This window comes from Vicia villosa, unplaced genomic scaffold, assembly GCF_029867415.1.
Source record: "Vicia villosa cultivar HV-30 ecotype Madison, WI unplaced genomic scaffold, Vvil1.0 ctg.000779F_1_1, whole genome shotgun sequence".
Lineage (NCBI taxonomy): Eukaryota > Viridiplantae > Streptophyta > Magnoliopsida > Fabales > Fabaceae > Vicia > Vicia villosa.
This window is the reverse complement of record NW_026705348.1, coordinates 462,432-534,520: the sequence shown is the minus strand read 5'-3', so window position 1 is coordinate 534,520 and position 72,089 is coordinate 462,432. Positions and strand designations below refer to the sequence as shown.

Sequence of the window (72,089 nt, the reverse complement as noted above, 5' to 3'; positions counted from 1 at the left end):
TCCGCTGCTCGACCTTTGGAGACTTATGCTTGGGAATGGAGCGGAAATAACAAGCTCTTAAGAAAAGAAAATCAAAGAGTGTGGTTTGTGTTTTAAATAATGCATGATGAAAACCTAAGCTAAAGGGGGAAAACTTGCTACCTAATGTTATCATACAAAAGGTACCAGTCTAAACTAGCCTATCAACCTACGGGGAAAAGCGAATGCAAACAAGAATATCACACAAACGAGCATCCGCTCGTAAAGCAAACAAACCAACGGCACTGACCAAATGGTAGAAAAGCGGTCCCGCCATAGCCAAGGGGAGCAACTCAACCCAAGTCAACCAAGCATTAGACCTCGCAAAAATGATAGGGCTATAGACAAGAGGAGCGGATCCCTCTCAGCAACCAAGCCATCACGGATCGTAAAGGAAAACGGTGCGTGCGTACACCGAGCATCAACGTCGAGCGACGCGAGCTATAGGAAGTGCGGGGGTCCAGCTGCATGAACCCTTTTCCTGACATACTCGATAATAATATCTTATGCAGGTTTAGAAGCAAGCAACGCGTAGCGTGCGCATACCGAACGGACTCGATGAGACTAGGCGGGGGTTGACTGCTAACCCTTTCTGCATGCCTTCTAAGAGGACTTAACGGAGTGCCATATAGGACTTATTACACCGTGACTCCCTGCCGCAAAACACAAATATAAACACACCAACAAAAACAGAGCCTCTTTCGAGGGCTTGGCCAGATGCATGTCTAAGTCCTACTTCTCATGTTATAGGATGATGCAGAAAGCGGTAAAAGGGACCAGGAGACAATATCGAACGGATAGCAAAACCGCAACGAGCTAGCAAGCGTAAGCAGAGAAGTCCAGAATACTTCGCGTAAGCCCTCATCAAGCGAAGCTAGTCATAAAGTGTCGTCGTGAAAGTAAATCACGAGCGACATGTGGTACACGTCGAGCATAACCACACGAGCAACCTGCAAGAGAAACAATCCACAGACAATACAAGAGTATAAATCTCAATGAATGAGAGATCAGATGAATCGCATCAGGCATAAGTTCGTGTCCCACAAATAAAGTGGAACACAACACAAGTCAAGTCGCACCGGGAGCGAATTCGTGTCCCACAAATAAAGTGGAACACGAAGCAAGTTGAATCGCAATCGGAGGCTCTCTCGAAGTACCTCGCACATCTCAACAACCAAATCAGTAATAACAAGGCAAACGCGCACCACCATAGAAAATAATAGCAATTAAATTCTAAGTAAATTCTAAAACAACGTCTAACAAGATTAAATTGTTTTTATGACATTTTTATCTAAGAATTAGAACTAACTATGTAGCAAAACAAATAAATTCTAACAAGAGAACATGTTTTTTATCATCTAAAGCAAACATAGAAAACAAAATCTAATTCTAACTAAAAAGATTACGTGTTTTTAATATTTTCATCATGCCAAAATCTATCAAAATTCAAAGATTTATTATGCTAAAAACAATAGGAAACAAACTAATAAGAGAAAACTAGTTTAACATGAAATATTATGTATACAGGGGTGAAATGCTAGAAATAGGGGTCTATACAGCATTTTGGGCGCTAAGGCCCATCCAGAGTTGGCCCAAGGTGATATTCTTTTTGTTTCAGCTTCTCTTATGGCCAAAAAACGGATGATTGGGCTCTCAAGGGGGTATGGAGTCAGTAATAATGGTGTTGGCCCAAGCACTAGATCCACACTCAGATTTCATTCAATTCTTATTATCCAAATTTTATTCTAATGATTTTTTTTGTTAATTAAACTCCATTAACCAACGTAAACATTAATCAATCAATTTAATCAAAGTAACAACAAATTGGAAGAGGCACTAGGGTTACCCCGTATTGGACGTTCACGAAAATATCCCCTTCTTCTCTCTAACGGCGACGGCATGACGGAGGATCCTTCTTCTTCTCGCGAACAACACGGTGGTGCTCTCTCCCATTTTCATCTCCGACGATCTCTCCGGTCGCCGTAAACACGAGAATTCAATAACATCATCTCATCCCTCTCAGTCTCGTCTTAATCTCTCACTCTCTCCGATTTCGTTTTATGCGTTTTTGTTCTATGATGAAGAAGATGTCTGAGCCGTGATGAGGATGACGAAGGTGCTTTGATCGAAGCTTGTTGAAGAGCGAATCACAATGTTGAAGACTCTTAGTGAAGGTAGTTGGTGATGTCATTTTTGATTCGGTGATAGAGGTGTAGCAATGAGGATGAAGGTTCTGAAACGTTTCGCTGCTATCGTTGTTGTCTTGCTGGTGCAGAGTCGTATTGATGATGAAGAGTTGTTGTTGACACAGTTGAAGATGATGTACCGATGCATCGATGAAGATTATTGAGATATCAGGTTGATGATTGAAAAGTGATGAAGATTCAAGATGATGATTGAAGCGTCGAGAGATGAATTCGATGGTGAGTTGACGAGAGTTTTCTGTGATTGAGTTTCTAGAGATTGATTGGGGTGTGGAGATTCAAGATTTCTTCTGAGTTTCTTTCGTGATTTTCTGCAGGTTATGGAGATTTGTTGAAGAAATTGAATTGTGAAGTGAAAAAGACGAAGGCGATGCGATTCAGCGGTGAATTGAAGAGAGATTGATTGAGAGGATTCAAGGATGACTATGGAGAAGATGATGAAGGAGATATCCATGGAGATTTTGGTGAGTTCTCTCTTTTTGGTTTTTCTGTCTGGTGATTGATGATGATGAAGATTGAAAACGTGAATTGATTGAAGATGATTGAATGATTATGAAGATTGAATGTTGACGAATTGATGGAGAAGATTATGGATTGAAGGGAGGCTTCCCAGTTTGTTACGGTTATCTTTGGAATTTTGTTACGTTTTTGTTGCTTTTCTGTTATCTTTTTTTTTGTGAAGCTTCTTTTCTCCTTGCTGCATTTTTGTATGAACCGTCTTATGCAAGCTGGCAATTGTTGTGAACCGGTTTTTTTTCTTACACTCAGTACAGGTCCAGTTTGGTTTATTTGGTTCATGGTGATTATTATGCAGGGCTTTGTTGAATTGGTACAGCGCGAAGGTGAAGGATAGAAAAACACTTAGAAAGGGGGGTTTGAATAAGTGTAGTCTAAAAACTTGAATGATAAAAACAATTTGCATATTTATTTTTATCCTGGTTCGTTGTTAACTAAACTACTCCAGTCCACCCCACGGAGTGATTTACCTCACCTGAGGATTTAATCCACTAATCGCAACAGATTACAATGGTTTTCCACTTAGCCCACGACTAAGTCTTCTAGAGTATCCTGATCACAACCTAATCACTCTAGGAACAAATGCTTAGACACAAGCTAAGACTTTCTTAGAGTATCCTGACCACCACGTGATCACTCTAATTACAACTGCTTAGACACAAGCTAAGACTTCCTACAGTATCCTGATCAACACTTGATCACTCTAGTTACTTACAAATTAATGTAATCAAATAAGAGTTTTACAATGCTTCTGAAAAGCTATAATCACAACAGTGATATTTCTCTTAACGTTTAAGCTTAATCTCACTAATATATTACAACAGCAATGTAGTGAGCTTTGATGAAGATGAAGTTTGAGAGCTTTGATTTGAACAGCGTTTTAGCAAGTTAATATTCACAGAAATCGTCAACCTTGCTTCTCATCAGAACTTCATATTTATAGGCACTTGAGAAGATGACCGTTGGGAGCATTTAATGCTTTGCGTATTCCGTACAGCATTGCATTTAATGTTTCACGCTTTTGTCAACTACCTCGAGCCTTGTTCACGCTGTGTCTACTGACGTTGCCTTTAATAGCTTTCAACGTTCCTTTTGTCAGTCAGCGTAGCCTGCCACCTGTACTTTCTTCTGATTTGATGTTTGTGTATACAACGTTTGAATATCATCAGAGTCAAACAGCTTGGTGCATAGCATCTTCTTGTCTTCTGACCTTGAAGTGCTTCTGAGCGTGATACCATGAGAACTTCAGTGCTTCTGCTTCTGAACTCAAGTTCTTCTGATGCTTCGATAGACCCATGTTCTGATTCTGCCTTGACCATCTTCTGATGTCTTGCCAGACCATGTTCTGATGTTGCATGCTGAACCTTCTGAGTCAAAGCTTCTGAGCGCTGATTTGTGCATACTCTTTATATATTTCCTGAAAGGGAAACTGCAATGTATTAGAGTACCACATTGTCTCACACAAAATTCATATCCTTGTTATCATCAAAACTAAGAATATTGATCAGAACAAATCTTGTTCTAACAATCTCCCCCTTTTTGATGATGACAAAAACATATATAAATGATATGAATTTGCGATCAGAAAGAGCAGACGGCTAAAGACAATTTACACAGCTATAGCATAAGCATGTGAATATGTCTCCCCCTGTGATTAACAATCTCCCCCTGAAATTAATACTAGAAGAATTTTATAAATAAAAGACTTCCCTGAGTATTTCAGTAGAGACGTTCACGTATGCTTGATCTTCAGAACGTTCATGACTTCTGATTTCTGCTTCCAAAGGACAGCTTCAGAACATTGAATTTCTTTAGATCCTCAGAACATTTACAGCTTCTGATTCCTGCTTCCATCGGACAGCTTCAGAACTTGAATTTCTTTGATCTTCAGAACATTCACAGCTTCTGACTTCTGCTTCCATCAGACAGCTTCAGAACTTGAATTTCTTTGATCTTCAGAACATTCACAGCTTCTGATTCCTGCTTCCATCGGACAGCTTCAGAACTTGAATTTCTTTGATCTTCAGAACATTCACAGCTTCTGACTTCTGCTTCCATTGGGACAGCTTCAGAGCTTGAATCTCTTCTTACATCACTTCATGCTAGATTGTATCAGAACATTGTTGAATGTACCAGAGCTTTATCAGAGCATCTCTACATCCTGAAATGTTACATAACAAAACTAAACGACAAAAGTCAGCATGAATGAGTCAGAACATAGAATATGTTTCAGAACACATAATATGTATCAGAGCCATATACAATGTATCAGAACAAATAGACATAATGTTTCAGATCATATTCTATCATCAGAATATCTGATCATTCTTCCTTCTTGCTTCTGATTCTGAAGCTTCATAGCACTCAGCTTGCTTCAAGAATCCAAGAACTTGATTCATCTTGTTGCTTCTTATGTTGATCTTTAATTCCTGCAACAACACAACTTAAAGCATAGAACTTTTCAAGTTCTGTTAGTAATGTGGGGCCTTTTTACCCGGTAACTGATAATATTTAATCAGATCATTTATCATATATTTTCTCCCCCTTTTTGTCATAACATCAAAAAGAATATAAAAGATTCAGATGTAGAAAACGACAAAGGAAAGAAACAAAATGAAACTTTTCATTGATTAAGCAAACAAAATTACAAAAGAGGTATGCAGAATAAGCAGATGCAACAAGGAAAGAAAACTACAAAGACCAAAGACTAAGACCCTAGCTTAGACAAAATTTGCGCCAGAATGTCATGAACCCCGTCAGTGCTTGCAGATTGCCTTGCCATGAAGGAGCGAAACTCAGCATTGGCTGCTTCTTGCGCGTCCAAACAAGAAGCCAGCATAGCTTGATTCTGATGCAGAGCTTCCAAGGTCTCCATCAAAGCTGAGGGTACACCAGAAGAAGAAGCACCAGAACTTCTGCCAACAGGGACAGCAATCTCAGCAGGACGATCTTCTGGAAGGTCTTCAGCTTCTGTACCTTCCATCTCAACATCTGAGTCTGACTCAGGAGCAGCCTCAGCATATTCTGGTTCAGGCAATTCAGAAGCTCCAACTTCCAACGCCTGAAGAATAGCTGCTAGGTTTGTTGGAGGAGTAGGACCAGCAACTTCAGCAGGATAAACCACTTCTGGAAAGACCATGTGAGGAGCACTTTCAGAAGGGTTCATTCTGAACCAATCAAACAACCATTGAAAATCTCCAGTCAGCACAAAATACCTTGGTCTCCATACCACAATGTCTCTGCAGAGATTGTCTTCTACCATCTCATCTGCAGGTATCCTCTCTTCAAGAACTCTTCTGTTCCTGATGAGATGGTGATAGCTGCTTTCACCAACTTCCAAGAGAAGACCACGAGCCCCAGGTGCTTCAGTCATGATCATTTTCTGGACATCCGTAGCCCTAACCAGAAAATCCTGGCGAAAGACTTCCCAGAGGTTGCAGGTAGCATACTCATCCAGATGATTAAGGTGAGCAGCACCCAGAATCTCCAACCAACTATTTACATCTGAGTGTAAAAGCTCTAGAAAAGAATGAGTGGTAGGTGTTGGAGGGTTGACAGTGAATCTGGAGTCAGGAAACACAAAACTGTAGGGGTTAGGTATTCTGGTGGGAAAAGGGTGTGAGAGAGATGAGGAGATATCTGTGGGATGGGTTGAAGGATAAAGGATATCAGATGGTGAAGATGGTGGTTCCAGAGAGGTGAAAGAAGAGGAAGAGGTGGTGGAAGTCTGTGAAGAGGGAGGTGATTGAGGGATACCATCAAGGGGTTGATACACACGTCTAGAGTAGTTTCCAGACATCATAGCTTCAAAGGGATTCACCTTGAGAGGGTCATAGGTGATCCTTACTCTTTTTGGTTTGTTTTCTGGTTCATCAGTTGCCTTTCTCTTTTGTTTACAATCAGTTTCTTGATTTGCAGAACTTGACGAAGGATTCATGATGAAGTTGCAGATAGTGAAAACTGCTAGGGTTTATGATATGAATGCAAAGGGAGAGAGAGCGAAAAAGAAACTGAATGCAAGAGAGAGAAATATAAGAGGGAAAAGAAACGTTTGAAGAGTATTAAAAGAAAAGCAAATAAAGGAAATGATGGATAGCATTTAATGTTACATGACGCGAGGAGAGATAATAATGACAAAAGAAGTGATTAGCACAGTTACCTAAGTAGGCGTCCCCTCAACTGCACGCACGCTTGTCCAGAAATAGCGAACACGTGTTTACCATCTGGATAGCCATTTACAGCTGTTTTACTTTTAAAGAGATTCTGAGTCAACTTAGACAATGAAACGTTAGTAATAACAGAATCACTACTTCTAATTGATTACAATCAGAACTTCTTATAAAAGACTAATCCAATCTCATTTCAGAAGATACTCATACATAAGATCTTCTCATCTTCTCATTCTGGGCATAAATCCATACTGATATTCTTCAGAATGAATTTAAACCTATCTTCAGCAAGGGGTTTTGTAAAGATATCAGCCCATTGATGGTCTGTATCCACAAAGTTTAAAGATATAACACCCTTCTGAACATAGTCCCTTATGAAATGATGTTTAATCTCAATATGTTTAGTTTTTGAATGTAAGATAGGATTCTTAGATAAACATATAGCAGAAGTATTATCACAGAAAATAGGAATGTTACTCTCATATATCTGATAACCTTCTAGCTGACTTCTCACCCAGAGCATTTGTGTGCTACAACCATCAGCAACAACATATTATGCTTCTGTTGTTGAGAGGGCAATTGTAGCTTGCTTCTTGCTGTACCATGAGATCCGATGACTTCCAAGAAATTGACAACTTCCAGAAGTGCTCTTTCTTTCTATTCTATCTCCAGCATAGTCAGCATCACAGAATCCTACTAAGTTGTATTCTTTGGATCTTCTGTAAACTAAACCAACATTAGTAGTACCTTTCAGATACCTCAGAATTCTCTTAACCGCAGTTAAATGAGATTCTCTCGGATCTGATTGGAATCTAGCACATAAACAAACACTGAAGAGAATGTCAGGTCTGGAAGCAGTTAGGTATAGAAGAGATCCAATCATACCTCTGTACAACTTCTGATCTACCTTCTTACTTACATCATCCTTACCTAGGACACATGTTGGATGCATAGGAGTTTTGGCTTCTTTGCTTTCAGAAAGGTTAAACTTCTTCAGAAGTTCTTTCACATAATTCATTTGATGAACATAGGTTCCACCAGACGTTTGGTTGATTTGAATCCCAATGAAATACTTGAGTTCTCCCATCATGCTCATTTCAAATTCAGCCTGCATAGACTCAGCAAACTCCTTTCCAAGTGTAGCATTAGATGTTCCAAAGATGATATCATCAACATATATTTGACATATTAAAATATCCTTTTTAAAGGTTTTACAAAAGAGAGTAGTGTCCACTTTTCCTCTAGTGAAACCATTTTCCAGAAGGAAAGAACTTAAATGTTCATACCAAGCTCTAGGAGCTTGCTTCAATCCGTATAATGATTTCTTTAATTTAAAAACATGATTTGGAGACTTGGAGTCTTCAAAACCAGGAGGTTGATGGACATAAACTTCTTCATCTATATAACCATTTAAGAAGGCACTCTTGACATCCATCTGATAAAGAGTGATATTATGTTGAGTGGCAAAAGAAATTAATAGACGAATAGATTCTAACCTGGCCACTGGTGCAAAGGTTTCTGTGTAGTCAATCCCTTCTTGCTGACTATAACCTTGAGCAACCAGTCTGGCTTTGTTTCTTACCACTTCTCCCTTCTCGCTTAGCTTGTTTCTGAATACCCACTTAGTGCCGATGATGTTAAATCCTTTTGGTCTAGGAACCAAGTCCCATACATCATTCCTTGTAAACTGATTGAGTTCTTCTTGCATGGCAATTATCCAGTCTGGATCTTCTAGAGCTTGATCAACAGAAGTTGGCTCGATCAAAGAAACAAGACCTAATTGACAGTCTGTATTGTTCTTAAGGAATGCCCTTGTTTTGATGGGATCATCTTTCTTCCCAAGGATCACATCTTCTGAATGAGCTGAAGCAAGTCTAGGTGATCTTCTGATTGTTGGCTCTTCGGAAATCCTGAGATTCTCTAAGGATGCAGCAACTTGATCTTCTGATCCATTGCTTCTGAGGCTATCAGCTTCTGCAGCTTTGCTTCTTGGTTCTACTGCTTCTGATATATCAATATCAAAATCTGCAAAATTCTCAACCTGCTTTGGTTTTTCAAGACCAAGCTTATCATCAAACCTGATATTGATTGATTCTTCTACAATCAATGTTCCAGTATTGTATACTCTATAGCCTTTAGAGCGTTCAGAATATCCAAGAAGGAAACACTTTTGTGCTTTAGAATCAAACTTACCAAGATGATCTTTAGTATTCAGAACAAAACATACACATCCAAAAGGATGGAAATATGAAATGTTGGGCTTTCTGTTCTTCCACAATTCATAAGGAGTCTTATTTAGAATAGGTCTGATAGAGATTCTATTCTGAATATAACACGCAGTGTTTATTGCTTCTGCCCCCAGAAATGCTTAGCCATATTGGTTTCATTGATCATGGTTCTGGCCATTTCTTGCAGAGTCCTATTCTTTCGCTCTACAACTCCATTTTGCTGTGGAGTTCTAGGGCAAGAGAAATCATGGGCAATACCATTTTCTTTGAAGAACTCCTCAAAGAATCTGTTCTCAAATTCGCCACCATGATCACTTCTAACCTTTATGATTTTGCACTCTTTCTCAGATTGGATCTGAGTGCAGAATTCAAAGAACACTGAATGAGACTCATCCTTGTGTTTCACGAACTTTACCCATGTCCAGCGGCTATAATCATCTACGATGACTAATCCATATTTCTTCCCTCTGACAGATGCTGTTTTGACTGGGCCAAACAGATCAATATGCAAGAGTTCTAACGGCCTTGAGGAAGAAACAACATTCTTAGACTTGAATGCAGGTCTGGAGAACTTGCCCTTCTGACATGCTTCACAAAGAGCATCTGATTTGTATTTCAGATTTGGGAGTCCTCTGACCAGATTTAGTTTGTTAATCTGAGAAATCTTTCTCAAACTAGCATGTCCTAATCTTCTGTGCCAGACCCATTGCTCCTCAGAAACAGACATAAGACAAGTCACCTTCTGCTTCTCAAGATCAGAAAGATCAATCTTATAAATGATGTTCTTTTTCTTGCCTGTAAATAGGATTCAGCCATCCTTCTGACTTACAGCCTTGCAAGACTTTTGGTTGAAGATTATATCATAACCATTGTCACTTAATTTACTTATGGACAATAAGTTATGCGTTAATCCTTCTACAAGAAGTACATTAGTTATGGAAGGAGAGTTACCAAGACTTATGGTTCCAGAACCAATGATTTTGCCCTTCTGATCTCCTCCAAACTTGACTTCTCCACCTGGCTTAAGCACCAGGTCTTGGAATGTAGACCTTCTTCCCGTCATGTGTCGCGAGCACCCAGAGTCCAGGTACCATGACATTTTGCTTTTTGTCCTCTTTGCCGCCAAGGATATCTGCAACAGAAATTATCTTCTCCTTAGGTACCCACAATTTCTTGGGTCCTTTCTTGTTAGTTCTCCTCAAGTTCTGATTGAACTTGGGTTTAGCATTATATTTAACAGGAGGAACAGCATGATATTCTTTAGGTTTGTCAGCATGATATTTATTAGGATGTGTCACATGCTTCTTGGTGTGAACAGTGTTAAACTTCTGTGCATGTGAAGTGAGCCTAATATCATGAGCATGGTCATATTTGAACTGATCATACAATGGCTTGTATGTGATCTTCAGATCATCAACAGGTTCAAATTTTTGTGAGGTATCACCCTCATAGCCAAAACCAAACCTTCTGTTTCCAGAAACACCATATATCATAGAAGCAAGATGACTTCTGCCAATACTTCTAGATAAGAATTTTCTGAAGCTCGAGTCATATTCTTTCAGAATATGATTCATGCTAGGAATGGTTTTTTCTGTTTTAGAAGGAGATCCACTATCTTTGGATAGATTTAAAACTTTTTCCTTCAGTTCAGAATTTTCCAGTTCCAGCTTCTTAGTTTCAAATTCAAACTGCTTCTTCAGCTTTTTGTATTTGATACTAAGATGAGCCTTGAGTTCCAGAAGTTCTGTTAAACTGGAAACTAACTCTTCTCTAGATAGTTCAGAAAATACCTCTTCAGAATCTGATTCTGATGTAGATTCTGATCCATCATCTTCTGTAGCCATCAGCGCGAAATTGGCTTGTTCTCCTTCAGAGTCTGATTCTGATTCTGATTCAGAATCGTCCCATGTTGCCATAAGACCTTTCTTCTTATGAAACTTCTTCTTGGGATTCTCCTTCTGAAGTTTTGGACACTCGTTCTTGTAATGTCCAGGCTCATTGCACTCATAGCAGACAACCTTCTTCTTGTCAGATCTTCTATCACCAGAAGATTCTCCACGTTTAAATCTCTTTGAACTTATGAAGCCTCTGAACTTCCTTTGCTTGCTCTTCCAGAGATCATGGACTGTTCATCTTCTTCTTCAGATTCTGATTCTTCAGGATCTTCTTCTCTAGCCTGAAAAGCATTAGTGCATTTTTTAACATTAGATTTTAATGCAATAGACTTACCTTTCTTCTGAGGCTCGTTTGCATCCAGCTCTATTTCATGGCTTCTCAAGGCACTGATAAGCTCTTCCAAAGAAACTTCATTCATATTCTTGGCAATCTTGAATGCAGTCACCATTGGACACCATCTTCTGGGTAAGCTTCTGATGATCTTCTTTACATGATCAGCCTTGGTGTAGCCTTTATCCAGAACTCTTAATCCAGCAGTTAGCGTTTGAAATCTTGAGAACATCTTCTCAATGTTTTAATCATCCTCCATCTTGAAGGCTTCATATATCTGGATTAGAGCAAGAGCTTTAGTCTCTTTAACTTGAGCATTTCCCTCATGGGTCATTTTCAATGACTCATATATATCATAGGCAGTTTCCCTGTGTCATACCCCAAATTTGTCCTACCCTTTAACTTCTAACTGGTTTAGGCTTTGCATTTATGTACATACATCACTTAGGTCATAATCCATATCCATGCATTCATATCATTGGTACTATTCAAAGGACTAGCGAGAAAAAGCTTTCCTGGCAGAGGGTTTCCTACCAAATGTGTGGATCTGAGGTGTAATCATGTGGCTCTATGTTCATTGAAGACTTCTTGGATTGGGGTGTCTCTCTGCTTCAAATCAGGGCATTGATTAGAGGGTACAAGCTTGCAAATCATCTGGTTCTTTAAATCAGGGATTCTTTGACCAATGTCAACCAGTTGACTTTCTGGTCAACATTTAATCAGAAGTGGCTTCTAGGTGTGGAAAACTTCTCATACTGACTGTGTGGATGTGTTTATTTGACTGGATGTGAGTGGAAGAGATTTAATCGGGAATTCCATCAATAGTCGAAAAATCGGAACAGTTGAATATGTTGATGTGAATATTTGTGTGAATATGTTGTGAATATTTGTGTGAATATGTTGTGAGTATTTTGTGAATATTTTTGTGAATATTTTCGTGAACATTTTGTGAGTATCTTTAATAGCTCCAACAAATCATTTAGTTTTTATGTTATTTTTTTAGTATAACCCCTTTGTAAATAAATTGCTAATTGACTTTTAATTAGACTTTAACTCCTTTTAATTGATGGTGTTTGTATTTTGTTTTTTATATATTCCCTTTAGATATTAGTTTAGATCTCAAATAGGATTTAGTGTATAACATTAGATTAGAGACTAGGTTAGTTCCCTTCTCATTCTCTTTTTTCTTTTCAACTTTTAAAATACTTAATAAAAATCGATGAAGATCATACCGTTGCTTTATTTCATGGTGGGAAAGAAATGATTAAGGCGTAGGCCTCGATGTATGTTCTTTCCTACTTAGCGGAGAATAAATGATTGAGGTGTGAAGCCTCGGTGTATTTCTTAACCGTTATTTAGAGAAACGATTGTGGCGTAGGCCTCGATGTGCATTCTCTAAATATTCATAAAAAACTCTTTTTGTATCTCTTTTACTTAGCGGAGAAGAAATGATTGAGGTGTGAAGCCTCGATGTATTTCTTAACCGTTATTTAGAGAAACGATTGTGGCGTAGGCCTCGATGTGCGTTCTCTAAATATTCAAAAACAAACAAAAAACTCTTTTTGGTATGATCTAAGTCACAAGTTAAAATCCCCATAAAAAACACCAATCAAAAACACTTCAAAAAACCTAATAAATGGTCAGACTTAAAACAAAGTAAGGAAGTGATGCGAGACCTTGTAGTGGGTTCTCGTCATCATGGAATTACCCTAAAAGACACAAAACAATCTCTTTTTTCTTTTCTTAAGGGCAAGTTATCTCCGCTCCATTGCATCCTAGGCTGTCCCCTTGTGCAAGAGCGTAAGCGTTAACGCCGCCCAACTAAAAAACACAAAAACAAACAGAAAATCGTTAGCCGAGCTACGGTAACTCTGATTCCTGAAAAGGATACGTAGGCAGCGGGGTAGGGCCCGTGCGAGTACAATTCTTTCTTTTCCCTACATTTTGCATTCATTCGCATTCAGACATAGACATAGTTACACACCCTTTAGATAGAAACAAACATAGGTGGATACCATCGAGTACGATGGGCGCGAGGGGTGCTAATACCTTCCCCTTGCGTAACCGACTCCCGTACCTTGATTCTCTGGTCGCAAGACCCTGTTCCTTCCTTTGTTAGGTTTTCTGATATTCCTTTCCCTTATGGGATAAATATATTGGTGGCGACTCTGTTCATTTTTCGCGAGCGTGCGACAGCTGGCGACTCTGCTGGGGATGTTGCTAGACCTGTTGCTGGTCCATCCATAGCGAGTCGATCCTAGCCTGCGTTTGTTTGTTTATTTACTGGGTGTTTATTTGTTTTATGTCCATACCTTGTATATATGTTTGCATGTTTATTTTTCTGCCTGCATATCATGTTTATTTCTGTTTGCACATCATGCATATGGATTATATTCTGTGTTCCTTGGGGTCTTCTGTTCTGTTTTGCAGGTTGGGTGGGATGTTCTATGAGGTAAAAGGCCCAATACCCAGGCCATGAGTGATACCTTAGGAACTAGGAATAGAGTGGCCATGACGGACATAAGACGTATGTCTGATTGATCCGATCATGTATCCACGGACAGAGCTTGGTTGAAAGAGGCAATATCGTATGATTACGCCTACTTTCAATCCTCTGTTGGCTTTTTTGACCTACCTTGACCTAGACTACACCCGTGAGTGGGGAGGGATATACATGACAGGTACCGTTGGTGACCGTTCTGTTCTGCTGATGACTTGTGTTCTCATGGTTTCATTGTGCCTATGCCGGACCTTTGATCCTGCAACGTCCGATCTCATTCAGAGGCCACACACACTTCTCCTATGTGGGGAAACCTCCATTGCATCATTTTCATCATGGCATATTTATTTTCAAAAAAAAAAAAGAGAAAGAAAAGATGTAATAAAAAAGAAAAAAGAAAAAAGGAAAATAGTATTATTTCTCATATGCATGCCATTTTTCAGGGTATCCGAGGTTATTACTTTTCATCCAGGATGGCTAACAACGTGACCGCTACCAGAGAAGCTACAAGGCGTACTCACACTTACAGTTTCCATCGCGAAGGCTTGATTCAGTTGGGGCAATTGGGTGGATTGATCACTGGTCATAATAAAACTGTGTTCACTGAGAATTACGGAAACATCTTGACCCTTTTGGACTCCCACGTCGACGAATGGGGTTTATCTACTCTTCTCCAGTTCTATGATCCTGACTTGCGTTGTTTCACCTTCTCAGGCTATCAGTTGGCTCCCACACTCGAGGAGTACTCTCACTTTCTCAATATCAAGATTCAACACAAGGTTCCTTTCGTGTGTGTCCCAGAGAAACCTGATTTGAACAACATTGCCAACGCTCTTTATTTGAGCATAGAAGACGTTCTTGGGAATTGGAAGAAGAATGGTAACACTCATGGTTTCTATATGAGTTTCTTGGTTGAGAAGGCCCAAGAGTTGGCCAACAAAAATATGTGGGAGGCCTTCAACGCCCTTCTGGCCGTTTTGATTTATGGGATCGTGATGTTCCCTAACATTCACAAGTTCGTTGATCTGGCTGCTATATGTCTTTTTGTGGAGAAGAATCCGGTCCCTACTTTGCTAGCCGATACGTACTATTCTGTTCACTCTCGATATGGGAAAGGAGGAGCCATAAGAAATTGTTTGCCGTTGTTATACACCTGGTTTAAGTCCCACCTACCTACAAGTGGTCCTTTCGTTACTTCTACTCAGAAATGGCATCAAAGGATCATGGGGCTTACTGGAAATGACATTGTCTGGTGTCCTACTGGGATGGACGTAGAGAAGGTTATAACTAGTTGTGGTGCTTTTGACAATGTTCCCCTCATAGGAACAAAAGGTGTTATCAATTATAATCCTAAGCTAGCGCTGCGTCAATTGGGTTTTGCACTTGAAAACAAGCCTTTGGACAAAGAGATATTTGAATCCGCTTGCTTTGAGAAGGGAACTGATCTAAAAGGTTTAGAAAAAGTGGTGAGTGCCTGGAATGACATCCATACAAGTGATCAGATTTCTCTAGGTGAAAAGAATGCCGTTGCCAAACAAGCCTACACGGATTGGGTTGAGGATAGAGTTAAAGATCGTCTGTTGCCTTTCCCGAAGGTTAATCCATTGTACAAGCAACCACCTAAGGTTCCAACTGCCATTATGCCTGCTGAGAATTGCATCCCGGTAGATATGGAATGCACCCAATTGCACGAAAAGAAGTCAGATGCGCAACCGAAACATTGTCTTGTGGACCAGAAAAAGGTTGAGTTGACACACGAAGCCAAAATGCTGAAAGGAGGATCTTCCAGAGTTCAAAAGAGGGCTAGAACCGAAAAGGGTGAAAGAGATACTACTGTTATTGTCGAGGATCACCAGAAAATCCTAAAAAGGGCCATGAAAGAGGCAGAAGAGAAACTCAAGCGAGAGTACCGAGAAGACTTGAAAGCTTATAAGCTCAAGATAGAAAGGGATGCTAGAGTTGAAGTGAAGAATCTGAAAAAGAAACTGGAAGAAGAGACCACTAAAAGAATGGCAATTGAGACTCAACTGAAAGGAAGTCACCTCCGTAATACTCGACTAACAGAAGAAAATGCCAAGCTCAGAGATCGAATGATGGAGGACATATCTGAGAAGGATTATCTCCCAGAATGCAAAGGATGTGACGAACTCAGGGAGTGCTGCAAGAAGCTGGATGGGCATTTGTTTCGCAAAGATGAGGTGATCCAAAGCCTTCTTAAAGGAAGAGATCGAGAAGCAACCAAGAAACTGTTTGATGAAACTAAGAAGTGGAGCGATGAGCACTTCAGACAAGGAGGACCTCTGTTTTATATTCAGATGGATTGATGTTTAAGTCTGTATGTTTCGACCACCACCAGACTTGTTGGATGGGGTCTTTTATTTCCCTTGTTGAACTATCTTGTTGATGTATGGCTTGCCCAAGTTTAAATTTCTGTTATGAATAAAAAAGAACTAGTTTCTCTTGATACTTATCTTTTGTCACATTGTTAGCTATTCTGGATCAATATTGAATCTTGGATACTCTGAAAATGGCACATCACGTCATACGCACACATGCACTCATACATTCACATTATCACATTGCATTTTTCAGGTTATTGTACAAGAAACTAATTGGGGTCCCTTTCAGCAACAGATTTCTGCTTCAACAACAAAGCTGACTTCCTTACATCCTTACCGCACCAGAAACAACGAGAAGAGAATCATGGAACAATTCGAACAGAATCAAGCTGCCCTCCGTAGGGATATGGATGTTATGGGGGAAAGAATGGCCCAACTTATGGAGACTCTCCATGCCGTTGTTCAAGGACAGGATGAACTCAGAAAGAGTGTCGCTAGTTTGGTCAAAGATACTCCTACCAATTCTGCTGACGGAGGGGTGAAAACTAAAGAGACTCCTATTAATGAGACACTGAAAGTAGTGGACGACCACCACGAGGTTATTGATCTTGAACATGATCTCACTGCTGAGTTGACCGAGACTGCTAAGATGTACCAAGCTCTTGAAGAACGCCTTAAGGCCGTTGAGGTTGCTAAAACTTCGAGTTTTAACACTGCTGCTATTTGCTTGGTACCTGGGATTGTTATTCCCCCGAAGTTCAAGGTGCCAGATTTTGATAAGTACAAGGGAGTTACCTGCCCAGAGACTCACATTCGTTCCTACTGCCGTAAGATGGCCGCTCACGCTGAGAACGAACCTCTGCTTATGCACTTCTTCCAGGATAGTCTCACTGGAGCCCCGTTGGAGTGGTATATGAAACTCGAGAGGTCTAATGTCAGTACTTGGGGAGAACTTGTTGATGCCTTTCTGAAACAATACCACTACAATACTGCTATGGCTCCTAGCCGTGCCCAGCTGCAAAATATGTCACAGAAATCTGAAGAGTCTTTTAAGGAATACGCCCAGAGGTGGCGTGAACTTGCTGCTCGAGTTCAACCTCCCTTATTGGACCGAGAATTGATTGATCTGTTTATGGGAACTCTAAAAGGGCCGTATCTTCAACACATGGTTAGTAATACTTCTCCTTCCTTTTCGGATGTGGTCATCATTGGTGAGAGGGTTGAGAATTGTGTCAAAGCTGGTACCATTCAAGGTGTTACTAATCCTAGCACCTCAGGTGGTAATGGTAAAAAGCCGTATTCTGGGTTTGTGAAGAAGAAGGAAGGTGAGAATTGATTGATCTGTTTATGGGAACTCTAAAAGGGCCGTATCTTCAACACATGGTTAGTAATACTTCTCCTTCCTTTTCGGATGTGGTCATCATTGGTGAGAGGGTTGAGAATTGTGTCAAAGCTGGTACCATTCAAGGTGTTACTAATCCTAGCACCTCAGGTGGTAATGGTAAAAAGCCGTATTCTGGGTTTGTGAAGAAGAAGGAAGGTGAGACTAGCACCGCTTCTGTTGACCAAAGCCGAGCTCCTGCATATTCTGCTGTTCCACCTCCTTATTATCCGATACCTTATGCTGTTCCTGGTCCGTATGTCCCTCAAGCATATGCTGCTGCTCTTCCACAACCATGGATGGCACCTCAACAGTCTTTCGTACCACAACAACAAGCTGCTGCTCCTCAGAATCGTCAACAAAACCCTAGGCCTCAAGGTCAAAGGGGCCCGCAAAGAACAAGATTCCAAGATAGGCGTATCGATCCGGTTCCGATGTCATATGCTCAGCTCCTCCCTCAGTTGCTTGCTGGCCAATTGGTACAACTCCGTGAACTTGGGCCTCCGCCTAGTCCTCTCCCTCCTGGTTATGATGTTAATGCTCGATGTGAATTTCATTCAGGGGCTCCAGGCCATACTATTGAAAAGTGTAGAGCATTCAAATTGAAGGTTCAGGATCTCCTTGACGACAAGCTTATCTCGTTCGCTCCTGCTGGTCCTAATGTGCAGAATAATCCTATGCCTCCTCATGCTGGTACGACCAATGCTATTGAGTTATGTGATGATCAGATCCTGGTAAATGATGTTAATGAGGTCAGGATGCCGCTAGCAGTTGTCAGAGAGTATCTTATGCAACAAAAGGTTTTGTGTGAACTACATGACTACTGTTTGCAATGTTCTTCTAATCCTGAGGAGTGCACTAGGTTGAGAGAAGAAATCCAGGAATTAATGGATGAAGGTGCTCTTAGAGTGGAAAGGGTCGTTCCTGTCGAAGATGCGGCTACTTTAGAGATCCCTTACTACCCTGCTGAGATATCAAAGACTCAGGACACTCCTTTGGTCATTCAGGCTCCGAGGACTCCGTTGGTTATTCAGGTTCCAAATGTTCCTTCAACTCCTTCAACCTCGTCTCTTGTTCCCTCTCCTATGAATGATTCTAAGGCTGTTCCTTGGAGTTATAATGCCGTGTATATTCGAGGGAAGAAGTTTGACTGTCCTCCAGTGGGTAATTCTAGCATCACTAATATTACTGGCACTAGTGGCATTACTCGCAGTGGGCGGATCTTTGCTGCCCTTCCTCCGCCTCCTAAAGGGACCAATAAAGAGACTAGTACACAAGCAAAAGGAAAGCAAGTTGCTGTTGATCCTCCTGTAACACGTAATGCCCAAGATGCCGAGCAATTCTTGAAAATCATTAAGAAAAGTGATTACAAAGTGATTGACCAACTTGATCAGACCCAAGCCAAGATCTCCATCTTGTCTCTCTTGGTGCATTCTGAAGCTCATCGTGATGCTCTGATGAAAGTTCTGGCTTCCGCTCACGTGACTCAAGACATTACCGTGCCTCAGTTTGAAGGGGTTGTGACCAACATTGCTGCTGGTAATTGTTTGGGTTTTTCTGATGATGAACTTCCACCTGAGGGTAGAGCACACAACAAAGCATTGCATATCTCCGTCAAGTGTCTGGATGTTGTGTTGTCTCGAGTTCTGATTGATACAGGTTCTTCTCTTAATGTGATGCCCAAGGCCACTTTGTTTAAGCTGAGTATGGATGGGATTATGATGAGACCATGCACTATGAGTGTTAGAGCATTTGATGGTTCTAGAAGGTCCGTAGAAGGGGAAATTGATCTGCCTGTCTTGATTGGTCCTCACATGTTCTACATTGCCTCCTACGTTATGGATATAAACCCTTCATACACTTGCCTCTTGGGTCGTCCTTGGATTCATGCTGCTGGAGCTGTGACATCTACTCTCCACCAGTGTTTGAAATTTGTTGTGAATGACAAGATTGTTGTGATCACTGGTGAAGAGGATTTGATAGTCAATAATCTGGCATCATACCGTTATGTTGAAGTTGAGGGAGAGATACAAGAGACACCTTTTCAAGCCTTAGAGATTGTGTCGGTTGATAAACTCCCCGTGGTTGAGAATAAGAAGGAACTCGGAGCACCCCTCTCGTCTCTGAATGATGCTAAGGCCTTCTTAGAAGCTGGTACTCCCCATAGTGCCTGGGGCAAGCTGATCGACGTTCAAGAGAAGCGAGACAAGTATGGCCTTGGGTATCAACCATCTTCTTCTACTCAGCTCAGCATAATTCCTGAAAAGAAGGTGATTCCTCCCATTTCTCAAGTGTTCGTCAGTGCAAGCACCAGTTCTGGAAGTCAAGTTCTCGCCGTGGATGATGATGATGCAGAAGATCTCTCCAGATTCATTTGCCATGCAGCGCCTGGACAGGAACTCAACAATTGGACTATCTTGGACATCCCCAAAGTCACTTTTATGGAGATGTAATTTTCTTGTTTCAATAAGTCATATGCTTCGCCCTAAGCATTTTTGACCTCTTGTATAAAGAAGGGCCCCCCATGTGTTTCAATTTGTTTAATATTGAATGAAAATCATATCTTCGCATGCAATTACTGTTCCATTTCTTTCATTTTTGTTTTTTTACTTTAAAAACTTTTTCAAAAATGGCAAAGCTTTTTCTTTTTTTTTTTCCTTTTTATGTGTGGCATTCTAAGGCATAAATCATCCATCGTGCAGATCCGGCTCGAATTCCATCAAAAATGATAATGTTACAGTTCCACGTCTTAATATCCTTGAGAATCCAATTGACCAAGCTGATGAGGATAATGGGGAAGATTGTGAAGTCCCTGAAGAATTGGCAAGACTTTTGAGACAAGAGGAGAAATCTATTCAGCCGCATCAAGAAGCCATAGAAATCATCAACCTCGGTTCAGAAGAAGCAAAGAGAGAAGTCAAGATAGGGGCCGCTTTGCAAAATGATGTAAAGAGAAGGTTGATTGAGCTGCTTCGTGAGTATGTTGACATCTTCGCCTGGTCATACGAAGACATGCCTGGTTTAGACACAGATATAGTTATGCACAGGTTGCCGCTCAAACCAGAATGTCCGCCTGTAAAGCAGAAACCACGAAGAACTCGACCTGATATGGCTTTGAAAATCAAGGAAGAAGTTGAAAAACAGTTGAAGGCTGGTTTCTTATCTGTGTGTGAGTATCCTCCTTGGATTGCAAACATAGTACCTGTTCCTAAGAAGGACGGAAAGGTACGCATGTGTGTTGACTACCGAGATTTGAATAGGGCAAGTCCGAAGGATGATTTCCCTCTGCCTCATATTGATGTGCTAGTCGACAACACTGCTCAGTATTCGGTGTTCTCCTTCATGGATGGTTTTTCTGGCTATAATCAAATAAAGATGGCTCCTGAAGATATGACCAAGACTACTTTCACCACTCCGTGGGGTACGTATTGTTACAAGGTGATGCCTTTTGGTCTTAAGAATGCTGGTGCAACATATCAACGAGCAATGGTGACTCTCTTTCATGACATGATCCATAAAGAGATCGAGGTGTACGTCGATGATATGATTGCAAAATCCCAAACTGAGGAGGAACATTTGGTATATCTTGAGAAATTGTTTGCTCGCTTACGAAAATTCAAGTTGAGGCTTAATCCAAACAAGTGCACTTTTGGAGTGAGATCAGGAAAGCTACTTGGATTCATTGTGAGTCAACGAGGGATTGAGGTTGACCCTGATAAAGTAAGAGCAATACAGAATATGCCAGCACCAAAGAATGAAAAAGAAGTTCGAGGGTTCCTTGGGAGATTGAATTATATAGCCAGGTTCATTTCCCATCTCACTGACACTTGTGAACCCATCTTTAAGTTGCTGCGCAAAAATCAAGATATCCGTTGGGATGATCATTGTCAAGAAGCCTTCGAAAGGGTCAAACAGTATCTCCAAAAGCCACCAATCCTCATGCCTCCGGTTCCTGGAAGGCCGCTTCTTATGTACTTAACCGTGCTTGAAGGATCTATGGGGTGTGTGCTGGGCCAACATGACGAGTCCGGTCGAAAAGAGTGCGCCATTTATTACCTGAGCAAAAAGTTTACCGATTGTGAATCCCGCTACTCACTACTCGAGAAAACTTGCTGTGCTTTGGTATGGGCTGCTCGCCGACTGAGACAGTATATGTTGACTCACACCACTCTATTGATCTCCAAAATGGACCCGATAAAGTACATCTTTGAAAAACCGGCCCTTACAGGAAGACTAGCCCGATGGCAAATGCTTTTATCAGAATACGATATCCAGTATGTCACACAGAAGGCCATCAAAGGAAGTGTCCTTGCAGATCATCTTGCTCATCAGCCATTAGAAGAGTATCAATCAATGAAGTTTGACTTTCCTGATGAAGATATCATGAAGCTAGATTATAATGAAGGACCCGAACCAGGAGAGCGTTGGACTCTCACGTTCGATGGTGCATCAAATGCTATGGGCCATGGTATTGGGGCAGTTTTGACTTCTCCTCGTCAAACTCACATCCCTTTCACAGCTAGAATATGCTTTGATTGCACAAACAATGTCGCAGAATATGAAGCTTGCATAATGGGTCTCGAAGCAGCCATCGATATGAGAATCAAGATCCTTGAGGTTTATGGGGATTCTGCCCTGGTTATACATCAAGTAAGAGGTGAGTGGGAAACACGACACCCCAATTTAGTTCCTTATAGGGACTATATCTTGGAGTTGTTGCCCGCTTTCGAGGAAATCACTTTCAATCACATCCCCCGAGAGGAAAATCAATTGGCAGATGCTTTGGCTACTTTTGCGGCTATGTTCAGAGTTAGCTCCCCTAAAGAAATGCCAAACATAACGATCCTCCGTTACAAGGAACCTGCACATGTGTTCCCCGCTCATTGTCTCACTACTGAAGATGTGTATGATGAAAAGCCATGGTATTACGACATCAAGAGGTATGTTGAGAAGCAAGAGTATCCCGAAGATGCTACGATTGGTGATAAGCGAACACTTCGAAGGTTAGCATCCAAATTCTTCTTGTCAGGAGACGTCCTGTACAAAAGAAACTATGATTCAGTTTTGCTCAGATGCGTGGATAGACACGAAGCAGAATTGATCATGCGGGAAATTCATGAAGGATCTTTTGGAACTCATTCCAGTGGACATTCTATGGCCAAAAGGATCTTGCGAGCAGGATACTATTGGATGACAATTGAAAGTGATTGTTATGTGTATGTGAAGAAATGTCACAAATGTCAGGTGTATGCTGACAGAATTCATGTTCCTCCAACTCCTCTGAATGTCCTGACGTCGCCTTGGCCCTTTGCTATGTGGGGCATAGACATGATTGGACGGATTGAGCCACAAGCGTCGAATGGGCACAGGTTTATTCTTGTTGCTATCGACTACTTCACCAAATGGGTTGAAGCTGCTTCTTACAAGAACGTAACCAAGCAAGTCGTTACTCGCTTCATCAAGAAAGAGATCATATGCCGATATGGGGTTCCAAACAAGATCATCACTGATAATGGGTCCAATCTTAATAACAAGATGATGGCAGAGTTATGCGAAGAGTTCAAGATTGAACACCACAATTCATCACCCTATCGGCCAAAGATGAATGGCGCAGTCGAAGCTGCTAACAAGAATATAAAGAAGATCGTCCAGAAGATGGTTAGAACGTATAAAGATTGGCATGAGATGTTGCCATTTGCTTTGCATGGCTATAGAACTTCGGTTCGTACTTCAACTGGGACAACTCCCTTCTCTCTTGTCTACGGTATGGAGGCCGTATTACCTATCGAAGTGGAAATTCCTTCGTTGAGAGTCTTGATGGACGCCAAACTCGATGAAACAGAATGGGTTCAAACGAGGCTTGATCATCTCAATCTAATTGAGGAGAAACGCTTATCGGCTATCTGCCATGGCCAGTTGTATCAAAAGAGGATCAAGAAAGCGTATGACAAGAAAATTCGGCCTCGAGAATTCCACACAGGTGACCTAGTCGTAAGGAAGATCTTGCCAATTCACACCGATCCAAGGGGCAAATGGACTCCCAACTATGAGGGACCATACATTGTGAAGAAAGCATTTTCAGGTGGTGCTTTAATCTTGACAAAGATGGATGGGGAAGACGTTCCACTCCCAGTCAATTCAGACTCAGTCAAAAAATACTACGCATAAAAGACCCGCTAGGTCGACGTACCTAGGCAAAAATAAGGGCATCCCGGCAAACCAAAAGGGTTTGGGCAAAAATTAGGGATAAAGCAAAAAAAAAAAAGAGAAGAATAACCCGCTAAGTTGAAAACCCGAAAGGGCGACTTAGGCAAAAAGGGGCATCCCGCTGGATTGAAAACCCGAAAGGGCGATCCAGGCAAAAGTTAGGGATCAAAAGCGAGAGGCTGCAGTCTGAATATCTTTCACAAAGACCACTATACGCCCTTGACGGAACGGACGAATCAATCCAACCATTACCTTTCTGAAGCAAAGCATTGAGAGGATCGAGGATATGGGAACTGTAGCAATACCAGTTTTAATGGAAATTCGAGCATTTCTCTTTGCCATTTTGCTTTTTTTTTTTGCATTTTATTTTCCTTCCGCAACTACCTCATTTAGGAGTTGCTTCCCTGTACAGAAGCCTATTCATAGGCATCCCATCAATGAAATGATCTTTTGATAAGAGGTGTTCTTTCCTGCCTTTCATTTTTTGTCGCATGCGAGGTGTGATTTAATTCGTTATTAAACATTGTATTGAAAACATGGGGAATAATGATTACAAAATCAAAACGAAACATGATGTTACATAAACATAAAAGTGCTCTAAGGGGCACCATTTGCATCCAAACGTTGTTTTTCTGTGCAGGTTGCAGGTTCTAGTCGTCATCTTGGCTCATGACATGCCACAAAGGTCGTCATCATCCCGCGTGTAAGTTCAAGCGTATAATTCATCAGTACTGGTAAGCACAAGAAACCGGAAGAAATCCATGTCTCTCCCCTACTCGGCAGACAAAGAAGTGTCCATCAGAACCCACGTTTCCCCAAGCAGTATAGGATGTAAGGAAAGTCGAGCAAAGTCACTTCCTCCCCAACAGAGTTATGTTCTAATCCTCCACACGGTTGCCAATAATCTTTGGCACTATGAAGCTTCCAACGCCCACCCACAATGGCGTCTCAAGATCACAGGCAACGGACCCCAATGATCCTACTCTTCTGTTCCACCAGGGCCTTTATTTGGCACTCTTTGCATATAGAATCCATTGCATACAGCATTGCATCCTCAAAAGCGTAGCATATCCATTACAATGGATCATTACGCCGTAAAAACTCAAACATGCATACAAAGCATAAGCCAGATAATAGGAGCCAATGTTGAAACAGAACAATGACCCATCCTCTCAAGTTGTTACCTGTACAAACTTTGCCTGATATCTGCTATCATACTACAAACACTTCCAACCACGGTGCCGATGCGAGGTATCTTCGATCTCTGATGAGTGTCGGACACAATGCCCTCTTCCGTCCCTCGATGTCGAGTAGATGTTGAGTCATAAGATCGCTACGAGATCTTATTCCTTTCCAAAGTGTGGAAAATCGCACGAGATTTTCTTTCATTGTTGAGTCATAAGATCGCTACGAGATCTTATTCCTTTCCAAAGTGTGGAAAATCGCACGAGATTTTCTATCGGTGTTGAGTCATAAGATCGCTACGAGATCTTATTCCTTTCCAAAGTGTGGAAAATCGCACGAGATTTTCTTTCGATGTTGAGTCATAAGATCGCTACAAGATCTTATTCCTTTCCAAAGTGTGGAAAATCGCACGAGATTTTCTTTCGATGTTGAGTCATAAGATCGCTACGAGATCTTATTCCTTTCCAAAGTGTGGAAAATCGCACGAGATTTTCTTTCGATGTTGAGTCATAAGATCGCTACGAGATCTTATTCCTTTCCAAAGTGTGGAAAATCGCACGAGATTTTCTTTCGATGTTGAGTCATAGATCGTAAAAGATCTTATTCTTTCAGTCCTGAAGATCGTACGAGATCCTTTCCTGATGTCGAGTCGATGTTGAGTCATAGATCGTAAAAGATCTTATTCTTTCAGTCCTGAAGATCGTACGAGATCCTTTCCTGATGTCGAGTCGATGTTGAGTCATAGATCGTAATAGATCTTATTCTTTCAGCCCTGAAGATCATGCTTAGGTCCTCTTTTGTTGTCGAGTCGATGTTGAGTCGTAGATCGTACGAGATCTTTTTCCTTTCGATCATTGTTTCATACAACCATTCTCTTTGAAAACCCCGTGTCGGCACCGTTACCACGTTACAAGCTATCACCATCCAAATCCATTGCTCACTGTAAATATATCCACCAAAAAACAATAAACTTCTCTTTCCCCAGCAGATATCAAAACAAAAATAACACTTACACCATCTTCTCTTCAGGACAAATTTCAGGTCTTTGGTATTTAATCTCCTTAAACCTTGAATGTTCGAAGGGCTGTCGCCAATCTCACTTTCAGGTTCAAGACGATTAAATAGGGGCAGCTGTCATACCCCAAAGTTGTCCTACCCTTTAACTTCTAACTGGTTTAGGCTTTGCATTTATGTACATACATCACTTAGGTCATAATCCATATCCATGCATTCATATCATTGGTACTATTCAAAGGACTAGCGAGAAAAAGCTTTCCTGGCAGAGGGTTTCCTACCAAATGTGTGGATCTGAGGTGTAATCATGTGGCTCTATGTTCATTGAAGACTTCTTGGATTGGGGTGTCTCTCTGCTTCAAATCAGGGCATTGATTAGAGGGTACAAGCTTGCAAATCATCTGGTTCTTTAAATCAGGGATTCTTTGACCAAAGTCAACCAGTTGACTTTCTGGTCAACATTTAATCAGAAGTGGCTTCTAGGTGTGGAAAACTTCTCATACTGACTGTGTGGATGTGTTTATTTGACTGGATGTGAGTGGAAGAGATTTAATCGGGAATTCCATCAATAGTCGAAAAATCGGAACAGTTGACTTTTGGGTCAAAATCGGGAAAATTATTCAAATATTGACTTTTGGTGGAAAATTAGTCAAGAAAAGTCGAAGAATGGATAAAATCGGGAGTTTGATAAAAGGTTGCAAAAATAGAAAAATAACAAAAGTGGAAAGCTTTCATACTTAGAAAAATTTTGGCATTGGAAATCTTGTTGAGCAGTCCACTTCACCATCAGTTTACACGTGGCAAATGACATTTTTGGAGAAATTCTCAACATCAAAGTTGTCCCTCTCATGGAGGAGAACAACTTTTTAGTTGGACACTTTTTCATTTGAAGCTTGTATGAAGAGTTAAAGTGGTGTAAAGTTTCTGAATATCCATTTAAACCAAGTCATAATCCAAGTCACAAGTCAAGTCATGACCTGGCATTTTAACAAACACGTGGCATGCCAAATCTCAGGCCAGTTTTAGAGCTCTACAAAAAGGCCATGGAAGTAAACGTGGTATGATTCTAATCCTTGCCATGTCTTCTTTGTAATGAAACAAGATTTGAGCCATTTGGTCGAATATTGAATCATTTACGAATGCTCAAAGTCAAGCCCTTGTCATGATATGCGCTGCAAGAAGTGCAAGCCAAAATCCTGAGTCACGCGCATGCTTTTCATCGAGCACGTGGTGTGCTGACTTTGGGACTAATTTCAAGAAAATACAAGGGCCCATCAGATGCAAACTTGGTATCCTCATGTTCACCTCCACGCCCTCTATTCCGTGAGCCAAAAAAACAGGGCATTTGAAGGCGTAATCAGTGAGATATTTGACACTCAAGTCACGTGATTGAAGCTGTGCATGGGCCGGTGCAAGTAAGCCATGCATGCAAGGCAGGCTGCAACATTACCTATAGAGTCTCATGGGCAGCGCTACTTTCACTCAATATTGCCAAACAAACCACTGCCATGCGAAAGCCAAAAAGAGTATTACCATAAGTGCAACGCTTACTCACTAAGTATGAAAGTTATCCCACATTGCTCCCATCCAAAAACTCACACTCACCTTCACACTATATAAAGATAAAGCTCTTCACAAAACAAAAGAACACACCTCACTCCCATTTTTCAGAATTCATTCTTCTCTCCTCACCCTCATTTTCTCTCATTCATTCTCTCACCATCTCCTCCATCCTCTCCCTCATACTCCACCTCCATAGCAACCTTCAACCACCGTCAACAACCTTCAACCACCTTCAACAAACTTCTCCGATCTATCTCCACCATAACAACCATCATCTTCACTTTCTCTCACCCCCTAACAACCATAACAACCACCTCTAACAACTTTCAACCACCGTGAGCAACCTTCATCCGTCTCCAATGGCTTCACGATAACCAGGCTTCATTCACCTTCATCCGTATTCACTGCCTAGCAACACCTTCGAGCACCGGTAATCGATCATCATCACTACCATGTCATAATCACCGTCACGATTGTACTCATAAGCCAGATCCAGTCGCATCATCTTCACGTGCATCATCTCCAAATTCAGACTCGAATCAAGCTCTGAAGTGCACCACTATCGTTGCATTCAAAGTCCAAACGCAAGGAGTAGGAGCTTTCCGAAGACTCTCGTTCAAGACTCACAACAGGTAAGCCAATCACTCTCCAATAGGCATGAAGCATGTGTATTTGTTGAAACGTGATTTGGTTGATACTGGTGCTTAATCTTTCCTGTCCTTTGAAATTGTGACTCGATTTGCAAAATGCTTGTTGTTTGAACACTGAAAGACTCATCTGCTTCTTGCCTCGCGCAAAGAAAGTATTGATACGTTTAGCATAATTTCTGACGGAAACACTAAACGTTAAAGACGCAATAGGTGGATCGGTTTTGGTGTTAGAGGTTGATTTAAGGAAAACTAATGACGGATTCGAACTCGGGAGAGAAATCCGAGTCGGACGGTGGTGGAGATGCTCATTTCTGGGCACTTTAGTTGGTCGCCGGTGGTGGTTGACGGTGGCGTCCACCGGAGAGGATAACCGGCAAGGGTTTCCGGCACCTGAGTCTGTTTCATTTGTTTCTATCCTCTCTGCTTACGTGGCTTGCTTCCATTGGTTCTTTCCCCATTACTTTGCAATTCTGTTTTACTCATATGATTGGGAATGTGTGTTGTTGGCTTGTGATTGGTGGATGAATAAGTTTTGTCTTATTATACTTAAAACTCATGTGACCAATTGATGCTAGTGTGTTTTACTTTTCTATGTCACGTTAACAAAAAAGGCCATATGAGAAAAATGGTGAATACTTGCTGAAGCAATAATTTGGAAATAAAAAATGAAATAATGAGAGTGAACCATTTGTGGTAGTGACTGGGCCTTGGCGTGTTGGGCCCTGCTCTTTTCGGTATCGCACCTCCCAGATACTAATGCATGCGCACCATATATACTGGGCCTTAGCGCCCTAGCTTTTACCACCCCTTGTTCAGGCCCAGTTTCTGCCATAGCACATTTTAGTTCATATTGAAAGTACTCTTGCACCCCCTGCCTGTTGTGAATGGTTTTGGTTAAATTTTGTTTTCTTTTCACATTTAATTCCCTTTTCTTCAATATTTTGTGAATATTTGCGTGAATATGTTGTGAGTATTTTGTGAATATTTGTGTGAATATGTTGTGAATATTTGTGTGAATATGTTGTGAGTATTTTGTGAATATTTTTGTGAATATTTTCGTGAACATTTTGTGAGTATCTTTAATAGCTCCAACAAATCATTTAGTTTTTATGTGATTTTTTTAGTATAACCCCTTTGTAAATAAATTGCTAATTGACTTTTAATTAGACTTTAACTCCTTTTAATTGATGGTGTTTGTATTTTGTTTTTTATATATTCCCTTTAGATATTAGTTTAGATCTCAAATAGGATTTAGTGTATAACATTAGATTAGAGACTAGGTTAGTTCCCTTCTCATTCTCTTTTTTCTTTTCAACTTTTAAAATACTTAATAAAAATCGATGAAGATCATACCGTTGCTTTATTTCATGGTGGGAAAGAAATGATTAAGGCGTAGGCCTCGATGTATGTTCTTTCCTACTTAGCGGAGAAGAAATGATTGAGGTGTGAAGCCTCGGTGTATTTCTTAACCGTTATTTAGAGAAACGATTGTGGCGTAGGCCTCGATGTGCATTCTCTAAATATTTATAAAAAACTCTTTTTGTATCTCTTTTACTTAGCGGAGAAGAAATGATTGAGGTGTGAAGCCTCGATGTATTTCTTAACCGTTATTTAGAGAAACGATTGTGGCGTAGGCCTCGATGTGCGTTCTCTAAATATTCAAAAACAAACAAAAAACTCTTTTTGGTATGATCTAAGTCACAAGTTAAAATCCCCATAAAAAACACCAATAAAAAACACTTCAAAAAACCTAATAAATGGTCAGACTTAAAACAAAGTAAGGAAGTGATGCGAGACCTTGTAGTGGGTTCTCGTCATCATGGAATTACCCTAAAAGACACAAACCAATCTCTTTTTTCTTTTCTTAAGGGCAAGTTATCTCCGCTCCATTGCATCCTAGGCTGTCCCCTTGTGCAAGAGCGTGAGCGTTAACGCCGCCCAACTAAAAAACACAAAAACAAACAGAAAATCGTTAGCCGAGCTACGGTAACTCTGATTCCTGAAAAGGATACGTAGGCAGCGGGGTAGGGCCCGTGCGAGTACAATTCTTTCTTTTCCCTACATTTTGCATTCATTCGCATTCAGATATAGACATAGTTACACACCCTTTAGATAGAAACAAACATAGGTGGATACCATCGAGTACGATGGGCGCGAGGGGTGCTAATACCTTCCCCTTGCGTAACCGACTCCCGTACCTTGATTCTCTGGTCGCAAGACCCTGTTCCTTCCTTTGTTAGGTTTTCTGATATTCCTTTCCCTTATGGGATAAATATATTGGTGACGACTCTGTTCATTTTTCGCGAGCGTGCGACACCCTGTTAGATATCTTCTCATACTCAGCATGAGAGATAGCATTCAGCAAAACAGTCCTACATTTATGATGATTCTTGAAAAGCTTCTTCTGATCATCATCCATTTCTTGCCTCGTAAGCTTTACGCCACTAGCTTTCACTGGATGTTTGTAACAAGCTAAGACTTTCTTAGAGTATCCTGACCACCACGTGATCACTCTAATTACAACTGCTTAGACACAAGCTAAGACTTCCTAGAGTATCCTGATCAACACTTGATCACTCTAGTTACTTACAAATTAATGTAATCAAATAAGAGTTTTACAATGCTTCTGAAAAGCTATAATCACAACAGTGATATTTCTCTTAACGTTTAAGCTTAATCTCACTAATATATTACAACAGCAATGTAGTGAGATTTGATGAAGATGAAGTTTGAGAGCTTTGATTTGAACAGCGTTTTAGCAAGTTAATATTCACAGAAATCGTCAACCTTGCTTCTCATCAGAACTTCGTATTTATAGGCACTTGAGAAGATGACCGTTGGGAGCATTTAATGCTTTGCGTATTCCGTACAGCATTGCATTTAATGTTTCACGCTTTTGTCAACTACCTCGAGCCTTGTTCACGTTGTGTCTACTGACGTTGCCTTTAATAGCTTTCAACGTTCCTTTTGTCAGTCAGCGTAGCCTGCCACCTGTACTTTCTTCTGATCTGATGTTTGTGTATACAACGTTAGAATATCATCAGAGTCAAACAGCTTGGTGCATAGCATCTTCTTGTCTTCTGACCTTGAAGTGCTTCTGAGCGTGATACCATGAGAACTTCAGTGCTTCTGCTTCTGAACTCAAGTTCTTCTGATGCTTCCATAGACCCATGTTCTGATTCTGCCTTGACCATCTTCTGATGTCTTGCCAGACCATGTTCTGATGTTGCATGCTGAACCTTCTGAGTCAAAGCTTCTGAGCGCTGATTTGTGCATACTCTTTATATATTTCCTGAAAGGGAAATTGCAATGTATTAGAGTACCACATTGTCTCACACAAAATTCATATCCTTGTTATCATCAAAACTAAGAATATTGATCAGAACAAATCTTGTTCTAACAGAAGGTTGGAAAAGCTTATATATAAAGCTTGAAGAATAGTATGGAAGCATGAAGACTCATGGATAGACTTAGGATCAATTTACGGTTTTTTATTTTTTTTGTTGTAATTTTGTAATGAATTTGAATGGGCCTTTTGTAATGGACTTTTGTATGGATATTGGAATTTTGTAATTGATAAATGGATGAAGTTGGACGGTGAATAAAATTTGAATGAAATATGAACCTAACATTGTGAGCCTTGTAGCAATCCTTATGAACAACTCAATAGTTTTGCAAGTTTAAAACTTTATACAATCTTGAACAAAATTCAAAGTTATGGAAACACCCGAATCAACTTCAAATTCAATTGTCTTGCATTCTTAATGATCTCTTAATTCAATCTCAAATTAAATCACATTATGAGCCACAAGTCATAAACAATGGAGGGAACAAACAATTGTCTTGATCGCCACTTTATTTCTTTATGTCATGATTCACATTTGAACTTCAATCCAACAAAACACGCCCTAGAGAATCCTCGAATAAGAAAAGAATTGAGGCACATAAGAACATCTTGACACGAAATTCAATGAATCTCAGTTGCATTAACGATTGCGGGCACCTTGTATAGAAACTCTTTATTATTTATCTTGATTTTCGAACGACGAAATAAACGTCTTCCATAACTTATAGCACAGAGAAAGAGGGCAAATTTTGGGGTGCAACACATCGACGTACCACTGACGATGAAGATATAACAAGATACACCAACGTTCCACTGAAGGTGTGTAACACCCCAATTCTACCCAAAGCATTTAGGCACAAATATCAGAGTATTTAAAATTTCATACAACACAATTAGGATGTTACACTAAGTAACCAAACAAACACCTTGAAAACAAACGGACATCACCGATGCCAAAAGCATACACACCTGCCAATAACATGATACATAACACACGGAAGATATGAACTTATATATATATACGTATATCTCTCACTCTCAAAGAGGAGTTTTCCAAAATAAAGTGTTTACAATACACATCAACACATTATCACATATACATGTTCAAAGAGTCATATATAAATAAATAACAACAGACTCCCGACTCCCCGGTGTTACGTATCAGAGCAACTGACAAGACCGACTGGAGAACTACCTCTTCCAAAAGACTCCCAAAGCGGCTAATCTACAGGATGCCACTCAAGCATCAAATCAGCAGAAGGGTGAGAATATAATTCATAATGAAAGCATGACAATTATAGTAATGCCAACAAGTATCATCAAGAATCATACAACAAAGTAATCCACTCATTCAACCACAATCAATATATAAGTAACGTGACACATGAATGATAACATAAATTATAAAGACAGACAATGATGAATGAGACTCGACTATGCATATGCATGTGGTACCAAATCCGGAGTAAAACTCCCCTTGTCATTATGACAAATACACCTTTGCCGAGCATTATGCTGGGACTTCTTTCCCTCAGGAAAATACACCTTTGTCGAGCATCAAGCTACGACTAAACGTCATCGAGCATTTAGCCCCCACTGATGACCTCTTGCCACTAGGGCAAATACACCTTTTTACCGAGCATTAAGCCCCCACTGGTAATAATTGCCAATTCAGGCCACCTGCTAATAGCATTCCGCCATTAACGTAATGAAATGTTATGCTGTGCAAATATATGACTCTATTACACGACAACAACATCATCAACAATATAACACGGTCACATACCCACGTTACACCGTTTATATTCTATCCAAAAGGATACATCACCAATTAATAACATCGTTATCAATTACATCACACCATAATTACCACACAGGCATTAATAAGCACACAACACACATTCACCGTTCAAACATACTGGCCACATCGGCATAGATGAACGTATAACAATAATTACTTGCCATAAGGCCACACATCATGTTAATAACAAGCAACCAAACATCATCACATATCAAGAATGAACATTCATTAATACATAACACATATGAACATGATCTCATGTTATCGACAACTAATCACATACCTCGTACCAATACGACAACATTCACACAACACATCATCATGATTTATCATGCACTAGTTCACAAAACCATTTATGAAAATCAACCAACCACTACTACATCCTACCTCATTAACAATTACAACCAAGCACTATGATTATTTACCAATCATATCGCGTATATAATTAATTATGTGTTTTCATCAACAACCCTCATAACTAACTAATGACAAGCTAACCAAGCCTATACTATCATATAGAACATCCAACTAGTTTCCTAACACTTCGAACGGTGTACGAAACGGAGCTACGGATCAAAAGTTACAAGGTTTCAAAGTTTGGTTAATTGAACACACTACACAACTCATCACTTGATCCTAATAAAAATAATGGAATACTACATCCTATGAATCATTTAATTAGATAATGAGATAGGTTATTGCGTTAGCTTTCCAACGCTTCGAACGGCGACAAAATCGGAGTTACGGTTCAAGAGTTACGAAGTTTCAAAGTTTTGGAAAAACAGAAAAAGCTGCCATCCGCTTCAGCTCCGCTCAGCGGACCTTCGCAGAGAATTTTCTGTAACAGGACCTCCGCTCAGCGGACCCACCTCCGCTCAGCGGACCTGCGTAAACCCAGAAAAAACCAGAACGAACCAGAACGGTTCCAGGCCCCTTATACCCACCAAAACCACTCCTAAACATCATTACAACACCAATACAACACATACAAACCATAGAAACAACCTATTATCACACTTTTCATGGTTGATTCATCAATCTATCTCAAAACCTAACATTTTACCCAAACTCAATCAAGCCATAGAAATGGGAAAGAAAGCATGATCAATCACCACAACACAACAAGGATATCATTTATTCATCATACAATCATTCTCAAACAAACTTAGATCAAACAAAGATCACACAAGAAAATTGTGGAAATTGGAACAAGAAGAACAAGAACAAGAACAAGAACAAGACTATAAGAATCATACATCCAAGATAAATTAGATTCACCCCCTTACCTTGCTATAGCAACGATCGGAACTCGATTCGGTTGAGAATCCTCCATTTTCTCTTGTTTTCCCCTTTGCTCTCCTTCTTCTTCTCTCTTCTCTTTCTTTCTTTCCTTTCTTTCTCTTCTTTCTATCTTTGTTTTCTTTATAAAGAAAATATCTTCCTCGCGGAAATGACCAAAATGCCCCTACGCTCAAATATCGTTCAAACGCCCCAAAACGCGGAATATTACCTTAATAATATTTCCGGTACCAAAAATATGAAAACCTTCAATTAAATATTAGTCTGCCATCCCGAACTAATACCGACTGAAACGACTCCAAAAAACGGTACAATTCCAATAAACGTCACAAACGTCCAAATCAAGTATATACGTATTTTCCGGGCGTTACAACTCTCCCCCACTTAGAAGATTTCCGTCCTCGGAAATATCCCAAACACAAACAAACTTGGATACGCTCTCGCATCCGACTAACCAACTATCAAGCCACGAAAGCAACGACACAATCAGCACCAACAACGAATCACTCTCGCTAAAAACAAAACAACCAAAACACAACAACGACAACGAGATACAATGCCCATACAATGCACTCATCGACTAACACCAAAACACAAGAAATAATCAAGACACAGACAACAACCCGGTTGCACAACATCCAAATAACCATGCCAAGACATAGCAGTCAAACATGTAACCAAAGCATCTGGTGGTCTTATAATTCCTACCACATCCATTGTCCACAATTTGAACTTTAACAATTCATACCCATACGAACCGCGTCATTTCACGCTTCCGATGCGCACTCTGATTTCCCACAACAAACAGATTTACCAATTTCATAACCAACTTCCAACTCCTTATAGTATTCACCAGAAATTCATTATTTATCATACTCAACCTCTTAATATGCTGTGCCAGCTTGCACACCAGACAAAAGTCTTTGTATTATCCAATGTACTTTGCGAACCTTCTCAAAATTTCCGAAATAAACCTCGGATCTCAATCTAAACAATACCTTTCGAAACACCATGCAAACAAACAAACCAACAAACAATTTTATCAACATACCACTCGCCAGTACTCCCATCGGTTAATCCATTCTTATCGAAATAACATGAGCAGATTTCGTCAATATATCCACAATGACCCAAATCGCCTCACAATTACTCAACGTCCTCGGCAAACCAGAAACAAAATCCATAGAAACGCTATTCCACTTCTACTCAGGAATGGATAACAGTTACATGAAACCAGACGACTCCTGACAAGTCAAACACAAATAAACAAATCCCTTCATATCCTTCTTCATTACCTTGCCACTAAAAATGACCTTCTCAAATCTTGATATCTCTTAGTAGCATCAGGATGAATACTCAAATCACTACGACGCACTTCATCCAAAGTCCTCTTTTCAAATCCGAACATTAGGAATACAAACTTGATCATGACATCCCATAACATTGTTCTTATCAATCCGAAGATCACCATCTATATCTTTGACTAATAAATGTAATCTTATCAACCCATTCAAATCCGATTTCCGACCTTTTATAATCTCATCAAGAATACCATAAGTAAGCTTTCACATATAAATCTCAACACTTGAAGAAGTCTCTTTACACACCCAACTCAAATCTCACAACTGTTTCAACAATCACAATACTCGAATCATCCATATAGACGTATGCAATGGTTCTCATATTCAACTCGTTCTGATCAAACGAATGCTTCAAACTCTTGTAGTCACTTACACACACAAATCTCGATCCGAATAATTAGTGCCTTCAAATTTCCCAAACAGAAATAACAACTGCCAACTCTAAATCTTGTGACAGATAAATCCTTTCAAAAATCTTAACTTGCATAAAAGCATAAACCTCCACTTACCCCTTGAACATTCACTCCACTCAACCAAAAACTCACATAAGGAAACTTTGCAAACAACTTCTTCTTCCCAACACGGACAAAACAATTCTCAAATACTTAGCATGATCATCTTCCCACTGATGATACCCATACCTCAAATCAAACTTGCAAAACAAACAAGCTCAAACCAACTTGATCCATCAAAATATCAATCCTCGAAAGTGGATACTTTTCCTTAATTGTCACTTTTCTCAATTGTCTAAAATTGACACAAAGCCTGATAGAACCTTCCTTCTTAACCAACAAAACACGTGCACCCTACGGCGACACACTCGAACGAACAAACCTCTTCTCAAGAAAATCCTTAAGTTGACTCCTCAACTCTTTCAACTCAGAAGTTGGCATCCGATACGGAACCCTCGACACAACAATAGTTCTAGGAACTAAATCCGTCAAAACAGAACTCCAAGACAGAATTCCTCTCTTTGACGATGAATCACTTAAACCTTCAAGAAATACTTATACAAATGCGCAACTATCCGTAATTCCCACAATTGCTCTTTCTCAAGGACATCCAAAGTCGTTGACAACATAAACCACGTCGTACCACCTTGCACCGACTCATTCACTTCCAATATTATCAAACTAGCCAGATAAGCCTATCACGTCCAATACGATCCCGTCTACTATCAACAAGAGATTAAGGGTGATCAAGTCCTCAATTTGTCAATAGGTAGCCGACAATCATAATAGAGTATAAACTATCAGTACTAACATTAATAATATTCTTTTCCAACTTTTGCTCATAGCACAGAAGCACTATGATTCCATAATTCACAAATCTCTCAAGATTATCTGAACCAGCTAACACCGACGTCCGGTAGCTACGTACCAAAACACTTCTAACAAATCTCAAGAATAAAATTCCCGAGATCCTACTCAACTCTTCGTACTCCTAATTCTTACTCAAGTTCCAAAACGTTTCCAACAACGTCAATAACTCCTACGACAAAGTCTACCACAATACTTTCCTTAATCATTGATCCAACAACGACACCTCACACAAGGTTACTCAAACAACAACTTCATAGTCCATCAGTAGCGTTAGAGCATCACAACTCTCTAAATTCCATTCCTTAGAATTAACCAACATCTACTCCGTGACACTCCAACTTGATTAACAACCAAAGTCTTAAGTCCAAGTCGCCTTCACTTCAGAAAACAACAAAGTCCAACAACACTAGTACTGCTGCCCTCAGTAGCATACTAACATCTTGCAACTGAAACATATCCGAGAAGCATATCTTCTCCCCCACTTAGCTTCAAACCATTCCTGCATACAACCGACTAGAGGCACAACAAGTACTGACAGTGCTCCACACACTTATCACGTACTGAGGAATTAAACAACATTAGACAACACTGGCCGGACAGACCGACCTGCTCTGATACCACTAATGTAACACCCCAATTCTACCCAAAGCATTTAGGCACAAATATCAGAGTATTTAAAATTTCATACAACACAATTAGGATGTTACACTAAGTAACCAAACAAACACCTTGAAAACAAACGGACATCACCGATGCCAAAAGCATACACACCTGCCAATAACATGATACATAACACACGGAAGATATGAACATGTATATATACGTATATCTCTCACTCTCAAAGAGGAGTTTTCCAAAATAAAGTGTTTACAATACACATCAACACATTATCACATATACATGTTCAAAGAGTCATATATAAATAAATAACAACAGACTCCCGACTCCCCGGTGTTACGTATCAGAGCAACTGACAAGACCGACAGGAGAACTACCTCTTCCAAAAGACTCCTAAAGCGGCTAATCTGCAGGATGCCACTCAAGCATCAAATCAGCAGAAGGGTGAGAATATAATTCATAATGAAAGCATGACAATTATAGTAATGCCAACAAGTATCATCAAGAATCATACAACAAAGTAATCCACTCATTCAACCACAATCAATATATAAGTAACGTGACACATGAATGATAACATAAATTATAAAGACAGACAATGATGAATGAGACTCGACTATGCATATGCATGTGGTACCAAATCCGGAGTAAAACTCCCCTTGTCATTATGACAAATACACCTTTGCCGAGCATTATGCTGGGACTTCTTTCCCTCAGGAAAATACACCTTTGTCGAGCATCAAGCTATGACTAAACGTCATCGAGCATTTAGCCCCCACTGATGACCTCTTGCCACTAGGGCAAATACACCTTTTTACCGAGCATTAAGCCCCCACTGGTAATAATTGCCAATTCAGGCCACCTGCTAATAGCATTCCGCCATTAACGTAATGAAATGTTATGCTGTGCAAATATATGACTCTATTACACGACAACAACATCATCAACAATATAACACGGTCACATACCCACGTTACACCGTTTATATTCTATCCAAAAGGATACATCACCAATTAATAACATCGTTATCAATTACATCACACCATAATTACCACACAGGCATTAATAAGCACACAGCACACATTCACCGTTCAAACATACTGGCCACATCGGCATAGATGAACGTATAACAATAATTACTTGCCATAAGGCCACACATCATGTTAATAACAAGCAACCAAACATCGTCACATATCAAGAATGAACATTCATTAATACATAACACATATGAACATGATCTCATGTTATCGACAACTAATCACATACCTCGTACCAATACGACAACATTCACACAACACATCATCATGATTTATCATGCACTAGTTCACAAAACCATTTATGAAAATCAACCAACCACTACTACATCCTACCTCATTAACAATTACAACCAAGCACTATGATTATTTACCAATCATATCGCGTATATAATTAATTATGTGTTTTCATCAACAACCCTCATAACTAACTAATGACAAGCTAACCAAGCCTATACTATCATATAGAACATCCAACTAGTTTCCTAACACTTCGAACGGTGTACGAAACGGAGCTACGGATCAAAAGTTACAAGGTTTCAAAGTTTGGTTAATTGAACACACTACACAACTCATCACTTGATCCTAATAAAAATAATGGAATACTACATCCTATGAATCATTTAATTAGATAATGATATAGGTTATTGCGTTAGCTTTCCAACGCTTCGAACGGCGACAAAATCGGAGTTACGGTTCAAGAGTTACGAAGTTTCAAAGTTTTGGAAAAACAGAAAAAGCTGCCATCCGCTTCAGCTCCGCTCAGCGGACCTTCGCAGAGAATTTTCTGCAACAGGACCTCCGCTCAGCGGACCCACCTCCGCTCAGCGGACCTGCGTAAACCCAGAAAAAACCAGAACGAACCAGAACGGTTCCAGGCCCCTTATACCCACCAAAACCACTCCTAAACATCATTACAACACCAATACAACACATACAAACCATAGAAACAACCTATTATCACACTTTTCATGGTTGATTCATCAATCTATCTCAAAACCTAACATTTTACCCAAACTCAATCAAGCCATAGAAATGGGAAAGAAAGCATGATCAATCACCACAACACAACAAGGATATCATTTATTCATCATACAATCATTCTCAAACAAACTTAGATCAAACAAAGATCACACAAGAAAATTGTGGAAATTGGAACAAGAAGAACAAGAACAAGAACAAGAACAAGACTATAAGAATCATACATCCAAGATAAATTAGATTCACCCCCTTACCTTGCTATAGCAACGATCGGAACTCGATTCGGTTGAGAATCCTCCATTTTCTCTTGTTTTCCCCTTTGCTCCCCTTCTTCTTCTCTCTTCTCTTTCTTTCTTTCCTTTCTTTCTCTTCTTTCTATCTTTGTTTTCTTTATAAAGAAAATATCTTCCTCGCGGAAATGACCAAAATGCCCCTACGCTCAAATATCGTTCAAACGCCCCAAAACGCGGAATATTACCTTAATAATATTTCCGGTACCAAAAATATGAAAACCTTCAATTAAATATTAGTCCGCCATCCCGAACTAATACCGACTGAAACGACTCCAAAAAACGGTACAATTCCAATAAACGTCACAAACGTCCAAATCAAGTATATACGTATTTTCCGGGCGTTACAAGGTGAACTACCAACGTTCCACTGGAGGTAGAAAAGAGAAATACATCGACGTACCACTGTCGATAAAGATATAACAAGATACACCAACGTTCCACTGAAGGTGAACTACCAACGTTCCACTGGAGGTAGAAAAGAGAAATAAATCGATGTACCACTGATGATGAACAAGATACACCAACGTTCCACTGAAGGTGAACTACCAACGTTCCACTGGAGGTAGAAAAGAGATACACTGTCGTATCACTGACGATAACATATACCAACGTTCCACTGAAGGTATGAAGAGATGAATACATCGACGTACCATTGACGATGAAGATATAAAATACACCAACGTTCCACTGAAGGTGAGAAGAGACGCACCAACGTATCACTGACGGTGAAGAGCAATTAATAATACTTTGCTTTTCTTTTCAAAGATTGAGGATGCAAACACAACTGCATAATCTCAACATTCATCATCCAGCGACCAAAATTCAATCCATGGCCAAATGGAAAGAAGCTGCCAAAAAAGACTGGACCAAGTGAGGGAGAAACTCACTGGATTTCTGTTCGTAGGCATTTGAACAGCACAACTAAAACATATTATCCACCTAGAAACAAATTCAGTGGGGATTTCAAGGAAAGTGAGTATTTTCTGCTTAAGACACTCTAAATGAAAGAGCAATCTGACTGACAATAAACTTCATGATAGCAAATATAAATGCATGACTGTTTTTTATGCATGTTAATGATGCATATGCTGCCAAAACATAGCACAAGGAGTAACTCAAGAGATAGAGTACAAAAATAACATAATCAAGCAATGTCTCAAGCTGAACACTAGAGGTATCATCCACAAACATGAGTAGAAATTGCTACAACAAACCTTTGATGGCCTCAGAATAAATGCTACCCAACACTAGGGGAACATCGGAGCTGAGAGAACAAAATAGCTGAGTTCTACATCATATTCGAACCAGGCCAAAGGTACATTGAGTGGAATACATTCTTCCTCTTTTGCACATGAATACATCAACATATCCATTCCTTTTAATGCACTCATAAATCAAAGTAAAACTTCTTTTATATTTTTCAAAAAGGATTTTGTTGAAATCAATTTTCTCTTTGTTTCAAAAATTACTATCAACAATAAATGACATTTTAAGAAATATGAAAGAAATAAGATTGCAAATAACGGGCAAAGGCTCAAACTTTTTTAATAGAATGGTAGCCTGCAAAAGGCAAGACCCCATGGATGATTACAAAGTTTGGAAAGTGGTAATTTTTTAGAAAAGGTACATTGAAATGTAATGAGCCCATCCTCTCTCTCAACTTGGAATTCCTAAGCAAAGGCTTCTGTTGAAATGTGTTGAACTTCTCATGATAAACAGATGACTGTTGATGTTCAAGTCTTGTATGATGTAGTTACTTGCCATAAATCCCTAACTTTTGCCTAGACCGCCCTTTCGGGTTTTCAGTCCACCGGGTACTTTATTCTATTTATGTCTCTAATTTTTGCCTGGACCGCCCTTTCGGGTTTTCAATCCACCGAGACACTCTTTTTTGCCTAAGCCGCCCTTTCGGGTTTTCAACTTAGCGAACTGTTCTTTTATTATTTTTAGGCGAAGTATTTCTTGACTACATCAGCATTCATGGGACGTGGGAGCTCTTCTCCATCCATAGTTGCAAGAATTAATGCACCGCCAGAGAAGGCTTTCTTAACAACATATGGTCCTTCAAAATTAGGAGTTCACTTGCCCCTTGAATCGGAGGTGAAACACAAGATCCTTTTGAGCACGAGGTCGCCTTCTCTAAATACGCGAGGTCGAACCTTCTTATCAAAAGCTTTCTTCATTCTTTTCTGGTATAGCTGACCATGGCATAAAGCTGTCATTCTCTTTTCTTCTATCAAATTCAATTGATCAAACTTGCTCTGACACCACTCAGCCTCAGATAACTTGGTTTCCATTAAAACTCTCAACGATGGAATCTCAACCTCAATAGGGAGCACTGCTTCCATACCATAAACCAAAGAAAAGGGAGTTGCCCCGGTTGAAGTACGAACAGATGTACGGTACCCATGCAAAGCAAATGGGAGCATATCGTGCCAGTCCTTGTACGTAACAACCATCTTTTGCACAATCTTCTTAATATTTTTATTTGCTGCTTCAACAGCTCAATTCATCTTTGGCCTATAAGGCGAAGAGTTGTGATGTTCAATCTTGAAGCTTTCACACAGTTCTCTCATCATACTATTATTCAGATTTGAGCTGTTATCAGTAATGATCTTGCTTGGTACTCCATATCTGCAGATGATGTTATTCTTGATAAATCTGACCACAACTTGTCTTGTTACATTAGCATATGAAGCAGCTTCCACCCACTTGGTAAAGTAATCGATTGCTACCAGGATAAATCGATGTCCGTTCGAAGCCTTGGGCTCAATCATGCCAATCATATCAATACCCCACATAGAGAAAGGCCATGGAGAGGAAATAACATTGAGAAGTGTCGGAGGCACATGAATCTTGTCACCGTACACTTGACACTTGTGACACTTCTTTACAAACTTGTAGCAATCAGATTCCATTGTCAGTCAATAGTAACTTGCTCTAAGCATCTTTTAAGCCATCGAATGTCCATTGGCATGAGTACCAAAAGAACCTTCATGAATTTCATGCATCAACATGTCTGCTTCATGTCTATCTACGCATCTGAGCAAAACCATGTCATAATTTCTTTTATACAAAACATCTGCATTGATGAAGAAACTGCCAGCCAATCTCCTCAAAGTTTTCTTATCCTTATTTGATTCCCCAAGTGGGTACTCTTGGGTCTGAAGAAAATGCTTAATATCGAAGTACCAAGGCTTTTCATCTGTTGATTCCTCAACTGCAAATACATGAGCAGGTCTATCAAGACGCCTGATTGTAAGTCGAGGCTCCTCATTATGGAAATTCACTTTGTACATGGAGGACAATGTGGCTAAAGCATCAGCCATCTGATTCTCATCTCGAGGGATGTGGTGGAATTCAACTTTGTTGAAGAATGTCGATAGCCTTCTGGCGTAATCTTTATAAGGGATTAAACCAGGATGATGAGTTTCCCATTCTCCTTTAATCTGATTAATCACAAGCGCAGAATCTCCATAAACATCAAGGATCTTAATCCTTAGATTAATGGCTTCTTCAAGTCCCATGATGCAGGCTTCATATTTAGCAATATTATTTGTACAATCAACACATATCCTTGCAGTGAAAGGAACATGTGAACCTTGCGGAGTGATAATAACAACACCAATACCATGGCCATGAACATTATAAGCTCCATCAAAAATTAAACCACATTTGGATCCAGGATCCGGTCCTTCTTCTGGCAACGGTTCATCCCAATCTTGAGCTCTCAAATACATTATATCTTTATCTGGGAAGTCCATTCTGATAGCTTGATGATCATCAATTGGTTGGTGAGCGAGGTACTCTTCCAACACACTTCCTTTCACAGCTTTCTGAGCTCGGTATTCAATATCATATTCGGATAACAACATTTGCCAGCGAGCAGTCCTTCCGGTTAACGCAGGTTTTTCAAATATGTACTTAATCGGATCCATTTTGGAAATCAATAGGGTGGTGTGATTCAACATATACTGTCTCAGTCGGCGAGCAGCCCACACCAAAGCACAACAAGTTTTCTCAAGCAGCGAGTATCTTGTTTCGCACTCGGTAAACTTTTTGCTAAGGTAGTATATTGCATACTCTTTTCGACCAGACTCGTCATCCTGACCCAACACGCATCCCATTGAATTCTCAAGCACTATGAGGTACATAATCAGAGGTCTTCCCTCAGCTGGAGGAAGCAAAATGGGGGGTTCAAGCAGATATTCTTTGATGTTGTCAAAAGCTTTCTGACAATCTTCATTCCACACACATCCCTGATTTTTCTTTTACAACTTGAAGATTGGCTCACAAGTAGCAGTCATATTGGAAATGAACCTGGAGATATAATTCAAACGTCCGAGGAAACCTCTCACTTGTTTCTCAGTCTTTGGTGCTGGCATTTCCTGAATTGCTTTAACTTTATCAGGATCTACTTCAATTCCCTTCTGACTGACAACAAAACCCAATAATTTTCTAGAACGGACACCAAAAGTGCATTTGTTTGGATTTAAGCGGAGACGATACTTTCTCAAACGCTGAAACAACTTTAAAAGATCCTCCATGTGCCCTTCCTTTGACTAGGACTTGGCAATCATGTCATCCACATAAACCTCAATTTCTTTGTGCATCATATCATGGAAAAGAGTGGTCATGGCCCTCTAATACGTCGCGCCAGCATTCTTCAACCCGAAAGGCATTACTTTGTAGCAGAATGTCCCCCATGGCATAATAAAGGTTGTCTTTTCCATGTCTTCAGGTGCCATCTTAATCTGGTTGTATCCTGAAAAACCATCCATGAAGGAGAAAACCTCGAACTTTGCCATACTATCTACCAACATATCAATGTGAGGTAGAGGAAAATCATCTTTCGGACTGGCTTTATTCAAGTCTCTATAATCAACACACATGCGAACTTTTCCGTCTTTCTTCGGAACAGGCACAATATTGGCAATCCATTGAGGGTATTTAGAAGTGACAAGGAAACCTGCATCTATCTGCTTCAAGACATCGTTCTTAATCTTTTCCGCCATATCGGGATGACTCCTTCTTAGCTTTTGCTTGACAGGAGGACATTCTGGTTTCAATGGCAAACGATGCTCTACAATATCTGTGTCCAACCCAAGCATGTCTTGGTAGGACCACGCAAAAATGTCAACATATTCTTTAAGAAGCTCTACCATCCTCTTCTTAACATCTTGACCAAGTAGTGCCCCAATCTTGACTTCCTTCTTATCCTCTTCAGAACCCAAGTTGATGACCTCTAACGGCTCTTTATACGGCTGGATGGTGTCTTCCTCGTGCTTAAGCAGTCGGGAAATCTCATCAGGAATATATTCATCACTTTCTTCTTCCGCCTCATACACAGGACACTCGAAGTTGGGAGAGGGTGTAGGGTCATTACTTTCAACGGTTTTATTGATTAATCTGCACAAGTGATTATTATTTCAGGAAAAGGAAAGATATATGCAAACATGTAATCATGCAGATTATGGCAAATGAAAACATTTTTTAAGGTTTTTTGTGTTACCACTTTTCAGAAAAAGCAAAAAGGTAAAAAGCATATATATGCAGAAACAAAATGACTTTTATTGATGATTTTAATGTTTAAAACAAACAAGAAAAAGCCCCAACAACTTCGCTTTCATCTTGGGCAGAATGAAAGGATTTTTTTGAAAAACATAAAAGCAAATTACTTTGAAACATGAGTACACTCAGGAATGTCAATGGTGATCCAGTTCTTAATCATCTTTCCATGGGTCACAAAGCTTGGCACTTCTGGCTCTGATTCGTCTTCAATAATAGCGTTCACTTCTGGAGGAGTCGGATGTAGAAACCCAACACTATGGAACATCTCCTGATAAGGACGAAAAGCAGATTCAGGCTTCATCACAGACTTGTCTGAGGCAGAAAATCCCAGACCAGCTCTATTCTTGTTCTCTTGCAGACTCACCACTTGTCCCCATACTCCTGAATGTCCATTCTGAACCACCAGCTGAGCATCTTTGAAGGAGGCAATGGAAGCTTCATCCTTTTTGAATTCATCATTAACAAACAGGTCTTGGAATGCAGTTCCAATGACTACTTCATCAGCCTCTATGGTACGGAACAAAGAGAGATAACTAATCAGCAAAGCTTGTTCTCCATTCACAACGACCATCTTTCCATCTTTCACAATTTTTAACTTCTGGTGAAGAGTCGAAGTAACTGCCCCAGCTTCATGGATCCATGGGCGTCCCAATAAGCAATTGTATGCAGGAAAGATATCCATCACTTGAAAAGTAATCTTGAAGACAAACGGTCTGATACTAACAGGAAAATCAACCTCTCCGACCACTGATTTCTTTGATCCATCAAAAGCCTTCACAATCACATTACTATATCTCATTGGTGTACCACCATAAGACAGCTTAGCAAGAGTGGATTTTGGCATGACATTCAACGATGAGCCAGTATCGATCAATACATTAGACATTGAGTCCTCTTTGCAACTGACAGAGATGTGCAAAGCCAAATTATGATTTCTTCCTTCCTCAAGCAAATCTTCATCACTGAAGCTCAAATTGTTACACGCAGTGATATTACTCACAACCCCATTAAACTGATCCAGCGTCACATCATGATCCACAAAGGCTTGATCAAGTATCTTCATCAAAGAATCCCTATGAGCAGGAGAACTCGTCAGCAACTCCATTATAGAGATATTGTACGGAGTACGATGCAACTGATCCACAATCTTATAATCACTCATCTTGATAAGCTTCAAAATTTCATCCATCTCCTTTCCTGAAGATGACCCAACATTCACTTTTGTCGCATCATTATTGTTCACAGGCACTTGAGTAGGATTCCTCTAGACATCCACAACTGTTTGGGGCTGAGTAAAAACTCGTTCGCTTCTAGTCACTCTACTAACATTTGCTATATTCTCCACGGAAGACAGAGGCTTAATCTCAACTTCTTTTCCAGCTTCCAGCATGGTGGCATTGTATCTGTAAGGTACAACTTTGTTAGAACTATAAGGTACAGATCCATGCAAACATATCACAAGAGGTTCTACAGCAGCTTTTCCATAATAACCAATCTCTACACATTTCGGAATTTCAAAGCACGGCTCAATCACATTGACATCATCTTCATCTCTGTCCCTCAGAATCTCAATGAGACCTTGATCTATCATCTCTTGCAAATCTCTTCTCACAATATAACACCCTCAAGGATTGACCGAACAAAGCCTACAAGCAGCATGATTATGCTCATAATGACTATACTCACACAGAGTGGTATGCATCTCTACCAATGATCCTCTGATGTGCTCCACACGGTAAACCTTATACTTCTCAGGGCACCCATACACCATGTTCACAGCAGACGCTTCATGAGTTGGCAATAGATTGTTCTGCACATTTGGGCCAATATCACGGAAGGAAAGCATACCCGAACGAACCAATCTCTGAACTTCATTCTTCAGAGGCCAACAATTTTCCAAATCATGCCCAAGAGCATTTTGATGAAAAGCACAAGTGGCATCAGCTTTGTATCACCAAGGGAGTTTCTCTGGAATAGGAGGCGGTGACCTTGGTTGAACCAGCTTCTTATGAATTAGTGCAGGATACAGTTCAGTATACGTCATGGGGATAGGATCAACATTAACTCGAGGATACGGATTCCGCCTTGTTGGTTGTTGATTAATAGGAGCAACAGGCACTGAATTCACAACAAGAGTTACTGACGCCACTTGTTGAGGTTGATTTCTGAATCGACTATTCCTCCCCTGAGAAACAGCATTAGCATTTGATTACTTCTTCTTCTAGAATGAAGAACCATACTTCTTCGCACCACCGGATGAATTGTCATTCCGAACCAGACGGCCTTCTCGCACAACTTCTTCCAACCTAACACCCATACCCACCATTTCAGTGAAATCTACAGGAGCACTTGCAATCATCTTCTCATAGTAAAATGGACCAAGAGTCTTAAGGAAAATCTTAGTCATCTCTTTTTCTTCCATCGGAGGAATTACTTGGGCGGCAACCTCACGCCATCTCTGAGCATATTCCTTAAAGGAATCCTTTTCTTTCTGCATCATAGCTCACAATTGATCCCTATCAGGAGCCATGTCCACATTATACTTTTATTGTTTCACAAACGCCTCAGCTAAGTCATTAAAAGTGCGAATATGGGTGCCATCAAGGCCCATATACCACTTAGAAGCAGCTTCAGTCAAACTGTCTTGGAAATAGTGGATCAACAGATGTTGATCATCAGTGTGAGTGGACATATTCCTTACATACATCACCAGATGTTCCTGAGGACAGGAATTTCCTTTATACTTCTCAAATTCAGGCAGCTTGAACTTAGCAGGTACTTTCACATTGGGAACAAGGCAAAGATCATGCACATTCTTTCCAAACAGTTCTTTCCCACGCAAACTGATCTTGGAAACCATCCATTATGTCATGGATACCCAAACCTTCACTTGGCGCAGCATCATAAATGGGCTCTGGGACAAAAGGACCAGTATGAAGAATAGGAGACGTGTTGACCATAACAGGAGTCAAAGGACGAGTCATCTCAGGAACAGGCATATAACCTTCAGGCATACCCCAGGGATATCCATTATGCATACGCTGCTGAGTAGAACCAACAGGAACAACAGGAATTGTTGTAGCAGCGATTTCAGAAATCACAGTGGCCTGACCCTGAGCTTGGGCATTGGGAGGAGGAACTTGATTCTGATTCTAATTCTGAGTAGCCATCAATGTCTCAACTAGAGCAGTGAGACCCTCAACACCAGATCTCAAAGTAACAACCTCTTCACATAGCTCACGATTCTCTTGTTCAAGACCTTCCATCTTATTCTTGCAGTTAGCTCGAGTGTTATACCGGTGAGACAGCTTGATTCAATTCTATATGAAGGACATTGAATAAGACCTCGGGAATACACTCGGAAGCAAGACCAAAATGCAGAATGATGCATGAAATGCAATGCAAATGATTTTTATTGGTTTTCAAGGAACTTTAAGACATTAATTGTAAACATTAGCAAAAACAACATAACACATAACAACATTCTTTCATTAGTAATGGAAAAGCTTACAAAAGGATTCAAAGATCCAAGATTACAAAACAAAGGAAAAGCTAAAAACTAGAAGGGAACACTTCTGACGAAGATCCAACTCCTCTCTGTAGCTTCCTACGGAGCTTCTCCAACTCATCTTCATAAAAGGCCTTCAAATGAGTCTTCTCGACCATCAGCTTATCAGCAATTTCCTTCCATGCAACTGAATCTTCATGACTACCAAAGGAAAATAAATCCTCTTGTTGTCTCTTTCTCTTTTCACCATGTACTTGAAGTAGCTCTTCCTGACAATGGATCTGATCATCCTTTTCCATCAACCAACCATCTTGGATGTAAAGCATTTCATCCTTTTCTTTCAAATGTATCTTCAACTCTTTCTTCTCAATCTCTGAACCATGAAACTTCTTCTCCCAAGCATCTCTTTCCATTCTCATCTTAGCCACGAGCTCTAAGTGTTCCTCACTACTCTCGATGGGAATAGTGGAAGACAAAGGTGGAGTAATGAGTAGAGAAGGCTCCTCTAGTAAATAAGGCATCTGAAAGGTGTGGGCTCTAGCTTGAACCCAATTAGTATAGTCTTTGAGAGCAACACATTGCTTCTTTCCCAAATGTCTCTTCCTATCAATATGGTGCCAAGCACGCACAAACCGATTTCTCATATCCGAATTTCCATCCTGATTAAGATAGAAGATTCCTGACACAAGAATACTAGCAGATCGCTCCTTCATGGGGTAGCAAAATTGACGCCTTGCAAGAATGGGGTTGTAGGTAATTCCTCCTTGTATACCAAGAAGAGGTACGTTAGGGAATTCTCCACAACTATCAATAATATCACCAATGTCATAAGCAGGATTGTACCAATGGATATTCCCATTAGTAAGAGGCATGATCTTCTGTGACCAAGAGAGACCATCAGGGTTGCTCAAGAAATTCTTAGTCTGAGGTAAATGCGAAATAAACCACTTATAGAGCAAAGGAGTGCAACAGTTGATAAGTCCACCTTTCTTATCAATCCTATAGTGAATGGAATGATAAGTATCCCCAAGCAAAGTAGGCACAAGATTCCCAATCATGAAGATCCGAATAGCATTAACATCGACAAAATTGTCAATGTTGGGAAAGAGTATCAAACCATAGATGAGCAAGGCCAGAAATGTCTCAAAAGCAATCATACTTCCTTTACTAGCCAACATAGAAGCCTTTCCAATCAAGAACTTAGAAGTCAACCCCCAAATTCCTCCTTTTTTGGTCATGTTTGCTTTCACATCTAATATTTTCAACTGAAGAAGCTCTGCTATCTCATCAATCTTAAGATCTTTCTCTAAACCACTGAATGGTATATCATTTGTAACTGGAAAACCAATCCAATATGAATACTCCTCCAAAGTGGGCATAAGCTGATAATCCAGAAAGGTGAAACAATGATAAACCGGGTCATAAAACTGCACAAGAGTCTCAAGAATCCCCTTTTCCACTTTGGTCTTCAAGATAGAGATCAATTTCCCATAACGGTTTTTGAAGTTGTCAAGATTAGGAACCAAAGTTGCTAGCTCTTTCAATTCCTTTGCACTTGAATTCCTGAAAGTGTACTTCTTGATGCTTCTCTTTTGATCCATAGTACCTATGATGTTTACAAAAAAAGTCTCTAAGTTCCTTGAAAACCATTTGCAAAGGTCATTTTATGAATGCATGAATGCATGGTTTATGCATCAATCACAATCAAGAGCACACAAGATCACATCAAATCACACAAAATCACATAGTCCAGGTTCAAAGGTTCGACGTCACGAGCATGGAGCCATGGGTCTACCCATTCCCACGAGGATGTTCTAAGGAATTTTGTACCTGCCGATCGGGTTCTACAAAGGTTCCCAGAGTTTTCAATCTTCTATCAGATATTACCGGCACACACAATTACTCATGGGCGCCAATAATATGCCTAAAAAGACCTCGTCTGAGCGTAGTATCGCATGACAACAAGCTCAAATTGGTACTTGATCTTGTTTCTGCACTACATCCTAAAAAGGCTTAGATGGGTTAAAAAGGTTCTAGGTCATTCAGCTTCTACGGACACTCACTATTGAAAGTAATAGCGTTATCACGATGGTTTATAACAACCTCTACTACCTTCCATGAGGCCTCCACTGATTGGGGTTCCACCATATGACGCTCATGGTAAGGATTGCTCCTGACATGTGACTATTGGTCTTACCACCTCCTATCTCAAGTTCTTCACCAAAGTCCGGGTTAGAACTTTATCTCATCACAGAGGAACCATCGAGCACCAAAAAGAAAAAAGAAAATAAACACACAAAGCACACAATAATATATACAGATAAAAACACAAATAAACAAAAATAGGCTTAACACACTTAAAACTGGATCCCCAGTGAAGTCGCCATTTTTCTGTAGCGGGGAAAATCTGAGATCGAAGCCATAGGATTGACTCGACTCAATATTTCAGTGAAAGTCGCCACCGCGCTTTATTGTTTCCAAAGGAAAAGAGAAAAGAACGAATAAAACCCAAAGTTTGTTTTTAAAACAAAAAGAAGAGATCTTAGGTATGGGTGTTGATTATACGAGGGGAAGGTTTTAAGCACCCCTCATATCTGTGGTACTCCACAGGAACCTTTTTGAAAATCTGTGTCGTGTGTGCTAAAAAGGGTTTGTTTTATTTTTTAAAAATAAGCTCAGCAAGACGTGAAGCCTTGTGCCTACATACCTCCTCGGTGCAATGGAGAAGTCAGAGCTAATGTAGTTCTGCTTAAAGGGAAAAACGTTTTAAAAACGAATAAACACTTTATCGTCGTCGAAGAGAAATACTCAGCCATTGACCTTGAGCATGAGAACAAACGAGTTCTTTGCATCACAAATGAAAAAAGGGTCCAACTCGGATAGAAATCAACGAGTATGCCACTAGCTCTCTCACGCGGAAAAGATCTCATTATATCAATCAATTTCAAAATCGTTGGGTATCGCCACTCGTTTCGACAATTAGTCGTGTCTAAACTTTTGAAGAAAAAGACCACTAAGGGCAAAAGATATTTTTTAAAGAAAAGGTTTTTAAAAAGGTTTTACAAACATAAGAAGGTTTTTGAAAAAGGAAGAAGATTTTGAAAATTAAAGAAGGGGAGGAGATGAAGAGGCTATCCTATTGCGTAAAATAAAAGCTAAGGAAAGAAACGGTCTAACCGAAGAAGAAGCCAACACTTGACATTATGAGTCAAGGTAAATTTCCCATCCTTTGGAATATCGAACACTAAACCAACACATTACTTGGGGATCCAGATGAACTTATTATCTTAGCACCACTTTGCATTAAGCACATTAAAATTCTGACGAAAATCGGGCAGAGTAACGGCTGTTTTCGGGTAAAATCCTTATATCAATGCCTTGGAATTAACCATCAAGGAGTTTCAAAGAAATACCTGCATACACAAACAGACAACAATCCAATGCCAGACGGACAGAATAACAACAGAGTAACAACAAAATAAAAGTCCAGAAGTACTAAGTCCATAAGTCCGAAACTCCAAAATGCTCGGGATAGTAACCAATAGTCCGAAAGAGGGCCTTATGCGTTTTTTAGATTTTTGTTATTTATTAGTGTTTTAGCATAAAATTAAAGTATGGTCCAAGTGGACAAAAAGAAAATAGCGGAAACATAAACATAGTGTCCAAATGGACAAAGAGAAAATAGTGGAATGTAAATATGATGAAATGATAAAGCATAAAGAAAAATATAAAGAGCAATATAATAAATTGCGGAAATTAAAGTCAATTGTTAGATGTTAAAGATAACCATCTTGAAACTTGTCAAGTATGTTATCAAAGTTAGTAAGAAAGATCGATGGTGAGTGAAGGATGTTCTCGGATTTAAATTCAATGGACATTTATCAGAAGCTTGATAAAATCATAGCGACTACACGACAAACCTCCATAAGTCTTAAATCAACCGCATACAATTTTCTTCCATATTTGATCTTTTTTTATTCGGGACACGAAATATTGCGCTATGTTAAGCAAATCGCCAAGTGATTTATGTAGAAATCACCCTACAACGAGGCCGGTCAAAACTTTATGTGCTAATGCATGCTAGAAAACGATATGTAGATCGTTTTCCGAAAGCAATACCGCACGAAAAGAAAATAAGGAGCGATCTAGTCTTTACCAAGAATCCATAAGAATTCTCAAGGTATTAAGACTTTCATCGATCAAAAGAAAAAGAAATAAAAGATGGAATCACATTAAAAGCTCCTTTCATCCATAATTTCAATCACTTAATATTGCGGATTTGGATTTTCATCCTATCGACACCCTAAGTCCATTGATATTAGAGAGAAATTAGGCCTCTAATTTGTGATTCAAAGAAAATATCAAAACAATGAAGTAGAAGAAGAGTTAGGACCAAAAACAAGTCAAAACCCACAAAAACAAGCATTCTGCCTCACTGGAAATCGATTTACCTCTGTAGGAAATCGATTTCCTGCCTGCAGAATCCAAATCAGGCGCAAAAAACAGAGTGGAAATCGATTTCCCTCTGTAGGAAATCGATTTCCTGCACACAGTTTTCAAAAAAACAACATTATGAACTATAAAACTTGATTTAGGCAAACATACAAACACCTTATGATCACATATCCATTGGAGCACGAATTTTCCACCAAATCACCATCAAATAGGACCAATATAGCATCAAAGATGCATTGAACACAAGCAACAAAGATCTACATCTTAGAATTTAGGAATTTACCAATTCTTGAATCAAAATGTTGAAGTAGCTTCAAGAACAAGCACAAAGTGTGTAGATCTTTCACAATTGGAGATGAACAACCAAAGAAAAGAGAGAAATGTAGGAGGTTTAGTTCAAAATTAGTAAGATTCAATGTGAATCTCACTAATTCTATGAAAATGAACTTTGGGTGAGGGTTTTGGAAAGGGTGAGAAATGAATTTGCAAGCAATTTTTTGGCTCTCCAAGCTTGAGAAATGAGAGAGTAGAGACCTCTATTTATAGGATGAGAGCAAGAGTAGTGGTAATTTGGTCTTTTTGCTCTTGGTTAATTAACTTGTGTCTAATTGGTACTTAAATGGAATTTAAATGGTAAAAATGGCAAAATGAGGTTTAAGTAGGTTTAATGAAGGGATTAATTTTGGTGAGGTGGAAAATTGGTAAAATGATCAAATAAATAAGTGCCAAAATGATGTCATGCTTCCCTCCTTATATTTTTTTGAATTTTGCGCACAGGAAATCGATTTCCCATAGGGGTAAATCGATTTCCGCCTTCAAATTTTCAAAAAATGTTTTCTTGTACTGTTTTGATTTTTGCCCGATCTTTTACCTGTAAAATATAAACAAAAGAGACAAAACACATATTTTTTGGATTTTGGTTAGTATGAACATATAAAAAGCTAAAAGTGCTTGATGATTCCCCTCCGAGACGATCACAGTATCAAAGATAGAGCCTCACAATGGTGCTCTTGATTAATGATTAATATGCAATTGATGTATGATTTTAGGGTCAAAAATTGGGGTATGACAACCTCGAACTACGATTGCTCTGACTTTCCCATTGCACGAGGGAATATGTAGGCACAAGATTCAAATGTCTTGGCGAGCACAATAATAAAAAAAACCATATTTTGTTCCTTTCTTTCTTTCTCCTTAATAAAGAACGCGGGTAAATATTTACCTAACAATCGATCACAAGAATAACTAAATGGGTCCCATCGAGTACGATGGAGGTGAGGGGTGCTAATACCTTCCCCTTGCTTAATCGATTCCCGAACCCGTTTATGGTTGCGACAACCATCTTATCCGTTTTATTTTTCTTTTTTGGGTTTTATCGATATTTTCCATTTCCTTTTTGGAATAAATAAAGTTCGGTGGCGACTCTGTTCTTTTCGCTCCCTTCGATGTGCGAAATTTTTTAGGCCAGCCGCAACAGCTGGCGACTCTGCTGGGGATTACCTAAGAGAGTCAACCCTAGTTTAGTTTTTTCTTGTATTATTGTTAGCTTTATTTATTTGCTTATCTATTTCCTTTATTGTTTGATTTTTTATTGTATGGTTGGAATATTTTGATTATTGGCACTTTATGGACAAAGCTCTACACTCGAGCTCAAGAAACACATAAGATAAGATGGTGGTTTAGTATTAAACTTGCTTGACATAGTGTCAAGTGGGAGATACTAATATCCCGCCTAGAGTAGGTCATTTGAGAAGATTTCTTTGGTTAAGTAAGTTATTTACTTGAGCGATGATGTTTTCAATTTGGATCGTCAACTCTAGGGACCTTTAGAAAAACCCTTAAACTGTGACTTTTTAGGAAATGGTGGTTTCGCACCCAACTTGCGTAACGTAACTATTACTATGGGTAAGTGCAAAAACTACACTCAGAATAGGCTTCATTTGAAAACGAGGTTGGATGGGAAGTTATTTTCTAGATGATTAAGTTTTCAAAAGGAGCTCGTAACTCTGAGAACCGTGTCTAGAACCTTGTCGAAAAAACCTTAGAACTATCCTATGGTGTGCCACTTTGTGCCAAGAAATCAAAATCTTTCTGTTTCATATGATTTGAAATCTATAACATGTAAACCATACATGACATGACATGGCATTCATTCTTTGCACAAAAATAATAATAAAAATTTTCATGCATCCATATTCATACAAGTTGACAACTCATATCACTTGTCTTCATCTTCAACAGTCTTCTGTTCACCGTCTAGCTGGTTCCTCCACACGGGTACGAGACTTGAGCCAACGTCAGACGAAGAATGGAAGACCAAGAACAACACAATGCTGAAGTCAGAATGGAGATTGAGGATTTGAAGTCAGGAATGACTAAGCTCACTGAGATGTTGCAAGTTCTGATTGCTTAAGGAGAACCACCTCAAAGGACTATTATTCAAGAGGTCGCCGACGATGTTGAAGACCCCACTGCTATTTAGAGGCCAGCCACTACATGGCCTAAATTTGGTTTACCTCCGAATTATTCTCCACCTCTTGCCACTGCTGCTATGGTTGGTCAAACTTCACAGCCAGTATTCCAAGCTCCAATCATCACTGAATCTCAACCAATTCTGCATGCTACTACCCAAACCACTTATGGAAATCCTCTTTTTGAGTATCATGTTGCAGATCATCAAAGTGAAAGTCAAAGAGAAGCTGATGATATTGATGAAGTCAAAGAACAATACCAAATCTTGGAGAAAATACTAAGAGCCATGGAAGATAGAGAATATAACCACTCTTCTGCCTCTTCCGCTAGAGCGAAAGGGAACATCCTAAGCCTCTTTGCTTCTTCAGTGTGATCGTCAAATTTTTAGAGTGGTACTCATGGTCAAAAATCTCTGCAGATGCTTGTTTGCGTCTTCGTTAACCTTTCCGGTGAAAGGTTTCCTTTCAAGAGTATTAATGGTGCTTGGGTGCAGTTGAAAGTTGGCAGCATTTACCGATTGGTTAATAATTGTTTGTCTTCCCCCCGGTGTGTTTGCAGCACCTTAGTCACTAAGGAGCCTCTCAGGAGGAGGAGGATTTTCACCCATAATTTCTGGTTCACTTTCAGATTCCGAACTTGAATTAGATGAGTTACTCTCCTCTTCTGATTCCAGTTTAGCCAATCGAGCTTTTCTACGCCTTTCGTGCAACGTTCTTTCAATTTCTACGTCAAAGGGAAATTCAGCTGAGGTCTTGCCTCACATAAAAGATTAGACAATTATTAGATCGAGGAATAATAATTAAAAAAAATATGCGATAATTAAAATTTTAGTTGCAGAGCAATAAAATTCTAATTAAAAAAAAACTCAATTATCTTCGGCAGTCCCCGACAACGGCGCCAAAAACTTGACCGGTAAAATAGCAAGTGTACTATTTTGTCTTTGTAGTAATAAAGAGAAAATTCCCTGAATGTCGATCTCAAGGACTGCTTGTCAATATCGAGTTCGTGACAATTTCAATCAGACAAAAGCTCAAAAGGTTTTGATCAATTTTGCAAATAAAGTAAATATATAGAATAATAGAACGATGAAGAGAGATGAGTAGATTGCTAGGGGTGGTGAATGATTCTTCCTATAACAAATTGATTTCTCAATGCAACAACTTAATTATCACATTTGATTATCAGTTCTCAAGATTATCTAATCCTAATTCCTTAGTGAATAAATCTTTGACACCACAACCTAATTACTATGTCCATAGATAATTATAATAATGATCAAGCATTCTAATATCAAGAATTTCCGGTTACGATAAATTATCCCTAGTCCTAGGTGATAATGATTACCATATGTTTTACTCATATCAACAAATAATTGATGTCAAGCTAAAATTATTCATAAAGATTCAATATCCGTTTTTCTGATGGTTAAGGTATTAAGAATAGTCGTAGAACAAATCAGAGATATGAAAACCAAATAGTTATTGCATACGATAAACAAAGTTATAATATTGAGAATCAGGGTCACCCCCTAGCAAGGGGGATTTAGCTACTCATAATAATAACAAAAATCATAGTTTGAATTGTAGACATTACAGAGAAACCTTCAATCCTTGCATTAAATATGAGTTTTCCACCTTCTCCAATGTATTTTCGCACAAAAAACTGTCCAACCCTTGTCCCAACGCATTCAGGTTCTTTTATTTATGATTTTCTGGGCTTCTCAGGCCAAAAGCCCATAACAGCTCATGCACACACGTCCAGACACGCGTCTGGCAAGGTGACACGCGTCTGGCAAGGTGACACGCGTCCTGGAAATAATGACGCTCTAAATATTTTATTCTACCCATAATTAAATTCAAATTTTTTATCGGTCCAACCATTGTCCATCTTTGTTTACACTTCCTTCCTTTAAGCAAAACACGCATCAAGAACCAAACTCTAAAGCATAGAAAGTAGAAACCATAAGTCACAAAAAATATGCTTCCACAGAACTGCTGCTCTTGCTGCCCACAACTATTGTTCCTTTCACTACCGTCATTCTGATATGTTATGTCATCTTCTTCGTGTTCAAGTTCTCTTTGTTGATTTTCATATATTTTGTACCTTTTTTTCTTCTTTTTCTTCATCAAAATTCATTCAGGTCTTTGATAGGAAGTTAATCCTATCAAAACTATAATCTAGGGTTTGTAATAGAAAAGGGGAAGAACACTAAAATTAAAGCACTTAAAATAAAAGATAAAGATAAACTTTGATTTCTTTGATTGATCTCAATGTCTCTATGAGACTACATTATATAATACCCTTAATGGATAATAGACCTAAAAGCCCAACAACTATTAAAGGCCAAAATACAACTAGAATCCAATAACAATAATAATAACTATTATAACCTTCTATCATTACTTACCCCTTCAAAACAACCTTGTCCTCAAGGTTGTAATTGAGATAAATCACTAAATTAATGACCAAAATAGCTTCCCTTGACTCATTAACTTGAATTTTGGCTTACGGCACTTTGAAAGCATGTGTGTTGTTTCCAAACAAGAGCAGAATCAAAATTGATTTTATGTCACAGACTGCAGCACAACCACATAAAAGGTCAATAGTTTGGGAATTTGCAACAGATATCACTTGTACCATAGAACTGAGAAGCAAAAAAATTACACTGCAATGATATTCTCTTCCTTGTTGAGTATCGTGGACTTCCATTTTAGTTTGTGTAACCAACTGGAATTCTTTTTCTAACAGAACAATTTTTTTAATGTTTATACACAGGAGCAAGACCACATTGATTTCATAATAAGCTCCTTCAACTTCAAGCATTTTGATGTCACCAATTGAAACCGGAAGAAAATCATGCATTGTCTGATAGAAATTCTCCAGTTGTAAAGCAGGACCCTCGTGTTCATAAATGGAATTAGATGACCGAAAACGGAGAACAACAACATGGACAGTTCTGTCAACTAGTATTGCTAGATCATAGCCATCATAACCATCATATTTTCCAGCCAACTTAAGTAGGATGTTATCATTACCTTGCAAGTGCTGCCCTTGTATTATACTTTTCAAAACATTCTTACACTCAGAAGCTGCAGGAGCAGGCAGCTTAATGTGAAAGTTGGGTTGCGAAAGTGATTCACCTGCCAGCCATTGCAGTCCTTCTCTTAAACGGGTAGCCCTTTCATCGTATGAGCCGCTACTGCATAGGATGAGTAGAGGCAAACAAGCATCAGGGGAAAATGACATCAAAAAATTATGGAGATTAACTCTATGATGTTTCCATGAGATGCTCTCAGATACTAGAAACAAAATTCGACTTGCCAATATTTCCTTTAGTTTCCAACTGTCAGGCAGTGGGGATGCTTTCACTCGATCTTTTGAAATTGCCATAATGGTACCATCCTTCAGTATTGCAATGATCAAAACCATGAAAAGTGCAAAATCAAATCTCCAAATCAAAGCACTGAGCATGAAACCGAACACGAAGCGAATGGTGATTGACACAACATAAATAGTATAATTCTTCATTCTCTGGAAAATGGCCCTGTTGGTGAGGACAACATTGATAATGACACTAAAACCATGCTCCATAAGGACAATATCAGAAGCACTTCTAGCAACAATTCTGATATCAGCTTTCTTTAACACAGGAGCATCGTTTACGCCATCTCCTATCATTCCGCATATATGCTTCATGTTTTGCAGCCTCTTGACAAGTTCATATTTCTGTTCGAGAACTACTCCATTCCAACTTGAGTAAGATACCATAACAGTTGCCACACCCTTGCTAATGGAGCTTAAGTAAATTGGTATGTGAATTTCCACCAATTCATTTCTATCTTTAACAGTGTTACTCTCATCAGCTGCAACAAATACTCCATATTTTTCTCTTGCTATCATATATCCAGATATATCCCATGATTCAATTCGACCAAAACCTTGACATCTAACACCTTTCTCTTTTTTCTTGTCAGCATTTCCTTCTAGTGGCAATATAATTCCAGTGATGATTAAATCCTTAATTTCAAGCATCTCAAGTCTATTATGAGCATTCACATGAAAGACAGCTTCGAGAACATCATCCCTATCCAATTCCTTCTCAACAGCCTCAACAGACCAGTGTGGACTAAAATAATTTCTCCGGCCAGTAACACCAATTTGACGGCAAGGGACTGAGACTGAGTCGTTCTTTTTATCAGTTCCTGATGACTCCAAGCAACAATCGGGTTCTGAAAATGTTTTTGAAACAACTCTCTCAATTTTTCTCATATATAAACAAAATTTTGCTTTGTCGTTTTCACCTAACAAATCGTCTTGAGCGGATTCAATAGACGAAGCTTCGTCAGAGACGTCATCGGCATCGTTGATTACGGCGAGGTAAGTGGCTTTGTTGTTTTTAAAATTCTCTTCATCATCTAGTACAAGGAGAGAGTTCTCAGTATGTGTAGTCTCGAAATCAAACCTGCTGTCGCGAAGAGGGACGATGTTGACGTCTTCGGGATTGTCGTATAGGTGAACATCAGTGCCGATTTGGAATACCTCCGTCGACACTTTGCTTAGAGATTCCTTCGTTGCTCCGAAACTGTGAAACCTTTTAGCTTCTCTATTGAAATGAGAAGCGATTGTTTGAGATCCGATTTGTTTGGATTTAGGTTGAAGGTGAATTTGAGAGAGACGGTGCGTGTAGGGATAAACCACTGCGTTTGAGGATGGGGATTGGGGTTTTGGGAGAGGATTTCGCCAATTCTCGTTGTATAGTGGGTTAACGAAAACAGAATTTGGAAGAAGGGATGAAGGTGTTGGTGTGGGTGTGAATTCTAGAAGTTTGGGTTTCTGTTTGAGAAATGAAAAGGTTGAAATCGTTTTGAGTGTGATGTTGGATGATTTGGATTTTGTGAGAATGGTTTTTGAATTTTTTTTTGAATTTTTCTTAAAAGAGGGATGAGACACTTCCAAATGCTTATCAAAATCCTTTTTAAATGTGTGATAGGTTTTTGTTGGTTGCAGTGGTTGATGATGATTATTGTAGTAGAATGAATAATGAGATGATGAATATGAGTTAGGTGGTGGTGGATATGAGGTAGGTGTATGAGGTGAATATCCATGATTTAGATACAATTTTGGTGATGAAGATTCATGAATGTAGTAAGGTGTGAAGAGTTCCCATGGGAATGATGGAAATGAAGGTGTTGGTGTGGGTGTGGAATAGGTTGGAGGAATGCTCCATTGATGAGATGAAGGTGTATGATAAGCATAATCCATAGGAGGATTTGAGTACATGGATGAAAGCACCAATTGATAGGAAGTTAATCCTATCAAAACTATAATCTAGGGTTTGTAATAGAAAAGGGGAAGAACACTAAAATTAAAGCACTTAAAATAAAAGATAAAGATAAACTTTGATTTCTTTGATTGATCTCAATGTCTCTATGAGACTACATTATATAATACCCTTAATGGATAATAGACCTAAAAGCCCAACAACTATTAAAGGCCAAAATACAACTAGAATCCAATAACAATAATAATAACTATTATAACCTTCTATCAGTCTTGTTACAAAATAATTTTGATGCGTGTTTGATGTGTGAAACATGTTAATGAATGTGCGCTTTGTTATATTCTATATGTTAAGCTTTGAAATCCCTTTCTAATTTTCTGATGCTAAGTGTTAACTTTTATATTTCATAGTGAACTTATTTCATGATTAAATGGAAATCATGTCACTATTTCGTATGGAATAAAAGCAACTTGTAATTTGTTTGAACAAATATACCATGAAATAAATAACATGAAATGTATTATTTTTTAAAAACAATAGTATAAAATACACCAAAAAATACGATAATGGAGAATATATGAATGAATATAATGTTTTAAAAAATAATAGTATAAAATACACCAAAAAACACGATAATGGAGAATATACGGATGAATATAATATTTTAAAAAATAAACATTGTATACTGATCAACCAAACCAAACCAAACTAGTTAGTTTGGTTCGGTTCCATTTTTAAAAAATGTTGAAAACTGAACCAAACCAAACCGATGAAAATATCATTGGTTTGAACCTTTTTTAACCAAAAACCGGTCCAAACCAATCCGATTACACCCCTAGCTAAAACTAGAAAACACGGACAATTCTTATATGGACACAACCATAACACATAGATTTACATACAACCAATCATATTTTTTTATTAATTAAAAATTAAAATAAAATTGTCTCTCTCCTCCATTAAACCAACCACCCCAAGATAGCAATTAAAAATTAAATTAAATTTTTAACAAATGTCAATTTTTTTCACTTTTTATCGGTTGTACATAAAAATATGGATTTAAATTCGTATGCATGCAAGTATTTCTCAAAATACACGCGAATCATATTCTTAGATCACACTTTTTCATATCAACCGAATATTTACCTATAAAAATTTAAAATTTTAATTTGGTGGTCAAAAGAATTCTAAATTTTGATGACAAATTTTTTCTCGATAGCCATTTATGTATTATGTGTGTGACTTTGGTGAAACATAAATAATACCTCCGTTCCTTTATACAAGAGACATTTTACTTTTTAGATTCTTTGAATAATTAATGTATCTGGTATGTATACTGATCAACAAAACAACACCATAGAGTTGAAGTCTTTTGCAGGAGGAATCTTGTGAACCTTGTTTCTCAACTCAAAAAACTTTGTTTCATAATTTTTTTAACTTATTAAATTATTTGGATTCATTAATTTGAAAAAAAAAATCAGTATCTTTTTTTTCCAAAGGTAAGAACACCAGTTAGAAAAAATAAAACTTAATTAGTTAAGAAAATTCTTTGTCTGGAAATATATGCAAAGTAGAGAAATTAGAGAAAGCTTTTTGGGTTAATTTTTCAATTATATTATATTGTTCTTATCCAGTTGTTTTGTTTTTTTTATGCAAAGTAGAGAAATTAGAGAAAGCATTTATTTATTATATGTTCCTGTGTTCCGTTTTTTTATACTGAAACTTTATATATATTTTTCATCGCCAGGTAAGCATAGATGCAATTACTATGATTTCTTTGATTAATAAGGTGAGATTACAAATTCTCTCTCTACCTTAAATCAATAACTTTGTTTTTGTTGTATAAATTATTGCTACATAGAAACACTTATTTAAATTACAAAGACATTGAATATGGTTTGTGGTACACAATCATTCATTATAATGCTATTTTGCTCACTCCCTATCCCTGTTTTTTTAATTGTTGTTGGAATTCTTATGTTAGTTGAATTTTGTTTTTATGCGCGATGTAACCATCTTCAAATTATTCACTATAAGGATTTGGTTTAAAATAATTTTTAAAAAAATAGGTTATCTTGAGACAGTTACATGTAAGACTAATCGTGTTGGAGTCATTAATGAAATATGATGGAATATACACCAAACGAGAGTTCAATAACAACAATACATAGAATTATCACTAATTATGTTGTTGGATTGCGATTTATGGAATACAACGTCATATGACTCCGATGAATTTTTTTATTTCTTCTAATTACAACTTTAAGGATGAAGTTGTTGTGGACGGATGGAGGAATAGTTGTTGTGGACGGATGGAGGAATGATGCATCTATAAATAAATTATTAGATATGTAATATATATTATAAATTATTATTATATATATAATTATTAATAGTTTTAGGGAATTAAGATTGGGTTAAGAAACTATTTCATCTCTCTTGATTATTAGGAAGTAATTGTGTTTATATATATATATATATATATATATATATATATATATATATATATATATATATATATATATATATATATATATATATATATATATATATATATATATATATATTAGTATTATACAAGTAAATAAAGAAAATTATTCATTACAAAATTCTAATTTTTTTTTGTGGAGACATATTTCTTTTCAAATTAGAATAATTAGACATATTAATTTATCACTTTTTATCGAATTGCTAGTTAGTTTTCAAAAGGACGATAATTATGTCTTTTTGGAGTTACTTGAGATTCATCACGCTCATAAGGAGATTTGAAACTCTTTGGCTTAAACGGATGGAAACCATGTCGTTTGCTTGTTCTATGTATATTTTAGTAAATTAAAGTCCAATTTTAAATTTTAAACTCAGTTGGGGCTTGAGGCAAGAAAGCCCTCTTTTCTCTTTTTATTGACCGTAAAAGGATCTTGCTAGAATGGTGCTCAAAGCTTTAAGGTGAGTTGAATTCAAAGCTCTACTCAATATATATTTAGCCAATTTTTAAGTTAATAAACACATTACATTTTGTGTTTAAAAATAAATTATAAAGAAATAATTATTAAAACCATAAATAATTATAAACGATAAGAAAATCAATATTTTCAAATAATTAAAAAAAGTCAAAGTTATGATAATTTTTTTTTATTATATAGACTAAAATTTATATTTAAATTATATTTAACTTTGTTTTTATATATGCACTACTACAAAATTGTGTTTTAGCTTTTCAGATTTAGCGTCGGCCATCAACACCGACGCTAATCATCCGTAGTTGCGTCGACCAGACCCACGCTACGTGCACGCTAAATTCACTTTATGCTCTATTTGGTAAGCCATGTTTTCGAGCTTATAGCTTATGTCTTATGTCTTATAAGCTCATATGATAATTTAGACCCGTTTGATAACGGTCTTTTCATCACGAGCTTATAGCTTATTTTACTAGCTTATAGCTTATTTTCCAGACGCTATTTCAAATAGTATTTTAGCTTATGTCTTATAGCTTTTCATTATTTCTTCCTTTTTATCCTTATTATTTTAATTAAAATCCATTTTTAACCCTTATGATTTATTTTAATTTAAAATAAAATAAATATATATTAAATATCTTTTATGTCATTTTACATTTATAAGTTAATTGAACCGCTAATTTTACCAAACACTTCAATTAGCTTATAAGCTATCAGTCCCAACCATCCGCTATAAGCTAAAAGTCATCAGTCATCAGCCATCAGTCATAAACTATAAGCTATCAGCTAGCTTATCAGTCAACCGCTATTTTTACCAAACAGATATGTGATTTTTTTATTTTCATTTTTAAATTAATTTTATTGATTAATTAGTGATGGCCAAGCCGACACTATTAATTATCACATTTTTTATTTATATTAGTTGACTACATAGACAGGTCCCATCCGACGCTACAAATTTATTGATTTATTTTTTAATTTAAGAATTTTTTTTATCAAGATGGTAGACAGATGGTAGTGTCTGCTATGTCGAGGCTAGTAATTTTTATATTTTTTATTTATTTTTAATTATCTATGTAGACACGGCTGTTCCGACGCTAAATAATTATATTGGTGGGAAAAATTTTCATTTCCCTCAAATTTTTTATATGTCCAAATTTGAGTATATATTTTTTGAATTTATATTTAAAATTATATTTAACTAAAATTTATTATATAGACATAATTTATATTTAAATTATATTTAACTTTCTTTTTATATGTCCAAATTTGAGTATATATTTTTTAAATTTTTATTAGAAATTGCTCAATTAAAGATTGAAAGCACACTTAAAATTTTTTAAGCTTTACTAGTACTACATAATCCAGGTTGTGTTTCAAGCAAAAGGGTAGAATTGTGTCAGACGAGTACAAGAAACCAAACTTATTAGTACTATATAATTCATAATTCATGCAATGTTTTAGACCATAATGTCCTAGACATCTAGGGTATGAGTATTAATATTGATGGAACGTGATATAAGAGAAACAAATATTAAAAAACCACGATATTTTTTTAAGAATCTACACGTGATCCAATAATGATATTAACACTTTTTATAATGAGTGAAGATTTTCTCCATTTTTTTTTCTGCAAAGAGTCTCTATTTTATGTATGATCTAATCGTGACATTAATCTTATATTAATCCTTTATTTTTAGCAGATCTAATAATCATCCTCGGATATTCTTATTTTGTTTTAGTTGTTTATACTTTTATTAATCCTTTACTTATATTTATATACTAATAGTTTTACTTGTTTAAAACATTTCGAAAATGTAATTATATATTTTAATAAATCAATCATATTAACAACATGATATTTTCACTAATAATGAACAAAAACTCTTAACTAATTTTAAACATTTCATAGTTGAATTGCAAAACAAAAAATAGTAAATTAAAAAAACATCACTAGTAAAAAAAACAACAACATTGTTTCATCACCCGCGGCATTCCGCATTGCCGGTTTTTTTTTTTTTTTTTTTTAACCGATCGGTATCCGCGGAGAAAAAGGGCCCCACGTGACTAATCCGGACCCGGGCTCGGAGGCGACGACACCGTGGCCTCAGGGCGTTTTTGACTCCAGCCGGGATTGAACCCGGGTACTAGCCGGTTCCGTCCCTTTTTGGAGAAAGCTCATTTGCCAACTGAGCCAACCCTTTGAGGTTTCCGCATTGCCGCTTTGCTGACACTTTATTGATATGCAATCCAAATACATAATTATTCTCCTAAAATAATGTAACAAATTGCCTAAAACAAAGCAAAAAAAAAAAAGAAAAGAAAAAGAGAGTTGATTAACCATAAATCAAATTGAACCTGGGATTATCTATCATCAATTTAAATCATTCAACTTTATGATACACGGGAAAGAACTTACCACCAATCTAAAATATAGAAATGATCCAAATGATCATTTAATTAATATATTTTATAACTTTCGATAATTCCCTTATGAAATAAAATATATTAGTTGATTATCACCATTTATTTTCTTAATTGGTTTTTAGGGTAAAAAATTGAGGTATGACACATACCTAAGCTATTCGTATCCATATTGTGAACTTATGTCCACATGGTGATTATTATTTGGAGGATTCATAACTGGTATCTGGAGAGGGCTAGGTTCCTCATTCTTTATAGGGGTGGAGAAGACCCTTCAGGGGGTGGAACAAGCCCTTTAGAAGGTGGTACTCTTAGATGAGCAACAACAAATTTGGAGGGGCCGACATCTTTAGCGTGGAGAGTTTCTTTGAGAGTGGCTTTTCAGTCTTCATCTTGCTTTACCAAAGACTGTTTAAGGCATTCATTATTTGCTCATAGACCCTTTCATTTCTTCTACACTTCCATTTACCCATTCTATCTTGTCTTTAAGGATACTTCGTTATGTTCAATATGTTCCATCGTCTTTTTTCGATGAGCTCTAGTTTGGGGTCGGGAAGTCATCTTGCTTTTTCAATGTTTTGGTGAAGATGAGATGAAATAAATGAATTTTCAATGCAAATGTATATGCATGTAGGCCCATGGGTATGTATGCATATGAAAAAAAATTGTTTATTTAGATGGAACTTCAAAATTTGTATTTATTATAAGCATTGAGAAGTACGAGAATAAAGATAAGAAATAATAGAGAGACAAGTTGATGAGAAAGGAAAAAACTTATTTTAGGATTAAAAAAGACAATTGGTTGCAAATCCTATAGCACCCCGAATAATCGGACGTGAGGCGCATGCTTCGTTCCAAACGAGCATTCGTCTTTCACATGAAAACAATCTCAATGCATCAAACTTATTTTTTCCCTAGCGCATTTTAAATCAAACTTTCACAAACAAGTGGTGCTTTATCCATTTATACGTGAAACAAACAAATGCTTCAGCCTCCAAGTGTGAGCGACAAGAAATGTTTAACCATTCAATATGAACTAAGCATCATTCTCTAAAAGCAACCAACAAACAAAGTTTTTCTGCCCAGAACCACGTAACCTTTGTAAGTACAAGCCTACACTCACCAAGGAGTTTTCGATTCATGGCAAACATCATAAGTGAACAAATACAAAAGCACAAGCGAATGACTCAAGGAAAAGCAAGTTTTGGCTATATAAGACAATGTAGGTCGACCTACCATGTGCCCAGGTCAACCTGTAAAGCTCTAGTTACTCAGCATTTGGTTTTGCATCAGTTAGGTCGACCAAGCGAATCATTAGGTCGACTCAAATTAAAGCAAACAAAGAAAATTCACTCATGTCACTGTTGGGTCGACTCACCTACGTTCCTAGGTCGACCTAAACTGAAGAAATTCACTCATGTTACTGTTAGGTCGACTCACCCACGTTCCTAGGTCGACCTAAACTGAAGAAAAATCCCAAGACCGTGTTTCAACTGATCTTAGGTCGACCCAAACCTTCAACAGGTCGACCCAACTGGAAACAATTACAACTTGGCTTAATCTGCTCCTGTTAGGTCGACCTAATCAATGAAGTAGGTCAACCTATTTCCTCAAAAATTGCCAAATTGTATGTTTGCTCTGCATCAACATACCAGCTCCTATATATATATATATATATATATATATATCTTTTCATGTTAATTATTGATTCTGAACACCAACAACTGAAAGATACGCAAAGGCTTCTCATCTTCAATCTTCTTCTCAACTCCAACACAACTACACACCATCATTTTTGCGTTTAGGGTTTGCGATCAAGATCGATAACGTCCATGGAACGGAATTGAAGATTCCTAGTGGGTGAAGATTTGTGGGGTTTTTGGTGAATAAAATCTGCGGATTTTGTCCTCCAAGATTGGTGAATTTTGGGGGTTTTTATCAAGAGGCTTCATCAAAGATTCTGCTGAGTGTGAATATTGAAGAACAAGGGTTCAAGCAATTCAAGACACTGCAGAAAGGGAATCAAAGTGAAGCTCTTGGAAGACACTTGATCTGGCTCAAGATCAAGGGGAAGAAGATTCAAAGGATCAACATATTCGGTTTATCGTTATCGCTTTGTTATCTTCTTTGTATAAACTGTTTTCAATCATAATGAAAGACATCCCAATTCCCGTTTGGAATTGGGGGCAGATGTAGTCGTAGTGAGGACGATCGACGAACTTCCTGAACAAATATCGTGTTCTTATCGCTTTTATCTTTCCTTTTACGTTTCGCTTATTTCTGGTTATAGTTGTAAATTGATCAACGTTTCAAGTGTTAAACTTGTGAGATAAAACTCTGCATAAACATCACAAGTCACCACACATTGAATCACAATCAATTTGGACATTATCACCAAGTGTTTGATATATTGCTTCAACTATTATCAAGTCATTGCAAACAAAGTTAATCAAGCAAGTAGTTAAACGATTTACATTAGCTTAACTAATTGATTCTCTAAGCGATCTTTTCATCGCTAATCCTTAACTATTTTGTGGTTTAATCACATATCTGATTCTTTCAATAGCGGTTCGGAATAGACGCGAGTCGATCCCGAAACTGTTAGAACAAGATTTGTTCTGATCAATATTCTTAGTTTTGATGATAACAATGTATATGAATTTTGTATGAGATAATGTGGTACTCTAATACTATGCAATTTCAATTTCAGGAATTATATAAAGAGTATGCACAAAATCAGCACAAGAAGCACTGACTCAGAAGGTTCAGCATGCAACATCAGAACATCGTCTGGCAAGACATCAGAAGATGGTCAAGTAGAATCAGAACATGGTCTATGGAAGCATCAGAAGAACTTGAGATCAGAAGCAGAAGCACTGAAGTTCTCATGGTATCACGCTCAGAAGCACTTCAAAGTCAGAAGACAAGAAGATGCTCTGCACCAAGCTGTTTGACTCTGATGATATTCAAACGTTGTTTACACAAACATCAGATCAGAAGCAAGTACTAGCTGGCAGGCTACGCTGACTGACAAAAGCAACGTTGAAAGCTATTAAAGGCAACGTCAGTAGACACAGCGAAAGCAAGGCTCGAGGTAGTTGACAAAAGAGTGAAACATTAAATGCAATGCTGTACGGATCACGTAAAGCATTAAATGCTCCCAACGGTCATCTTCTCAAACGCCTATAAATATGAAGTTCTGATGAGAAGCAAGGTAACGAACTTTGAAAATAACACTCGATTCAAAAACGCTGAAACGCTGTTCAATTCAAAAGCTCTCAAACTTCATCTTCGACCTCACTACATTACTGTTGTAATATATTAGTGAGATTAAGCTTAAACTTAAGAGAAAATCACAGTTGTGATAATAGCTTTATAAGAAGCATTGTAACTCTTAGAATTTGTTTACATTAAGTTGTAAGAACTAGAGTGATCGGGTTGTTGATCAGTATACTCTAGAAAGTCTTAGAGGGTATCTAAGCAGATTGTTCCTAGAGTGATCAGGTTGTGATCAGTATACTCTAGAAGACTTAGAAGTTGTCTAAGTGGAAAACCATTGTAATCTTTTGTGATTAGTGGATTAAATCCTCAGGTGAGGTAAATCACTCCAAGGGGGTGGACTGGAGTAGTTTAGTTAACAACGAACCATGATAAAAATCATTGTGCAAATTGTTTTTATCTTACAAGTTTTAAAGCTACACTTATTCAAACCCCCCTTTCTAAGTGTTTTTCTATCCTTCAATTGGCATCAGAGCGCCGGTTCTAAGGTGCAAGCACTTAACCGTGTTTAGAAAAGATTCAGGAAGAGAAAAACGCTTAAGTCAAGATGGCTGGTGAAGATCCAACAAATACATCTACATCTGGCTCTGCTGAGCAATACAATGGAAATGGTAACAATGGTTACACTAGACCACCAGTATTTGATGGTGAAAACTTTGAATACTGGAAAGATAAACTTGAAAGTTACTTCCTTGGTCTAGATGGTGACTTATGGGATCTGCTGTTGGATGGTTACAAACATCCAGTGAAAGCTACTGGCGTAAGGCTTACAAGACAAGAAATGAATGATGATCAAAAGAAGCAATTCAAAAATCATCATAAGTGTAGGTCTGTTTTGCCGAATGCTATCTCTCATGCTGAATATGAGAAGATATCTAACAGGGAAACTGCCTATGACATATATGAGTCATTAAAAATGACCCATGAAGGAAACGCCCAAGTCAAGGAGACTAAAGCTCTTGCTTTGATCCAGAAATATGAAGCCTTCAAGATGGAGGATGATGAAAACATTGAGAAGATGTTCTCAAGATTTCAAACGCTAACTGCTGGATTGAGAGTTCTTGACAAGGGATACACAAGGGCTGATCATGTCAAGAAGATCATCAGAAGCTTGCCAAGAAGATGGGGTCCTATGGTGACTGCTTTCAAAATTGCCAAGAATCTGAATGAAGTCTCTCTTGAAGAATTGATCAGTGCTCTGAGGAGTCATGAAATTGAGCTAGATGCTAATGAACCTCAGAAGAAAGGTAAGTCTATTGCGTTAAAATCTAACTATAAAAAATGCACTAACGCTTTTCAGGCTGAAGAAGTAGATTCTGAAGAATCAGAATCAGAAGAAGAAGATGAACTGTCCATGATCTCCAGAAGGGTAAACCATCTCTGGAAGAACAAGCAAAGGAAGTTCAAGAGCTTCAGAAGTTCAAAGAAGCCTGAAAGAGGAGAATCTTCTGGAGGCAGAAGATCTGACAAGAAGAAGGTCATCTGCTATGAGTGCAATGAGCCTGGACACTTCAAGAATGAATGTCCAAAACTTCAGAAGGAGAATCCCAAGAAGAAGTTTCATAAGAAGAAGGGTCTTATGACAACATGGGATTATTCAGAATCAGAATCAGACTCTGAAGGTGAACAGGCAAACCTTGCACTGATGGCCACAGTGGATGATGGATCAGAATCTACATCAGAATCAGATTCTGAAGAGGTATTTTCTGAACTTTCTAGAGAAGAGTTAGTTTCCAGTTTAACCGAACTTTTAGAACTCAAGGCTCATCTTAGCATCAAATACAAAAAGCTGAAAAAGCTATTTGAGTTTGAAACTAAGAAGCTGGAAGTGGAAAATTCTGAACTGAAGGAAAAAGTTTTAAAATTATCCAAAGATATTGGATCTCC

The 72,089-nt window shown here is 38.4% G+C and overlaps 2 protein-coding genes across 2 annotated transcripts; one reads left to right on the top strand and one right to left on the bottom strand.

Annotated features, from left to right (window-relative positions):
• The first annotated feature begins 14,334 nt into the window (after positions 1 to 14,334).
• Positions 14,335 to 56,634, top strand: LOC131631137 (uncharacterized). Its single transcript, XM_058901916.1, has 4 exons — positions 14,335 to 14,518; positions 14,663 to 15,141; positions 15,256 to 15,696; positions 56,272 to 56,634. The coding sequence occupies exons 1-4, from the start codon at positions 14,335 to 14,337 to the stop codon at positions 56,632 to 56,634; spliced, it is 1,467 nt and encodes a 488-aa protein (XP_058757899.1).
• A 1,958-nt stretch (positions 56,635 to 58,592) lies between these two features.
• Positions 58,593 to 61,619, bottom strand: LOC131631143 (uncharacterized). Its single transcript, XM_058901920.1, has 2 exons — positions 58,926 to 61,619; positions 58,593 to 58,837 (listed from the first exon to the last, which is right to left on the bottom strand). The coding sequence occupies exons 1-2, from the start codon at positions 61,539 to 61,541 to the stop codon at positions 58,826 to 58,828; spliced, it is 2,628 nt and encodes an 875-aa protein (XP_058757903.1). The 5' UTR covers positions 61,542 to 61,619; the 3' UTR covers positions 58,593 to 58,825.
• Positions 61,620 to 72,089: the final 10,470 nt, after the last annotated feature.

Bases quoted from the DNA above. Each gene is read 5' to 3' on its own strand.
- LOC131631137 (XM_058901916.1), top strand. From the start codon at position 14,335: ATGGCTAACAACGTGACCGCTACCAGAGAAGCTACAAGGCGTACTCAC. The intron at 15,142-15,255 runs GTTATAACTAGT...CTTGAAAACAAG, and splicing joins CTGGGATGGACGTAGAGAAG to CCTTTGGACAAAGAGATATT. The intron at 15,697-56,271 runs GTTATTGTCGAG...ACTGCTATTTAG, and splicing joins AGGGTGAAAGAGATACTACT to AGGCCAGCCACTACATGGCC.
- LOC131631143 (XM_058901920.1), bottom strand. From the start codon at position 61,541: ATGTACTCAAATCCTCCTATGGATTATGCTTATCATACACCTTCATCT.